We start from the raw sequence: 72,089 nt of genomic DNA on the forward strand, positions 1-72,089 counted from the left end.
CTGATCCACACAGTGTGTAATTGATTCCTATGCAAATCAGAGACCCAAAAAAACAAAGATATTAATTCCAAAATGACTTGAACTATTATCCTTGCATTGAGAGGGACTCCATTCAACTTATTGCGTGATTTGTTGATGACATTTTTGCATTTTAGCTAATTTTAAGAGTGTCATAGTAAAGGGTCTGAATACGTATGTACATGAGGTATTTCTGTATTTCGATTTTAATAAATTAATGAAATTTCTAAAAACCTGTTGTCACTTTATCATTCTGGGGTATTGTGTGTGGATTGATGGCAAATTCTTTTAATTTTATTCATTTTAAATTGAGGTCTATAACACAATGTGGATATATATACTGTATAATATATATTATACAGTAAGAATGCCTACATACTTAATGCATTGTGCTTACAATTATGTCATATATATATAGCCCAGATCTGGCCCATGTTTGTTTTCTACTGGCATCCAGATGTAGCCCAAATACAACTTTGTTAAAGAAGTGGGCCAGCTCAGACTGTCATACCTGAGCCTGATTATTGTCATGAAAAGGCCAGACCTTGCCAAAATGTTGATGTGGCCCAGTTATCACTTGATAAATGGTCCAGATATGGGCCAGGTATTGTTGCTTAAGGCTTAGATGTGGGATGTGTGAGATTGAGCCTTATGTATGGTAACCAGATCAGTGTTGCATTGTCAGAGATTTCACGTGTATGGTAACGCTAAAGTTCTGTTCTTTTATTCCAAGTGGGATGCATCGACATTTCAATTGGGTTCACTATGTGCTTATTTTTTCAAAATAAGGATCCATCTGATTTTACTTTAAATATCACAAACTTATCATTTAAAGGAAGGCAAACAATTTATGCAAAGTTCCAACACTCACCCAGTACTGGTCCCCCACAATTAGACCAACAATGGTCCAGTAACTACAGGAACATATCAGGGCCAGATATCACATCCCAGAGCTGGCCCATGAGCAAAGTGCCAACATTCACCCACAACTGGTCCCCCATATTTGAACCAAAAATGGCCTAGTACCTACAAGAACATATCAGGGCCAGATATCACATCCCAGAGCTGGCCAATAAGCAAAATGCCAACTCTCACCTAGTTCTGGTCAACCACACTCAGACCAGGTCTGGCCCATATAATACTTGCCGTTTCAGGCACTCAGTCACATGTGCCACCACAAGACCAGATCTGGCCCACAATTGTCTGACAAACACAAAACAAACATAAACAAACAAACATATATATATATATCCTCATGATACTTGATACTGATAATTCTAGGTAATTGTGTCTTTATGATCAATAGCATTTCATAATTTAACAGTGTCCAGAGACTGATTTAATGTTATTTAATTTCAGAGAACATATCCCTTTCACTTCAAGGTAACATACAGAAAGAATGAGAAGACAATGTGGTTCATTGCTAAAAATACAGTGTTTCCGGCGTGTCATTTGGTGTCTTAAGAATTACGTCAAGGAAGATTAAGGTAATAGGCTTTCCTACACTGAACCCATGTACATACCCTGCTCGAATACTTCGCATGCATCTCTTTTAAAGGAATATGGACACCTTTTATATCGTATTAACCATAGCTGTAGTTGTTTATCTAGTAACTCCTGGCTCCTCATTTTGTTTGTCCGGTTGCTCTTGTATAAATGAACAAATGGGAAGGTAAGTTGATTATTTTCAATTCTTTTCAACTACTAGAACAGAGTTGTCAAGCCCTTGCTGTGTCAGTAATAGTGTTGTTGACTGGTCGAGTGAGCTGATACCTCTAATCTTGACAGTTGACTTGATTAGGCTACTTGTGGCAATCAGAGATTTTATATATTACTATATTACACAGGGAGTGAATACTACTGCTACCATATACTATACATTATATACATTGCTACCATATACTATACATTGTAGGTCGTGTGCTTTGAAAAATGTAAACGTGTTTGTCATTTCTTTGTAGGACGTTACTTTGTATGGAAACCGCCATGGGGCAAATCCCAGAGGATATCCCAAATGATTTCAATAAAATTCGAATAGAGAATTCGCACCTGACAGAATTACCCCGGGGTTCGTTCTCTAAAGTTAGTGCCTTGGAGTTTCTCTGGATGAATTTTAACGACATCACCCTGATGAACATCAGGAGTTTGGAGGGACTGGGGAATTTGACAGAGTTGAGGTTACAGGGCAACAAACTGCGTTCACTACCGTGGACAGCGTTCCAGGACACGCCACAACTCAAGATTTTGGATCTCAAACACAACCGACTAGACGTGCTCCCTGAATATGCCCTGAGACATTTACCAGGTCTGACCTACTTAGACTTATCCTTCAATCAGCTTACTGTCATATCCAGGGATGTTTTCATGAACTGGCCCCTCTACCAGGCGGCAGAGAAAAAATGGGGAAAAGAGGGTATAACGTCCAATGTACTTTTGGCGTTGCACGACAACCCTTGGCTATGTGACTGTCGCCTCAAAGGTTTTGTCGAATTTATCAGAGATCTTAGCCCACCTCTGATTCTGATGAACTCATACCTGACGTGTGCGAGCCCGACTTCCAGGGCCGGGAAGCTCTTCCTCGATGTCGTGGTGAAAACGTGCATGAAACCAGTGGCCTCTGCCCCAGAAACGAACATTACTTTGCCACTGGGGGCGAATATAACACTCATGTGCTTAGTCAAGGCCAGGCCTGACCCCGAGGTCCATTGGACATACAATCTAAAGAGTATAAGAGGATTTGCTGGTAAGGTTTTATTTTCTCTACAACTTTTACCATCCATTAAAATGATGTTACTTCGCTATAGTTGTGTGTGTGTGTGTGTGTGTGTGTGTGTGTGTGTGTGTGTGTGTGTGTGTGTGTGTGTGTTTGTGTGTGTGGATGGGAGGGGGGGGGGGGGGGCTGCTCCATCACTTGAGTGAAAGGATTTAAAAACCCACTTTACTTACAGGACAAATATGACGTGTTGCTGTATATTTAGTTTTAATGTAGTATTTCATTCCAATTCATCTGTTGTTTCATTAATATAGGCCTATCGGATTTGATATGATACTGTACATGTGTAGCCTAATGCTTTTTATGCATTTCTTATTCAACAGTGATTTAATGTATCCGATTTCAATACAGTGCTGTATGTTGCTAATTCTTCACCAACAACCTAATTCCATTCAGTATGCAGTACTACAGTAGGTCTCGCTGATGTAGCTTTGACCAGATTCTTCTGCCTCTGTCTTTTCAGTCTCCCAGACACATGTGGATGAGGAAACCATCAGGTCTCAGCTGGTGATCCCATCCCTGCACCTGGCTGACAGAGGGATTTACACCTGCACGGCCAACAACTTCATTGGGAACTCTTCCGTCAAAGTTGTGGTCAACGTCAAGTCCTCTAATGCCTCAGCCTCAATCTCCCCCGTTCCCTTAGCATCTGCCGATGAGAACGTCTACATCGACATCCGCATCTCCAAGCAGACGGTCTACGGCATCACCCTGGAGTGGTATGCTGTAACAGACAACCCAGCAGAGACCTGGTTCACGATCCACTTTGGTAAATACGACTCACCTAAAAAAGAGATGACCTACATGGGTCCTGGCATCAACAGCTACTCGGTCAGCGACCTGCTGCCAGTCACCAAGTATGAGGTGTGTGTGACTCTGAAAAACCAGCCCCCCCAACAGGACCAGTGCATTGTCTTTGTGACAGGAAGTGACATCAGCCAGCTGGAGCAACGGGAGAAGCTCATCCACATCATCGTGATCGTGTGTGCCATGGTGCTGGCGGTGCCGGCTGGCATGTACGCCTGCACCACCGATACCAGGTTGAACTGTATCGAGCGCTGCACCGAGATGTGTAAGAGACGCAGGAGGCAGGAGAAGAACCTGGCGGAAGGGGAGAGGCAGGGCACCTTCGACAGCCTGCAGGCAGCCAGCGACGAGGGCCTGTGTCGGAACTCTGGGGAGGAGGGGATGATGGGGATGAGGAGGAGGTCTGAGGATAAAAGCCATAAGGGAAAAGGAGAAAGCGGAGCACAGCTATATTAGCTGCAGTTTTTAAAACACGTCAAAACGGTACAAGATATACCTCTAGAGGTAAAGTTATTGGTTCTGGTGTTGTGCGGTCCTACGTGAGAGTTAAGCTTTAGAAAACAGTCAGTAAAGCTTAAGTTGTCAATTTAAGACAGTGAAATGCCTTTCTTCCATGTTTTAGGGAGAGTGTATTTATTATTCAATGTTTTATGTATGTTCACTGTAAGTAATCAAATGTTTGTATTGAAATGTATTTGATGCTTCTTTGGGATATGTGAATGTTGGGTTATTTTGTTTCTTCTGTTTTTAGAACAAACTGAAATTAAGGGACGCTACAGTAAAAACTCCTCAACTCAACCTGTGGCAGGAAATCATGTTTTTTTTTACACTTGATTATTAGCTGTATATTTATATTCACAATTATGGAACTGTCGGCAAAATGTAGTTGAATGCATTTTATTCTTTATCTCTTTCCATTCAAATGAATGCACTGTGTATAGAGCCACAGCATATTCCATCAAATAAACAGTAACCATGCCTTTGTACTACTTTTTCGTTATGAATGAGGGGTTATTACTGATTCTTTTCTTGTTTTTAATTCACTTTTTATAAGTGGTGGGATTGTGGGGATTAAGGGGGGAGGTCATGGTGGATGCTGAGACATACCCTGCGTCCCAATAGTCTATTCCTCACATCCTCACTTCCTTCTCAAAACACACTGGAGAGCATCCAAGGGTCCTCTCCTTTGATATTCTCCTCCAGTGCATTTTGAAGAGGAAGCGAAGAAGGAGGATGCGAGGAAGAGAGGAAAGACTTTTGGGACACAATCATTTTAGCACAATCACTCAGAGGATTTGTTATATAAGCCGTGTGTTTATACATACACTGGTAAGGAGATTAGAGTGCTTTTCTATCTGTCTGTGTCTCTCTAGATCTTAACCAGAGAATAGATGATCTGAGATCTACATTTAAATGACTGGGTCACAGCAAACAGCATTTCTGATCTCTCTTTTTGGGGGTTAATTAGTCTTTGGTGACTTTATTGTCTTTATTCTTTTTCTTTTGTATTTATCAATTATGAATGTAATCAAACAGGTATATTTGTTATAAATCTTGATGAAAAAATATATCCACATGTACATTTTGCATTATATTGTGTTACGTTCAATAAAAACACATCTAAAATGTTTTGATGTCACCGACGTGGTATTTTGAGAGTCATTTTAGTTTATTTTTAGTTTATTTTTGTAGAATATTACCGTATGTTTCTCAATAGGAAACCAACCTGATTTACTTTGACAAAACATGAGCTAACATCCTTACCCCACTGACTGAGGTTCAACTCACAACTGAGTAAATATCAACATAGTCAGTTAGCCAAAAGACAAAAGCCAATTATTTCTAAGTGGGCGTTACTCCTGTGAATAGGTTTGGGAGTAGAGGACCAAGGAAGAAGATTAGGGAGAGGGTGGAGGTTGGTTTAATGGAGTAGAATCAGATGTTTATGTTGAGGGTTAACATAGGGCTAAATCTACAGAGGCACATCTGTTGTAAGCATGGACACTGGTTAGGTTAACTAGGGATGGAGTAAAGTATAGGACAGCATTTGACTAGGCTGAAAATAAGACTTTCTTTTGTGTTTACACTGAATAATGCAAAATACAGTACCATATCCACAACTATATCTTCTCATTCTGTCATTGTACAACTACATTTATTACTGACCCTCTGAATTTTTCTACTTTCAGTTTTAGTGGACTAACATTGACTGTAACTGATGATATGATACGTAGGCCTACTGCCCTTATGAACTATCAAACACACGACTTCATTATTTTCAAATATTTATTCCAAATGATAAATATAAAGACAATACAAAGGTGACACATTAAAGGACAGGCAAGTGTAAAATACTGTATAATACATTGATTAAAATATTGACAATATTAATGAGATTCATTGCAGTGAAGAAGTACCATGAGATGGATATACGCTTATTAGAGGGCATTGTCAATTTAAATCGACCATTAAAATTGTGCAATGAATTATCATTAGCATACAATGAGCCAACAAATCTAGAAAGCCTACACTGTATTATCTTGTATGTCCATGCGTATACTGTATTATCAACGAATGTCCATGCAGTTTATACTCTACTTGTAACATTGAAATGAATGCTCACAATGTCAATGCTTGCTTTTTAATAATTTTGAGAAATGGTAATGCTGGATTCATGGGTGTCAGTAATGATTAACCATCTACCCTTAATCTATGGTGATTTACGTTACAGTATATGCAATAGCTATACGTTTACATCTCCATTTATACAGGTTGATATTTACTGAAGCAACAAAGAGAAGTGGTGGAGGGAGAGCACAAACACGACGTCCCTTCAATTCAATGCGCCGAGTACCAAAATAAAAAAAATACGTCAATAATGAAAAATTACAAGACCCTCCCGTGATATAAAAGCATTTCTATACGTGAAGCAAAACAACTTTTCAGAAAACAGAGAAAAGAAAAAAAGTAGCTGATTTAGCTTCTGTTGTCTTTAAAGCCTGTAGTGGCACATTGTTATCATAGAAAAAAAAATCTACTTCTCTGCTATGAAGCAGCAAATATGACACGTACAATTAGAATGTCATAACAAAGGTCCATGAGCACTTCATGTTTTAAGCCAGGGGTTCCCAAACTTTTTAGTTTGCAATCCCAAATTGACATCAGTAATTTCCTATTGGAAATGCCAATGCATAATCATGACGTCCAAGTGTATTCTAATCGCCTAAAATATGCTCTAATTGGTTAGATATAAACCCCAAAACACTGCAATATACAGTAGGCTTTATCAAATTATAGAGGTCAGTTTGATTTTCTCTGAGGACCCCAATTTGAAATCAGTACCGACCCCAAGTTTGGGAATTGCTGTGGTATTTGTCATCTTGAGAATATGCTATATAGCTGCATTGTACATGCTCAGTTGAAGTTACACTGGTTACATTACATACATGTATGTCTGACAGGACAAACATACACCAATCCTGGGATTCAGAATTATTCTTGAAACTGATGCAGGGTCTTAAGCAAATAAAAATCACATTTCAGGAAATTACAGGAACATATGTATACAGAGAAATACTCAGTAATCCTTTCCTCAGACATCTTACAGTATGTTCCCTCACTGTTGTTAACATGTTGTAATCCTCTAGATGGCAGTGCAGAGAACTAGAAGGATGAACTGCTTGAGGAGGGAGTGTGTCTAAGACAGGCCAGTGAAGGGTGCTGTTCCCTTCCGCAAAACAAGCAGAAATAGAATCGAAATCAAATGACACACCCTGACACAGTATTTCGTCAGCACCAACCAATGCCACTGATCATGATAGAAATTCAAATGCTTTACTTATACTCTCAAAACTGCTACTCAGTTCTTTTGACCTGTGCCGTTGCTACCTAGTGAGGTATCTTACATTCAATTTACAAAAAAATCTGTTCTGGAGACTCATTTGGGAAGGCAAATGATCAACCTTACCAGACTGAGTCTTCATCGAGGTCTGTTCAGGGAACGTCTCCCTGAAAGCAGAGGAACTAACAGCAATGATAGCAATACCCTGTCATTAGACAATATGGATGTGTGGTCACTTTATGGATCCAAGTATCATCTAAGAAGACACTTCAGAGCTGGTTCAACAGGTTTAATAATATAAGCTTTGGTTGCTCTCAATGATTTTCTGCTCCAGCCTCATTTTGAGCTCTGAAACTAGGGCATTGCTGACGGTGTCTTTGCTACGGCTGGATTTCTTGGAACCTTTGGATGTCAGTGCCCCGGAGACTGTGGGCACTGCCTGTTGCCTCTCACTGGGCCTGGGGTAACAAGGAGGGGGAGGGGGCAGGCTAGGGGCGTGGGGGGGTGGGGGCTTTGGCCGGGATCTGTTGTTTTTCCTGTTGAGATTATTCTCTAGGTCGTTGGCAAGGAACTTGTTCGCTGAGTTGCTGGAGCCGCTGAATGGCATCCTGAACGTCCACGGCTGGTCCCTGGGTCTCCTCTTGATGATGTGACGCGCTGGCATGATCCTGTTCGACTTTGTGTTGCGCAAAAACATAGCCGTAGAGATCAATACAGTCACCCCTACCAATATGCTAATTATACCAGCGACCATGCTTAGGGCTTTCATTGGATTGTCCCTACTTTGCAATAAAAAGGCCCCCATAGGCCCCTTGAGTTGAGTCTGTAAAAGAGCACAAAGAAAACACTTTAATCACGTCCAAGGGACTGAAATGAAACGTTCAAGTCACCATTTTTCCAAAGCATGCAATCATGAGACATGGAGGAGCAAAGCACTGGCAGAGGAGGCCCAGACAACATCTCTATAATGCTACCAGGATGATACACAAACACACACACACACGCACGCACGCACGCACGCACGCACGCAAGCAAGCATGCACGCACGCACATACGCGCACACAGCCACACACTGCTACACACCCCAGCCTGGTGTGACTGTTAATGAGAAAAGCTAAGCACAAAGCACACTGCTCGTTGTCGGGAATGCGTCTGGCAGTGCAGTGCATCTGTTTGCGAAAAAGCATGTGTTTGATTTGAACTGAATGTGGATTAACTTCTAAAGATCCATGAAGCACTGCATTGACAGTAACTGTGGCTTTGGTTGAGTGTGCTATTTGTATTCATATTAGAGATTAATAGATAGAGATTACTCTGAAGAAGAATGGTTTAAATCCCAAGTTTACCAAAACCCAAGTAATAACCCTTGCCTGCCATCTTACTTCAGAACAGCCAAACTAACCCATTAAAACTGCTCTGGTAGAATTGGTTTTCATAACTCAATGACAGTCGTGGTGATTTCAGTAGTCCACTCTACATTTCCATAAATATATATATATATATAAAATTTCTTTTTCAAAAATAGAAAATAAGAATAAAATAAAGTTCAACATGTTCTATCTATCTTCTGAAATGTTCCAACATAATGTGCTCCAGTACTCTTTTACAGACAACGCTACAGAAATAAAATAAAAAAAATAAAAATAAAAAATTCAAGTATGTAAATGTCTTCAAGACATATTAAGGTGATGTATAATCTATACAATGTATTAGATGAGTCGTCTTATTTGAGCCTGCATCTTATCTTTATGAAATTGCCCTCTGGGTTGACTCGAGATCTTTTCACTGTTTTCCAGTACAAGATAGTGGATATAATGATTGTTAGTGCTATGATGAAGATGACAGAGCTCAAGAACATTCCCAAAACAGTCCCAGGTTGCTTGCTGAGGCCCAGGATGTATGCAATAATTCGAGCTTTGATCTGAAATCACAATACAAAATCACAATACAACACAGAGACAACTTATAGTGTATACTGATATCATATCAAATACATATGTAATAGGACAGATAACTTAAATGAAAACCAATGAGATTTTGGGAGTTCTGTCAATCAATAAATGCAGTGATGAGAATGGGAGGACAAGAAACAGGTGAACAATGTGATTTCCTACGGCATAACAACAAACACCATCCAATGTATAAATGCAGAGTGATGAGAAAATGGCTTAAAGAGCAAGCTGGGCAGAGCTATAGACTAGTGCTGCTGGCAGGGCCATGGGGCGGGTTAACAATGGCTTTAAACTCTTACCGCCTCAGTTATGTCAATGTTCACCACAGCCGTAGTACTAAAGGATGGAGATCCTCTGTCCCGGGCTTGGACCACCAGAGACCACTTGCAGTCCTTCTGCTTGGTGATGTTCTGCACTATCTTCATGGACTTGATGTAGGACTTGAGGTTGATCTCGCCTGTGTCAGCGTTGATATCAAAGATGTTGTCAGGGTCGGCTTTCATGATGGAGTACTCGATGACATTGTTAGGAGACTCTGCGTCATCATCCATTGCCTGTGAGAAAGCTCAGTGTGAAGTATCCAGCAAAAACAAAAATGGATAGAAATGTACATGATGTAGCTCCTATATCTGCATAGTAATGTCTGTTTACCCTAGTAACATTAACAAATTGTTACATTGTAATGTAGCACTTCCTTAGTTATTTTGTTGTAATGGAGCTGTGATGAGTAGTCATTCGTAGTTTTTGTCTTCACATAAGAGAGATAATGGTCAGATAGACCCACCTCTACTTTCACAGGTGAACCAATGGTCATGGTCTTCTCCACAAAGTCCTCATTGAACTCTGGGTAGTGGTCGTTGAGGTCAAGGACAGTGACAAAGACCTCAGCCAGGCTGTACTTCCCCTCTGTGTCCTCAGCCTTCACATAGAAGTTGTACTTGGCCTTAACCTCCGCATCCAGCGTGGCCCATGATTGGGTGTATATGGTGCCTGATGAGGGGTGAATCAGGAACCTAGAATTCACAACAGAACGTGTATTAGCAATGACCCTTTCATTGTCCCTGAGGATTTGGTTGATTACTTATGGTTGAATACTTTATGATATATGAATATATGATGTAAAGGATGTATTGTTCGGAATTCTTGGATTCAGGTGTGATGTGTGGAGTCAAGAGATGAGATGAGATCACCAGTGTCTTTTGATGATGTAATACAATCTGTGCACAAGGGAGAGATACGAAATACAGAAATGTAGGACGGATCTCTGAGGAACCGAAGGCCGGTCCTCAGTTTTAAGCTACACTACAAGCAGTGGAAAAGTACCAGAGACAGCAAATGTAATGACCTCGCTCAGTCCCCCCCTGCCCCCCCTGTCTTGTCACATGGGCAGCAGATGCCCATCCCGAGGTTAAGGTGTTTACCATGTTGCCTGGGAATGGCACCCGCAGCTTGACCTAAGACAAAACAAATCCTTCTGTGGACCTTCCGGAACCAGAGAGATGAGGGCTTGATCGAGCAGCCTATAACTGATCTGACAACTGTAATACCAATGCATCATGTAACTTATTAATCAACCAGAATCACTATTCCCATCAGTAGATACTGTAGAATATTATTGTCTAAGGTTATGCTCTGTGTCACAGTTTAATCTTGGATTCAATCTCATGGGAAATTAAATCTATTTAATTCAGTCAGGAGGTCCCAAGCTTCAGAAGTTGGATGAGGTTTTCAGTATGACCACAATTGGTCCAACGATGTGTTAGAGCATCGCATACCCAGGCATTTTCCAGCATTTTTACCGCTTTTATTCCCTGTGAAAATAAACAAGTTGCCTTGTATCTGTTAACTTTCACACATTTATAATTTGACTCCCCGCATTGAGGCAGTATTTGCATAAATTTGCACTTTCCGCTAACAGTACGCTGCCTTGCTTTCCAGAGCCCCAGCCTCCTTAACCCCAGCTGTCACATCGCATGTTAATTGGCCCTCGCTACATGAGACAGGCCTGGCAGGCTATTTTCAACCCTCCAATCCAATTAGGAGATTAGCCTGTATCTTGCCGCCATCTTACATTAAGCTGTTTGTGCAGGAGAAGAGTGCCAGGTGGGCCAACCATACATACTGGGTTTCTGCTCCCTTCTCCCCATCAAACAGGCACGCTGAGGCTACTGCGTATCACTGACAGTATGTGTTGCTCTGAGTTAACCTGGAGACAGAACTGGCACATCTTATATTTATATTGATTATAAAGCTGCCCAACTTCCTCCTTGATCCATGTGATCATACTGTATGACCCAGATGTGGTTGAGAGAGACACACACTGGACATGTCAATACAAGTTGTATTATATTGTATTATTGTATTGTATTGTCAAGGTCTCAAGGTCACAGAACACAATGAAAAAAGAACAACGCTGGCAGATTACTTAAGCCCCACAACAGGTCAAGTCAAACTCATATTTTGAATAACGATCTAGCTAGAATCTGGAAAACTGGGATGTTACGTGAAAACCGTAATTATTACCAGTAGAAACAGGACTGACACATGAAATGTTACTGAAATACCAATATTGCAAATGAGATCATTTCTGCAGATGATATGTTTGCCTGGCTCCTCACCAGCTGAAGCTGTAATTTATGCACATTCTATCTTCTCTAATGATTGGTAGTCCATATTATGCTCTTCTCTAATCATTGGTGTTGGCAGGAGTGTACTCACAAATCAGATCCTGATCCATAAATGGAGTATTTGACTTCCCCCCAAAGACCAGAGTCTGGATCAGATGCCTGGGAAAGAGAGGGTGTCGTTAAAATGCCAATCATGACAATATTCATATCATGTTCTCAGCATCTCGAGGCTCTTGAACAGCACATCAAATAAAGATGTATTCAATATTATTATTATTATTATCATCATCATCATCATCATCATCATCATCATCATCATCATCATTATTATGATTATTATCATTGGTTTTGGCATAATAATATGACAATAACATAATTATATGGTTGTGTAAGGACAAAACTCTTGAACCAAGGTCATACATTGTCTATCCATTTAGCTGATTGGTATGACCTGAGGATAACCGAATGATCATAAGCTTGTGTACAGCACAATGTGTGGGGGGTTTGGCCCCAGCAGGGGCTCTTATATGGGTCTCTCCCCTGATGAGTAACTCACAGGGACACAGGCTAAAGGCCAATATGATTAACCCTGAAGGACTCTTTACTCCTTACCTACTCTTAATCTAATTCCTGGTATAAACTTTAGATACTGTCAACATAATATTGCCATTTCATAATGAAGTTCAAAGTTTGTCTACACTCCCTAGAAAACAATACTCAGTCTTTTAAAGAACAAAACAAGATATAAACGGCAAGTGAGTGAACATTCTGAGCATGATACATTTCATAACTGGCAACACTTTTTGCTAAAAGCTAGAACATTCTGATCTGTTCTGGTCTGCTTTCTGGTTAGAGCCTGCTTTTTCTCCTCTCAGCTTCTAATAAACCAGGCCTGTTAATATGCATTCATTGGGGGATTATGTAATCATATATTGGTGGGTGAAAGCAGATTTTAATCCGGATCTACTCACAGTGATAGACACAACGTTGGAGCCCCCGGGGGAGTTCTCAGGGATCCTGGCGATGTAGAACTCAGAAGAGAATTTGGGAATGTTGTCATTGGTGTCCAGGAGATGAATCACGATATCAGCTGTCGCGCTGAACCTCTCAGGGGTGTCGATCTCAACTGCCAGTAGCTGTGGAAAGACAAAATGTAGATCATATCATTAGAAGCTCCCCCAGTCATGTCTGCCATTACAACAATAGAAAATAAAGGGAGTCAAATATCTGTTAGTCAAGTTTCTGTTAATTTAGTTATTGCTGAAAATTGTCTACAATACAGTACCTTATATGTTATGGTTTGGCTTTGTTCATAGTCAATGGCAGCAGAGTCTTCCACTATGATAGTAACCTGTGCTTCATTGAGCACCGTCTGGGGGACCACTCTTAGCACACGGCCTGGCCCCACTAGCCTCAGCTTGAATTTAGCATTCGCCCCCTGAGAGAGAAAACACACACGCACACACACACATACACATACACACACACACACACACACACACACACACACACACACACACACACACACACACACACACACACACACACACACACAGACACACACACACACACACACACACACACACACACACACACACACACACACACACACACACACATTAGCATGCATTATTATTAATTTAAACATTATTCATTTGAAAAGTTCTCTGGTCTTTGTTTGACATCTGTAACTCTAACTGTTCTTCTGAAAAGAGGAAAATGCTGAAAATAAAATGCTGACAATTTCCAAAAGCAGGAAATCTGCTTTTGGAAAAAATCCCATAATGATTATAAACAACCACTTAATCTGAATTAACTATTGACATTGTTGTGATCTGTCCAGGATTCTTAATATCATTATTAGGAGCTTTGGATATTTATCTCTAAAATGGTATTACGTAATTTGACATGGGTCAACATACTACAGCTGTTTTATGCAGGCTGATTAACAAACATTTATGTAATACTGTAAGTAGAGTTTAAAACATGCACAGGATATTCTCTGATATCAGCTGTAGACTCATGAGGACAAACATAATAGTTATGTGCTGTGTGCCCTCATTTGATAATTTCAGAGGCTAGCATTTTTTGATAAAATTGTTGTAATCTTGTCTCGTTATTGTCTGCCAAAAGTCCTGTTGTTGCAATGAAATTCACATCGAGCTAGCACATCATAATGCGTGTTATACAGGCTATATCCAGAAATACTATCATAAATCTATTTTCTTAGTGACTGAGAAAGGCACATTTTCTAAATGCTTGCAGGAGTTGAATGGTCCTACCTGATCAGAGTCATTGACAGTTATCTTCAAGCCTCTGAGAATCTCTCCCGCTGGAGGATGCTCATACATGGTGACCTCAAACTTGCTCTGCGGGCCGTTCTCTCCATAGAAGGTGGGGGGATGGTTGTTGAGATCCACCACTCGAACCGTCACCAAGGTCGTGACGAAGTCCAGTAGCTCGTCGTTTGGCCCTAGCTCAGAGGCCTATGTTTACAAACAGACAGAGAGAGAGAGAGAGAGTGAGAGAGACAGATTAGACAAAGATAGGCCTACATACATGAAATAACAATGTCATTAACAGAAATAGAAAAAAAGTGCTATTACCTTGACTTTGATTTCAAACAATTCATTTTTCAGCTGGACTGGATAAGCAAGAAGACTGATACAACCACTTGTGCTATTTATGGTGAAGACACCATCGCTACCTAAAGGAGGTAGAAAATTGTTTAAATGTTTAATAAAACTGTGTAGTAGGGTCACTGGACATACAGAGTTAGTTATAAATGGCTTCATGGAGGAATTCAATTATGATATTTCTTACCATTAGCAATGGAATAATGAATGAGACTAGGATTGCGTTGATCTCCATCTTTGGCATAAACAGTAAATATTTCGGAACCCTGAAAGTACAAGTCATAGACCATAAACGTATGACTTTCTAAAAAGCACAGCACGATATGTTGTCATAGTAAGATAGTCTGGCTTTGCTATAAGCCTACTTACCGGAACAGAGACCTCGTACACATATCCAAAGTAAGGGGTTCCAACAAAGGAGGGGGGAGTGTCTTGGGCATCGATCACATTGATGGCTATGGTGGCTGTAGATGTCAACACCTGGTTCTTCCCTTTATATTTTCCACCCCCATCCTGAGATAGGGACAGGGAGAGAATACATATTTGATGACACTCAAGAGCTGACTGATTATTCTGAGCAGGTGCCTCAAAACACGTTGTTATGAACAAACAACAGCATATGTGATTAGCTCATGGATGGAACAGAATGTATTTGGTACCATTCCTCATTCAATTCCATGCATTACAATGAGCTCATCCATCGGTTTCTCCCTCCCTTCCCTGGTTCACACTATATGCACCAGTGGAAGCTGGTGGAGGTAGAAATCGGAGGACATACTCATCGTAATGCATGGAATGGAATGATCCCCTTGATCTCCCCCTGAGCTCCCCTCTCCTGACCTGGGCTCCCCTGAGCTTACCCCTCCATCCCCCCTCCCTCCCCCTGAACCAGGGACGGAGTGGATCAGCAGCCCCAGATCGGGATGACATCATCGCTGTCTTACCTTGGCAACCACTGTTACCATGTGTGTTGGTGTGGTCTCGTAGTCCAGCGTCTCGCCGGGTTTGATCCGGAGGACACCGCTGTGCCCGTCGATGGTGAACTTGGTGGCCGGTGAACTCTGGAAATGATACAATAGACATGACCATCAAACACTTTGTGTAGCAGATACAATCGATCCTCAACAAGGCTAACAAGGTTAAAGGACGGACGGAACTTTGAGTTTTTTTGTTTAATTTTCTGGTGCCAAACATGTCAGAATGTCATGTCCCGGTTGCCACATGAAAAGTGCCAACTACTGTTTACCGCCAGCCAAAGGCAGCCCTAAGCCCTTGTTAAGCCCTCAATACCTTGCTCAAATGTAATTGAAATTTAATCCACTAAAGTAACATAATTTCCTGAATGCACTCTAGTGTAAAATCAATTGTTCTCTCCATACGCGACACCTTTCTTTGCTCAAAGACATGCCCTTTGCCTTTCAACCACCAGAATAACAGTAGTTCTCCCATAAAGACTACTCAATTTTTAATCCCACTCAGTTGACTGTCAACTGTCAAAAATAAGGTACAACTTAAAAAAGTGAACTATCCGGGGCAGTGGTAGCCGAGTCCTAGGGCGGACAGGAAAAACTGGTGGGGTGTGTGAACTGGCAACCGGAGGGCTGCTAGCATTAACAACTCAGGTGCCAACACCACCATTGTGCCCTTGAGCAAAGCACTTAACCCTGCACGTCTCCAGCAGCACCGTCCTGTGGCTGACGCTCTGCTGCTCCCAGCCTGAAATGGACAGATGTGTATAGATGTAGTATGTGTATGTATGCAATATGTGTCTTGGGTTGCGTCTTGTAAAATGGACAATAAAGATTGTATTGTATCCCTTCATTACGTTATTGGACATTTTTATGGACATTATTACCTCTAAGTAGTAGGAGACACTCCCCCCGGACCCCATGTCTTTATCCACTGCTTGCACTCTGTAAATGCTGCTTCCTGCAGCAGCATCCTGTACATGACACACACACATGCACGCACACACACACACACACACACACACACACACACACACACACACACACACACAAATAATGTTTGGCATTTGACCATAATGATCCTGCATACACTCATTTAGCATCTGTTTGACTCTAACGATGAGGTAGCTCCACTTGAAGACGTGTCAGGCCTGCAATGGTGAACCTCCATTATCTTTAAAGACATTACTGAACTTAATAATACTGTTCTGTACAGTATATCAAACCAATGTTTAGAGCCAAGCTGTCATTCTGGTAATGATTTAACACTAACCTCTGAGACATCCAAGGTGAAAGGCAGGTTTTGAAACTGTGGTCGCTCATCGTTGGCATCGGTGACAAACACCCTTATTGTCTCGACAACCTAAAGGCGGGAAAACAGCAACAAAATACCACAGCTCAGCTACTTCCAGTAAGTGTGGATAACACACTAGATGTATAGAGATTTACTCTTGTTTGACATCAAAGCTCACCTTATTGCGACCATCTGTTATGCTGACAAAAGCTTGAATTTCATCTCGTCTCTGTCAAAACAAAGGTTATAATAGTTGTTATAAACCACACTAACTAAAAATAAAGCCTCAGTGGCAAGTATGACCTCAAACATTCCTGTGTTAAACTCACCTCTCTGTCTAATGCCTCCACTAGAGTTACAACCCCTGACTTGGGGTCCACCCTCAGGTATTCCTTGGAGCCTTTCTCAAAAGTCAGCCCATACCTCACATCATCCCCCTCTGGGTCTGAGCCATTCAGAGTATACACCTGTGTTCCTATCAATGACAAGGAAAGGTTGAAATTATGAAATGGCCTATCAAATACTGTAAATAAGATGGAGGCTATTACAACAGCAAGCAATAGGGCAGAAAACAGAGCCACACCAAAGACATTCAGGATTGAAACGATCACATTTTGATCGATAACAGTTTTTCTAGTCAAACATGCATTGAAATAGTCCGTTTATATAACTTGTCATTGTCTGGAGAGAGACACTGAAGTCCTTTTGTTTTCTCACCTATAAGCCTGTGAGGTGAGTGTACGTCACAATCTGGAAGGTATTACACTGATAATTCTCAAGCTCAATGCTACTCATGTGATCATTCCATATTGAATATCTCTACATTTGAAAAATAAAAGTAACAACAATACCATAGAGGTCAAAGCTCTTTACATCATTACACACATCTCTATGTTTACAGCTTCTCTGACTCATGACCTCGTTAACACGTTTCACTGTTAACAAGACTCACCAACTGGTGTATCCTCTGAGATACTGAACAAAGCCATGTTTCCATCTGTACTGCTCGGTCCATTATCGTAAAAATAAGGAGCGTAGTCTGATTGCCCTGATAGAAATGAACAAATGATATCATCATATTATCATTATATCATCATTATATCAAGATTGTGTCAAATGTGTAACTAAATTGGACAAACATTCTCAAATCACAAACATAATAACCCCATGACAAGGATGACTATAAACCATGTAGAGTATGTTTACAAATGACAACATAAGCAGCATGTCAATTCAACATCTTAAGGTATTCATGATAGAGCAGACATTTAACTGGGTGGTCCGATCTATAGTGAATCAAATCTGAATATTAAATTCATTGATTCATGTGTGCACTCACTTGCTAAAAGGACAGGTACTGTAAGCAGAAAAGGGGGAAGATACAGTACAGTTAATTTACTTACAGTTTTTAACAGTTACTCACACACATTAAAACACACACACACACACACACACACACACACACACACACACACACACAGACAGACAGACAGACAGACAGACAGACACACACACACACACACACACACACACACACACACACACACACACACACACACACACACACACACACACACACACACACACAAACACACACACACGTATAGTAAGAGGGGTATGATCTCTTTGAGTGGAGTGGATCAACAAGGTAATCACTCACACAATTGAACTCCTTACCAAACACAAAAAGACAAAGACAAAAACCTACCCGAACAGACATGAACCAAAATGAGGAACAGAAAAATAGGCGTTCTCCTCTCGTTCTTCATACCGATCCCGGTGGCAGAGTGGTAAGGCTGAGCTGGATCATGCGGAGGGCTTGGGGAGGGACGCTACAGCGGAGTGCCCTTCTGGAGGTGTCTCTGCGGCTCAGTAGAAGAGGCTGGAGCAGATTCTCAGACGCTAATCCAGTGACGCATCCTTTACTCCACACTAGATATGCAACCAGTCTGCTTTCCCCCCCAGATATGACTCAAACTATCTCTCTCTTTCCACAATGCGTGTTGTGATCACACCTTACTGTGAACACCGTGACCCCATGCAATGCTTTTTCAGCAAATGTCAAACTGATACCACCTTAATAGCCTGTGGGGTGGGACCCAGTTTATATTAGATATTAGGTATTTTGGGTGTTGAAAACGTATCTCATGCCCTAAAGATCCCACACAATATTCACACAAGGCTAGAATTTTAAGGCCAGATCGATGACATCTTATCATAGGAGTGAAATCCATCCAACAGCCATGGAGCACAGCACATGTATGTTTCTTTGTTTGCTCATTACTGGCACCTCATTAACAGTTGGCCACAGCCCTTTTAAGCTCCTCAATGAGGTCATACAGTTTGAAGGCACATTTAAACTTCCCTTCATTACACACATGCTAAAAGTTATAGCTGACTTAAGCTGCCTGTGCCGGAGATTAACCTTGGCAGCTTTCGGCCAGGGCAGCACCACTAACACAAGACCTTATATGCTCCTGGCACGAATGAAGAAAAAATCAACAAGTTTCTCCCGGCCTTGCCGGTTCTCCCAAGCTCTGCAAAGACCAGACAAGCTGTCAGCAACTCTTTGTTAGGATGCATTACAATCTTATCATCTTGCAATTTCAAAATGTAAATATGATATTGCACACAGTTGGGCAACTTTGCTGAGTATTTTGCTCAAGGAATATGGAGCCCAATATGTTGTTTACCTGCAAGAATGACCAGAAACAGAGACTCTCAGTAATAAAAAGGATACATGAACAAAAATGCATTCAGAGAAAAAGCCTGTGGCTAAACCTTGGGGGTATGAATCATTTTTTAATTAAAAATAGGTGTATGTGACACGTGTGAACCCTAGGCTCTGTAAGGTGTGTTTTGACAGTGTTGATTTACTCAGTGAAGTGGTGCGCTTCCTTTGTTCACAGGTTCAAAAATAGTGGCTGACGTTGTTCTATGACACGCTCACAGAGTACTCTTGCAGCCAGTCATCAGCTGGCATCGGCCCCCAAAATATATGCTGTTACCATGAGCTTCCCATACTGATTGGGGTGGACAGATTTAGGGTACGAGTACATTTCAAGAGCCTCAAACATGAAAACCAAAACAAATGCAATGATATACTTACAAGAGGAGATATTATGCAGTGTTGTGAACAGTATTCATTGCAATACTAGAGGGGGGGGGGGCATAGCCTATATTTGAGGAGAAAGTCAGCTATTTCGGATACATATAATGGCATGTCGTCTGCTTGAATAAAACAGTTATATCTTAGTGACAGAGTTTAGACTTGAAAAGTGAAAACCTGGCATGACGATAAAAACAACACAGGTGGTCCTGATTGGATTACACCAGCGGACGTGTTGAGTCTGCCTCAGTGAGAAGGTTCTCAGCGAGAGAAGGCACCGCGGGATAGTGGGAGAGCTATTTCTGCACAGTGACAATGCAGGATCGACCAACCAGTCCAATCCGCACTCTCAGCCTTCATGATCTTGACTTACAAAGCGTACGGTAGCCTACATTAGTTCTCAATAAAGTCGCATGGCCTCAACTACACCGTGTTACTGCACACGTTCACCCCCACGTTGTTGTGGAATGTTCTAGAAAAATGGAATTCGATATCACTGAGGTTCACAGTTATACAGTGCATACCCACCTGATGTACCTGTTACTTGTGTGTTTTGCTAATCGCAGCCCACCGCCTCCCCGTCTCCTCCCCTCCGCTTGTTGCTCTGCTCCATCTCTACAGGTCCTGCGGCGTACGTTGCTGCCACAGTTCTTTCCTCCCTTTTACCTGTTCACTCGGCTCCATCTTCCAGGATCTTCTACAGCGCACACAGTAGACACAACCAGCAGATGCCCCCAGGGCTCCCTTGTCAAATACCAGAGTCCTTCCCTCGGATCAACATAACATCAGCCAACCAACCTCCATCAGCATCCATCACACTCCTAAACTCTTTCACCACAATTACATCCCTGTTCAACTCTTCTCATTAAAGAAATGCATTCTGTTGTAGGTGTAATCTGTGAACTCGTGAACGTGTTGGTAAATCTGAGGTGTCAAGAGGAGCTACAGTGTTATATGTGTTGATTATATTGGAATGTTCTCTCTCAGTGGGTTAGAGAAATGCAGTTATATGAACATCATGAAAGAGATGATGCTTAAGCTGAATGTAGCAGTCAGTCTCTGTGAGACAGAGGAACTGACACATGCACACACACTCTCTATCTCTGATGTAGACTGGCACACAGGCAGGCAGGCAGGCAGGCACACAGGAAGGCAGGCACACAGGCAGGCAGGTAGGCAGGCAGGCAGACAGACAGACAGACAGACAGACAGACAGACAGACAGACAGACAGACAGACAGACATACACACACACACACACACGATAGGTATCTGTGTATCTGTAACTATATAAGGGTCGCACAGGTACAGTAGGTCTATCTGAAAAAGCATAACATACAGCAATTTCTATACTTATTACATCCAATGTTACATACTGTATGTACCCAACTAAGCAGTTAAACTTCTATCTGCAGTGTATATGTTTGAAATAAAACACCTGCATATTTACAGATGTTACAGTAGCATCTGTTGCAAGTGCCCTGGTTGCGAGGTTTAATTTTAGAGGAGCAGGCAGATGGTGGACAAGAGGATTACTACGCTAATCCTTTGTCATCTGGTGCAACGCAGTGCAAGTCTATGGGGAAATACAAGGTAGACTCCCTTCTGTCGATCGTTGTCTCGTTAGGACTACTGAAAGGCATCAGAAACATGTACACCCACAAGGTTAAGATCATTTCAATGAGTATAATAGCATTTTAAAATTATTTTCAATGCTGCCTCTCCTGTAGTCATTATATGGATGGGGACTAGGACAATGAATAGCGTATAGCATACTGCTGCTTGGTTAAGCTTCCTCTCTTCCTCCAGACCAATACAACACAGTATGTCACCGGAAATAGTCGGGCAAAGGCCAGATATAGTTCCAATAAAAAATGATTTGTCAAGTGAAACAAATGTCATCATAACAAGTTTAAATTCCCTTCAATAATCTCTATGGAGTCCAACACAGAAATTACACACCAAATATAGAAGACAATGCATTGACAAGAGGAAAAATAGAGGCAGAGATCAGACCACTTATTTGGTTTCTGGGAGAAAGGCATTATCATTATACACCCACACTGTAGCAGATTTTTTAAATCCTATCAGTGTGTTGTATAAAGAGCTAATTCTGCATAGAAATGTACTATTCAAATAGTAATATTGCCTGGCCTGACTGGATGTGATTTGTAAACCTCAAAACCAGAGCACATCCAACATTTTAAACCCAAAAGTTCTGAGAACGATGACTTTTAATCATCTTAAAAGATTATACGTTTGGCTTGCCATATTTGCCAGAAATCATATTAGCATTTCAAACGGCTGTTGAAGTTCTAGGGAAGAATAAAGCGCATGGATAAAGTAAAGAGCATGACAGGGACTCCACAGGGGTGGAAAGTTAAACATTTGGCACTGAACTGCTAAATAACATACGCTGAATGGAGATTAATCTGAACGTTGAGCAGGAGAGGACAGGACCCTTTGTGGACCCATTTGATGACGGACCACTCGTGTCCGAAGCGTCCCATGCATCTATACTGATGTTCTATTCTGATGAAGGCCAGGGACAGCCGAAACATCATGCTTTTTATAGTCTAGAATAGTAAAATATGAGTTTTTAAATTAAATTAAATTTTTAAAAAAAAAATTCCGAAAAAAAAAAAAAGAAAACAAAAACAGTATATCATACATACATGACATAGGCTCTATACCAGACCTCCACCAGTGGAATATCCAATGTAATAACCATGTAATCAACTAGTGACTACATGCAATCATGCCATACACTTATGCTCACTTTTTTTTTTATTGAGATTAAACTGTGGTAGGCATGATGTAATAGCATATCTTGTACAAGATCATTCAAAAATAATTCCTTATAGCTATCCTGTAATGTCTATATATATAATGTGAAGCATTGCCACTCACTCAAACAATTCCATTAATAAGCTTCAAATGCTTCAACTTATCAGGTGATCACATGAAGAAGCAACATCCAATGCATTAGCTTTTACTTGCTTTATTGAATGATTCCATTACTGCATTTTATTACTTTCATCCTTACATAAACACATCACAAAACGCCACCCTTCTTAGACCAAGTGCCAAATAATCACATTGTATATGTGGAGGGTAGAAGTGGCATGAGATAGATATATATATATACTCACTAAAGACTTTATTAGGAACACCTGTACACCTTCTCAGGGTAGAGGTGGTGTTTTGTTGTTGTATTGTTGGCCATAATTTACCCATCTTCTAATGGCTACTTCCAGCATGATAATGCACCATGTCACAAAGCAAAAGTCATCTCAAACTAGTTTCATGAACATGACAACGAGTTCAGTGTTCTTCAGTGGCCTTCTCTGTCACCGGATCTGAATCCAACAGAACACCTTTGGGGTGTGGTAGAACACAGCTTGAAAGTGCACCTGAAAAATCTGCAGGAATTGCGTGATGCAATCATGTCATCATGGACCAGAATCTCAAAGGAATGTTTCCAACATCTTGTGGAATCAATGCCACAAACAATTGAGGCTGTTTTGAGAGCAAAGGGAGGCCCTACCCAGTATTGGTATCGTGTTCCTAATAAAGTGCTCAGTGAGTGTATATATATATACATACATACATATCTTATCTCAGAAGCTTCCTGCTTCAGAAATAGGAACACCCACAAGTGTAAATAAATAGATAAAAAACCAAAAGGAACAATTACAAACAATTCAAGGTGGGTAGGTGATTTATATTGACAGATGTCACCTTATGCAATCCTGAGCTTAATCAAACACACCACCTTTCAGAATCAGGATAAAACCATATCTCAACATAACAAATATAGAACGGAGCAATTTGTCTTTACTTTAATGAGTGGCAATATGCACCAGTAAATCCGATCCTCTTCTTCACACAAACGCATGAAATACATTTTTAATTGCGAGTTGGAAAGATTTCACACTAAAAGTAGGTAGCATCTTGCGTATTCTGCTAATTGGAGAACATGTGTTTGTTCGACTCTGTGAAAGTTCAAAGGAGCTTCGACGTCCCGACTGGCATCGCTTATTTCTTTCTGCCGCCGCCGTTGGCCAGAATCATCACCAACCTCATGAAGATGTTCATAGTGTCCATGTAAATCCCCAAGCATCTACAAGACAAGATCAGAAACAAAGCACAGATGATCAGATTCGTATGGCAGTAAAAGAAGAGGTGTGTGTGTGTGTGTGTGTGTGTGTGGAGGGAGGGAGGGGGGGGGGGGTGGAGACCTGCATTATAAACAACTATAACAATCAATAAAACTCAGAGAGAGGGAAATATATTTGAGTGAACAACATAGGTGACAAAGTGTGGGGGGAGAGTATTAAACAGATGCAATATATGCTAGGAAAAATCACATGGGGACGACGACAACACTTACGAGTTGATGGGGTCATATTTCTGGACTCCGTAAATAGGGTAAGTCTCTGCCCTCTTGATGACCTTCTGAGTGTCGTAGAGCAGGAACAAACTGAACAAGACCAGGCCTCCATAGATGGCTATGGAGTAGAGCCCTGCACCAAAGGCAGAGGTGGGGGGCAGGAACATGGACCCTGTGGAGGGACAGCACGTCCTTTAACACTAATTCTCAGGAAGTGAAGAAAGCATTCCTGCCGTAGGCTCAAGTCTGTTTGTCAATGAAGGCAGCTGAACCCGAAGAGTACTTGAAATACTGTATGTCTAACATGTTTTTTTTTTGTTTTTTTTCTGTTATCATTGATAACAGGTACACTGCATTGAATTGATGTATAATGCACTCACCAATGGAGGAGGCGAAGACCACTCCAAAGCCAACAGCCAAGGGGCCGCCCATGTTGAGGAACTTCTCACTGGGTGCACACATGGCCACGGTGGACAGGCCACCCACAATGCCAGCTGTGTACCAGGCTGCCCGCATGATCAGGGGTCCTCCCAGGAGAGTCAGGGGGGCCACAACTGCACCCATCACACCTACAGGGGGGGAATAAACAATAACTTTCAAAATCAGACTTCATTTATTTAACCTTTATGTATTTCTGAGGTTATTGTTAGTTGAGAATTTCTTTTATTTTTTATAAGCGAGATCTAGATGAGACCTGTTCATTTAACAGTCTGCCCAGAGCAACCTTATGTGATTTTGTTTTCTGAACCTTCACATTACTGTCCCCTAGTGGTGAATGAACAGATGACATAAACAAATGGGCAGATGACAATAAGGTGCGAGTCATACAAACAAACTACAGGTAATAATTGAACAAAGTACAAAAAACAAATGTGTTCTTACTCAATTTAACCACTGGTTAAAATGTACCCCATGTTTGTAATTGCAGTAATAACCTTGACCTCAAATTGTAACTCTTCTACATTGTTTATACAGTGTATAATATGACTGTTTATACAGAGAAAAGACTGTTGTTTGGAATTGCTAGGTTAGGCAGGTATAGGTCCTATACCGTAGGCAGGTATAGGAAGGACGTTATCACAAAACAGATCTCACACCAAGGGGGCGGCTGCAGCCGGAGCCAGGTGCAGAAGTGCCGGCGTGTTTCGCACTGCATCCTAATTTCCCTGCGGCGTGAACGAGTGTCGAGGTGAAAACCAGATGTACACACCCACGATAAATCAGTCTGGGTGTCGGAATGAGCCAGCCGCGTCTGTCAAAAGGCTCTGCGTGCCGTGAAGCGCGTTCGCGGACGCTGCGTCTCGATTTCGGAGGCGCATGCCGCGTAGTTCGATCCATGGTGTCGTTGTCTTGCTGCGTATCGTATCAGAACAGCCTCCACAGCGCGCAGCATGTCGACGCACACAACAGAGTATATTTGGATGAGGTGGTGGATGAGGTTGGTGGATGAGGTGAGGTTGGTGTATGAGGTGGTGTCAGTGGTACGCACAGGTGGAGGGGGATTGACCAAGCTAACCAGCATGTGTGTGATCTCCCAAACCCACGTGTCCTTTGGACGGATTTTGTTTTCAATTTTAAGTTGGACGTATCGTATGTTGTATGACATCACCACAATGATACAACATACATACAACACAGTCATACAACACCCTCCAATGCATGGCACTGGAGTTTGTTTTTGTGTTCTGATTTATCGTTTGTTACCACCTGAACGTCAACCACCATCCGCTTGGGCTGGCTGACCGTGGTGTCTCGCTGAGTGGAGCTGAGCCTGGGCCCCAGTAAGCAACCCCACTGTCTCCCCCCCCCCCCCAGGGACATTCACATCCATCACGGACAGCTTACTCTGACACACTCTCACGTTAATGCACGCGTCCAGACCCGTTACAGGACTGACTAGACGACACAGAGAGTAGTGATGGCAGTAGGCCGGCTAGTTGGTTACGCAACACTGCATTACCTGCATGAAGCATCCAGGCCATGTGTTTGGGCACTGGGCTCTGATCGTAGGAAATAGATCTGACCAGCATGCCTGCTCCGATCATGGCGGCAAAGGTGGCTCCAATAGCCTGCGAGACAACGTGACATTTATTAGGCTTTAATGTTTGTATTCAAGAACCTATGAAACACTTTCAACAAACTAGCCATTCAAATGCCAAGCAAGGAACTGACAAAACATAAACAAGGACATGATTAGCATTAAAAAAAAAAAAAAACACGGACAAAATGTTTAACTCATCGTGGAATATTGTATACTGTACGTGAATACTATACTGTATATGTAGAATACTGCATCTGAACGTAGATGTATTTGAGATGGCCCATAAGGGATACATTACCAGCCAGGAGCCCCTCATCATCAGGCCCATGAGGGCTGGGGTCCTGCTCACTGCTACAGCAGACAGAGCCGTGAATCCAACACTGCCAGCAAAGTACATGTACGTGGAGTGGATCCTGTCCTTCACATACTGGGGCCAGATACTGGGCAGAGAGGAATGGCGGGGGGGAAGATAGGGTCAATTAGTGGTAGAAGACCAGGTTTAATACAGGTTTATTCGTGGAACTACCTTCATATGACAGCAACAATCTTAGATAGATTTAAACAATATTTGTATCACTCCATTAGTCGATGGGTCACTTCAAAGTGATACACATCCAAACACTAGACTGGTAAAGGAGGTACTTACACTGCCTTCTCAATGGCACCAATCTCATTGGACATGCCGAGCCCATAGTAGCACAGCGCTCCCATGCCAACAGCGGCCCCACCAGCCAGGATCATCCTTCCCATGTTGTCCACTGGAAAGAAGCGCATATCAGCTAGTTAAAACCCTCCTATACATAAGTGTAGTCATTACATACGGTAGCTGTGAGGTGTGACCGTTTATTGTACAATTTACAGTGCAGGGACAAAACAAAACAACAACACCGCTATCATTCACATGATATACAGACATTTTGAAGTTATGTCTAGTCTGGTCAGGAATCAATAGTCTGGTTTGGTCTTAAGAGGCAAATCATGGTATCATTAGAACAATTAGAGTGACTGTAATCCGGCTTGCCCTCTGGTTATGTACACTGTTTGCAGACATTGTCTTATAACTGGTGGTGAAAACAAGGTTTAGGACTGTGTGTGGCCTGAGGCTTAATGTGGACTTGAGTTTACATGAGGGACATGCTTAGATTCAACCTCCTGCCCCCTAGCAAACAACAGGCCGATGTTTTGCTGTGATATTAAAGTGCACAAACAAGTAATTGTATTTACTTTTTATGGCAGTATCAGTCGCTGGCTCAAACGCTGCTTCTTTGATGGTCTTTCCACGGCGGAAGCCAAATCTTGATTTGGTGGAATAGCCCTGTTGAAAGAGAAAAGGGAGGAATTTACAAAATATGACATATACATAAATATACATTCTTATTAAACAGTGGAAACATAAATTGCATGCACAAAAACCTTTGGCATAATCTATATATTAACACAAAACAAATCATCGAGATGAATTCACTGTCTAGAAGGAAAATAAGATTTACACCCAGGGCTTTTGGGAACAGCGTTTGTGGTCAACAGGGGTAAGCGAAGTAATATTACATAACTACAATGTTGGTGTGTCTTAAGAAGAAGAAGAAGACGACAACACACACCCCAAGCTCTGGGCTCTGGGCAGCCATATTCGGCGCCACTGGAGCAGTTAGGGGTTAAGTGCCTTGCTCAAGGGCACAACGGCAGAGGTAGGAGCCTTAGTAACCAGTATGCCAGTAACCTTCCAGTTACCAGCTCACATCCGGGGCTCCCTCCTAGGGTGGGGATCGAACCAGCAACCTCCCGATTGCTGGCCGGCCTCTCTAACCTCTAGGTCACCTGCCGCCCCTTAGCCATACCTGCCCCTAATCTGAGAAGACAAACATCTCTACCGTCTGATGCATTCCATGCTATCTGAGCCAACCTGCCAAGTAAGGTGATTGGCATCGATTGGTAGGTTAGTGTGTACGAACTTCTCCCACGTCAGGGAGGCTTACCTGGTGTGGTTTCAGGAGGGGAGGGCATGCCTTCAGGGTGGAGCTCCTCAGAGCTGGACTGTTCTGGGACAACATAGGGCGCAGCCCCGTCACGGGGAAAGTGCGCAGGCATGCTAGCCTTACCAACATGGTCATGATGAAGCTCTGGAATCACAATCTGAAAACAGTCCAAAGATCAGACATTATTTTGTAGCTGTAGCAATAACATCTGCACACAGTAGTATTACTATTATCTGCAATGTGAATTCTGGTAACGAATGAAATAGTCACTGATGACAATTAAATGTCTGTCCATAACATTAGCTAATGGTAACCATTTCGAACCATTTTACACCTGTCCTTGGTTGTACAGCTACCAGGAGTACCACTCCATTTTACTTACACCAAATACATACTACAGTGGCATTTGTGATCGCAGTGGTTAACACACTAACTCATACAAATAGCCATGTATGGCAGCATATGAACTATCAGAAGACTAGACGATTTTAATTAGTCAGATGTTTTGTAACCGTGGCGCAGCTGTTAGCTAAACGTAGCTAACTAGCTAGCAAGATATGAAACAGCCTCCTATTTTACTATTATTCTAAGTGGCTACATACAGATACATTGTTGCAAAAATAAAACACAGTTCTCCTATTTACATGGTTATAAACATGTCAAATATGAAATAGTATTAGGTACTAAATTGCTCACCAAACGTTAGGTTTCTGTTCACCTTAATTCAGACAATGCGCACTTCACTGACGCAATCGAATGCAACCTTCATGAAAGTTCTTGCGCATCATAAAAAAGGGACGACTTGGATGGATGGGATTTGAAGTTCTAGCGCTGCTTATTGTCAGTTTATCGTTCACGGTGAAACGAAATTAACAACCATTAACTTGAGACAAACATTAATAGACCGTATTGATAGTTGAGCAGATATTGTAAATAAATTGAAATAAAGCCTATCGAATCACCAAGTCTGTTTACTTTAATTTGCCAAGACTGACTCATGCCGAGACTCACTCAGTATTTCAGGCTATTTTTATGGCGAGCATATCTCCACTAGGTGGCGATCCTTCTCCATGTAATCGATCCACCTGGATCGTGCGCCTCTCAACTTTTAGAATAGCCTACACTCTCCAGGCAACTCGGCAACTTGGGTAAGTGTATATATAACTATAATGAAAAGTTATTTGGAACGGGAAACAGCATAGTCTTATGTTCCATAAACATATTTACATTGTTTGAAGAGCGATATGTAGAGCCTAATAAGTCCAGTTACACTATAATACGCATGTGTATCATTTATTATCATGCTGGCATGTCTATTAAAAAACTGGATTTGCAAAATGTGTTTTAAGAGGTTGACGTGTTCAAGTCTAAGAAAAGACCCCACGTAAAGGGAACAGCCCACCTGAGGCCATTGTCCTGTAAGTTAAATCAACGGGGGTGGCTCGGGCTCAACATGTGACTCACCATTTGTGGAATAACTGTGGCACTAGACCATGTAAGGTTGGCGCTTCAGCACTGTCTTTGAAATTGTGGAGATGAGATATGAGTCCGTGCACTATTATAACGCCTGTCGTGAGTTTTCTTAGTTCATGAGAGTTTTTCGCATGGACTTTTTGAATAGGGTTAAATTGTTTCTAAATTTCAAAAGTTGTATTATCTTGTTGAATGAGTCTTTGTAACTTATTTTTAACGTTATCTGCAATGTCATGGAACCGCGATATACAGCATAATGGACATACTATTTTTTCTCACACGAAGAGACTAGTGATCATGAATAAGGCAGTGTGTTTTTGGAGATGCAGACCATGCGGGATCCCACCGGGCGCACAACTGTCGCCTCGCCGACTTGTTGCTTGAGAGTGTAAAGAAAATGGTAAGAAAATATACTGACCTATTTTAAGTAGCCTAAACCCTTGGCTATGTATGTGTTTCTCATGTTGTGTTTCTTGTTAAAACAAGTTGTTGTTGTTGTATTTCATAGTAGGATACAACACAACATGCCTAAGACGTATACTGCAGTCATGTGAGGACTTCCTCGTTATACATATGGTACAAGTGGAAGACAATGATCACTGTATGAAAATGAGTATAGTATTAGTATGCATGGGTGGCCACAGCAGGAAGCTTTGAGAACAATGACCCTGTACTTAAGACCCACCATTCTTTGATGCCTTCCACACTAGCCCCCTACTGAGCCATCACAGAGGCAACGGGATTTTAATACAATAAGTTCATCTGGGGAGGCTACAATCATTACATTACTGTACCTCCAATGGGGAACACTCACACTTGCACTGTCAGTGTCCTCTGCTCATATTGCAATTGATACAATAATCATACAATTAAATATGTAGGCTGTATAGTCCCTGGCGGGGTAGACTCTGTCAATTCTTTAATGCAGTGGCATTCAAATGTCATCAGTTATCAAATCAAATGATCTTACATTTGCCCAAGAGTGATTTTGTCATTCTCTGCTAAAGCTATTCGTCAGAGTCGGCACCCACAAAACTGGACTTCTAGGGTAACCTACAGTGATATATATGGTGGTACCAGCTCTGCTTACTGATTGAGGCAGGATCAATTACACATGAACTGCTGAACTTCAGGGTCCTCTGTAATGATGAGACAAGACACAACCTGCCATGGGAGCAGGGTCCCCAGACTCCACATGGTGCAGAACACCTACTTTATCATGCACACAGTGTACAGTATCATGCTTGAAATATCACTGTATAATTACAGTATGTCAAGTGAACGTCTATTAGGGGTGCAAGCCATCATTCATTTTGGAGAGGCAAACTCAGTCACGTACATCCGTGGTGTTACCTATGTAGGCCTATTGAACCTGAAATATATTGTTCAATGCATTTGAACACATTTGTCACAGAAGGGCAGGTGAAAATTAAAATATTAGTGATTTCACTTGATACACTGTTTTGTGTCATATACAGTTGAAAATTAAACCATGTAATGTTCAGGCTTTCCTGATTGTGAGACTTGAATGGAAATCCCACACATACAATACAGATAAAATACAAAAATGGATACAAATTAAAATGTCAGACTGGCAGTTCTGGAATGCCTCTTTGTTAAAAAAAAAAGAAAGAAAAAAAACAATATTAAAAAGGAGGCAGCTATTAAAAACATTTGTAACAAAATGACAAATGGAGCGATGGTGGTTTCTTTATGAGCAGATCATCAAATCTGTCATACGCCTCAGTGGCTTGTGAATATTTAAAGATGTCAGCTCATGAGTTTTCTCTGACAAGATGGTTCTTCGGAATAATAAGCTCAGATAATTGGTGTGTACAGGCTTACATTATAAATCATGAAGACCCCTTTGAATAAATAGACACTTTCTCTTTTTTTTAACGATCTATTGCATTGCAGTGTGAGCCTTAGATTTCATGGAAAGGTGATATTAATTATATGAACCTTTGTGTAAAGTGCGGTATAACACTGTACATTACAGTTTTCAAAGAAGGTAGAGATAAAACTTTTTCAGAGAACAGATGTTGGACCCAGCAGATCTCTTTCATAGAGTTTGTTGTGTTTGTGCCAAGACAGAATTACAGGGTTAACGCCATATCCTGGTTCCATATCTGGTTGAAGCCATATCCTTCTACACAATAATCAGATTGGTGGAGAGACCTGTGACCATCTTAATAATGCATTTGATTTGAATAGAGCTTCGAACGCATACCCAGAGCACTTCTCGAGTTTTAAAATGTCTCCTGCTGTGCACAAACTGTAACGTCAAATGTAACATAACTCTCATTTTGTCACATCATTGTTGCAAAATGTAGCGTTATCAGAAAGATAGTTTCACTTCTTATTTCCTCTGGTGTGTATCTACCATGGTCTTTGCTCTCTGGGTATATGATGAGTAATGTCTGTGTAACATCATGCTTTCATATTCCCTCCTATGAGGCGTTGGCATGGAAGGGGGATCTTACTGTAGCTGCTGAGTCTGACCAGCTGAGCTCACGTGTGAGTGACCCTTTTGGTGACCCTGGGAGTTTATGTACTGCGATCTCAGACCAAAGGTTCCTTACAGTCCGAACTCTGAGAGAGACCTTTGTGTCTGTGGCATGCATCAGGCTGGTGCAAGATGGAGCTGGAGATTTCCTCTTGGTGAAAACACACCCCAGTACAGCGCAGTCCGGTCCACCTCCTGATCAATCACTGCTCGTCCACGTCGACTGTGGTCTACCTCCCAAACACTTAAGTCCTAAACCTCGTTCCCTTTTCAGAGAATTTCACAGGTAGTGTCCAATCATTCTTGGTGTTTAGATTGCAGTCTTTTGGACTGGCTACAGCTCTCAAGATCGGCCTGTGACAGAGGTTACAACAGGGTGTTAGAACTGGACCTCCACAGCTCCACAGAGTTGGAGAGGAGATCAGAGGTGTCCGGGGAATTCGTGAAACAGAACATCTATTTTATTTAACCTTTATTTATCCAGGTTAGTCTCAGTGAGATAACATCTCTGTTTAAAGAGAGACCTGGAAATCAGCAACGCAATGTGGTTAACCCTCATCTATGTAATCAAGCTTTAAACTTATTAGACTGTTTCATTTCTGTTTCACAAACCTACTGTACTGTAGCTAGCACTGTCCGTATAATGACAGTATGTTGCTCTGGCCTATAGAGGTCCACTAAGAGCGTAGTTCTCCAATTAACTCGGAGCAGTACTCTCACTTCTGGGTGAGCCCTGAGGCCGGGCCTGCAATCATTTAGCACTGATCTATGTTTAATGCTCACAAGCAAGCTACCACCAGTAGTAACTAATAAACACACTTTTTTCCCCCCAGACACAGATGTCCCTTTTTGTCTTAATAACATGCTATGTGTATGCCTTGGGGGGGATCTATGAAATCAATTTGTTTATGGCTTAGGTTTAAACTTTTCTATTTCAGCATTAGTTTTGATAATAGTTTAATGGAAAGGCACCTTACCTTCTGAGGTTTTATCACAAAATCACGGCAATTGTGCAGCAGTGTTGTAGAGACATCACTATAGTATAAAGGAGGGCATATCAAATGCAGTGATATGTTACCTTTTGTCACCACCTGAATGTAGGACTTGTTACATTAATTGCCGACTCTTGTCATGTTATTGACCATTTTTACTGGCAGGCAGGTAGCCTTCCCTTAGCTTAATCCTAGCATTAGTCAGGGATGATAGCCAAGCTGCCATTATCCCTAAAGTAACCTAATATTAATCCTTCAGAGAATGGGCAGGATATCCCATAATGGGCACCATTAAATCTGTCTTCATTCGATGGACCCCGCGCTGCCAGGTACAGCTTTAATATCCTGCGGTCCTGCTGCCATGCCCTGCAGAGTCAATCTCATAATGCTACCATGTATTTGATCCATAGACAAGCATGTTGTCCCCCTTAATCTGTTGACTTTTCTCTTTGTATGTTTTCCTCTGTTTGTTGTCTTTTGTAAATGATTGATTTGTGATGGATTAATTATATACACAAATCTGTCAACTCATGTTTCATGGCTTATCACCAGACAGTTTCCTTTACCAGCAGCCTGCATGGTCATGTCACTGGGAGGCTTCATCGAAGCAGCCGCCTCTCAGTGTTGACATGGAGGAGCAGCTGGCAGATTGAAGGGGGGTTGTCTTGTCTACCTAGTTGAGAGGATATGCATGGGGATAGCTGACCATACAGTCGTTGTAGCAGTGTTGCATTTAAAGCCAAGTGATAGATCATGTTACTCTCTGGGTCTTACTGGGTTACTTACATTGTTTCTGGTATTTTCATCACTTACTAGCGACTGAAAGGCTCTTGTATCTGGGTCTCAGTGCATACAGTCTATTCCAGACTGCATATTAGAGTTGAACATTCTGTCTGACGGCAGAAAAGACAGAGAGTCTGAACAAACACTTTTTTCCTGGGGGTGGTGGGGGGGGGGGGGGGGGCACCAGCTTTCAGCACTTGCATGGTGGGTGGGCATGTTCCAGAAACCCCCTAGTGCACTTAAAGATAACATACCCTTTCCCAAAGGAAGGGCCTGATTAGATTCCAGCTAAAACACTCTGCCACTTTCTATTCTTATACCACTGAGATATGATATTTTTGAACCCAAAAAATGGTTCCTCATAATTAGGCTCTACCATATACAGCACACCAATGGAGCTGGAAGCTAGAATGACACAATGTATCTCCCTTCACAGCATGACAATCCCCAGTTGAAACCACAAACATGCTGTATGCTGACTAAGCTACACAACACTGAGGAGGGCTGCATACAGTAAAAAAAGCAAAGAAACTGCTGTGTTTGTGTACTGCTGACTTTCTCATCAATTTGACTGGTTATCAACAGATTTCACCTCATAGATAACCTATTCTGACAGTGAGATTTTTTTGTGTTGTTTACAGTAGTGTTGAAATGTGTAAAATGTGTGACTGACAGTTGAATACTCATTTCATTTTACAGAATGAAGCAGTGTCTAAGATGGGGAATACGAATAACTGGAGGGCTCTTTGAGCAGGCAACTGTCTGGTGAGATTGGCAGAACCTATTAAGAAGTCCGTGAAAGCATATCCAAGCACAGTAACATCCAAGAATGAGGATCAAATACACAATATCCCTTGTCTTCGTTGTGGCACTTGTCATCATTGAGAAGGAAAACAACATTATCTCCAGGTAAGCCCATGTCAATGATCAAAAGAGTGCTTTTGTGGGTTTTTTCAACCGGGTCTTGGGACCTGTCTGTTGTCCCCATATCCTCCCAATTTGAATAGATAGACTCACTGTTATGGGAAGCTGGTTGGCACATTGATTCAGCTACCCACAAATGGCATCAAGTACCATGCCTTGCTGTGTATTTCCTCTGACTGTATGAATTGGTCTAATGCTGCCATCCCTGTCCTTCAGGGTCTCAGATAAACTCACCTTAAAGCAGACCCCACAGACGCCAGTACAGCCCTCCCCAGCTCTGCTGAAGCTCAATGGCACCTTCACCACGCTCAGCAAGGTAGACCCTGTCTTCACCCTCATGAAGCGGCGCCTGGAGAACTACACTGAACACCCGGAGGAGGTCACACCGGGAGGCAGGAAGCACATCCTCCTGTTGGCTACCACCAGGACGGGCTCCTCCTTCGTGGGCGAGTTCTTCAACCAGCAGGGTGACAACATGTTCTACCTGTTCGAGCCACTGTGGCACGTGGAAAGGATGTTGACGCTGGAGACCGGCGGCACCAATGCTACGGCGGCGGCCCGGGCGTACCGGGAAGTGCTTCAGCAGCTGTTCCTGTGTGACTTCACCCCGCTGGAGAGCTTCATCGACCCCCTTCCCGTGGACCACATCACCACAGCTCTGTTCCGCCGGGAGTCCAGCAGCTCTCTGTGTGAGGAGTCCGTCTGCAGCCCCTTCGTGAAGAAGGTCTTTGAGCGCTACCACTGCAGGACCAGGCGCTGCGGGCCCCTCAACCTGACCATGGCCTCGGAGTCATGCCACCAGAAGGAGCACAGGGCCATCAAGTCGGTGCGGGTGCGCCAGCTGGAAACCCTGCGCCCGCTTGCTGAGGACCCCCGCCTGGACGTCAAGTTCATCCAGCTGGTGAGGGACCCGAGGGCCGTGCTGGCCTCCCGCATGGTGGCCTTCTCCGCCAAGTACAAGAACTGGAAGAAGTGGGCGGTGGATGGGGACGTGCCCATAGATGATGACGAGGTGAGGAAGCTCAAAGGGAACTGTGATAACATTAGGATGTCTGCTGAGGTTGGTCTGAGACAGCCCTCATGGCTACGACGACGCTACATGCTAGTACGATACGAGGACATCGCCCGGTTCCCCATGAGAAAGGCTGCCGAGATGTACAAGTTTGCTGGGATTCCTTTCACTCCTCAGGTGAAAAACTGGATACTAAAGAACACCCAGGCTTCTAAGGAGGCCAGTGGTGTGTATTCAACACAGAAAAACTCATCGGAGCAAGTAGAGAAATGGAGATTCAGTATACCTTTCAAAATAGCCCAGGTGGTGCAGAGGGTTTGTGGACCGACTTTGAAGCTGTTTGGGTACAGATTTGTAAACAATGAAGAGATGCTGACCGACAAGTCAATTAGCTTGATCGAGGAAAAGATGTTCAATTCTTCATAGACTTTGGCAGACATTAACTCTGAACTCTGCTCAACAGACATGTTTGAAATTATGAAATTATTGTTTGATATTTATTGGGGACTTTACAGTACAATTATTTAAAGTAGTGTTGCACAAGACCTTTGAGAGATACGGTGCTGTATCTCAACAGTACTGTATCTCAAATGGTAAGACTCTTTTTTCGGTAGAAACTTTTTCAAAGTTTACATTTTGTTTGATTTAAAAAAGTGGACAAGCCAAATGAAGAGAAACAAAATGTGCAGAGACACATTATATACTGCCTTTACATTTTAAACAGGGAACAAGATCAAAAGAAAGACTCAAGCACATGGGCACTGCATGGTAAGGTTTGTAATGTACGCTGCCACCATCTCACTCCCACCAATTCAATAAAACCCTGTAACCAGGTCACCGGGATAAGCAAAAAACATGTTTCATCTGCAACGCATGTTCGGATTCAGGTACAAAAATGTTTTTAAAGCACGAGAGAACAAATAAAATCATTTGCATATTAATGCAAGCATGCGTTGCCACTGAGACTGTTTTTGATCCTGGAAACCTTGTTATAAAGGGCCCCTAGACTTGATATGAATTCTTGCACGGTTGACCTATTAAAATGTTTATTTTTCTGTCAAGTCATGAGTTAATAACAGAAGCTGCTTTTATACCAAAGAAAACTTGAAATAAACTGTAGAGGTATAGCCAAATGAATGACTTGCTCTATGTGTGGATACTCTCTTTAAGAGAAGGAAACTACAGTTTCTTTCCATGTATGTATTTTGTACTACAGTATAACATAAAGAAGGGAAGTTTTTCATGTTAATTATACATATATATATATATGTATATATATATATTTCTACCCATGTGCACCTCTGCACATGGGTTGCTGTACATGCATGTTTTTTAATTGGCAGGAAGTTGTTTGAAGTTCTCGAGGGTAGGGACCCATTCTGTAAAAACAGATGTTTACAGTGGTACTGTATGTACAGACAGACATTCCAACTGCAGCTGGTTTGCAGAATTGTGTGAGGTTCATCGCTAGGTTTCTGTCTGTTGACACAAGTCTCTTGGCTAGTGATTAAGAGAGGCCTAGGGACCCTAAGACTGTGTTTGTCTATATGCCAGTGCCTTTTTATTTTGTGCCATCTTATTTTATTTTTAGTGGAATTTACAGTTGTTGAGTATTTGACATTACAAAAGTAAAGTGAATATTGACAAACCGTTATTTTGAATGCAATTGTTGTTCCATTTCTTTTGCTGTTAGATGTCTCATGTAAATGATTGCCAATATAATATGACATTTCTTCAATTCTCCATGAATAGTAATGGTCAAATCTTCAATAGTTGAAGCAAACTTGTCACAAACCTCCCCTTTTGTTATCACCATCAGCGTGTCAAAGTAAGTAATTGCATCAAAAGCGTTTAGCTGAATATTGGGTCCCTTATTCAGCTATATTTTACATCATGACTAAGCTTTTTCTCCTATCAGTGCCAGTGCAAACACTTGGGAATGAATGCAAGATCTACAAAACAAACACAAACCAAGAGGGCTGTGAGAATCATCATTGTTCACTTGCCAGATTGGGGTTGTGGCTTGCTTCTGTTTAATAATGACTTATTCATTTTCTTAGGCCAATGAATTTTCTTCTGTCTTGGGCCCTGTCCACTCCATGTGCTTGTACTTAGCCAAAACCGACAACCTTCGAGGAAGCTGGATGGTGTATGGAGGCAGCTGCTCCACTTGCAGCTTGTTTACTACTGCTGGCCTAGCTATTTAAGTCTCTCAACCTAGCAATTTCCCCAGTTTTACATATAATGTGGTCAGAGTCATTTTCCTCCACCTGACCCCGCCCGCCTACATAATTCCTGGGAGGCTGTAGTCTGGGACGCTCAGATTCAACACACACATTACATTTACATTTTACATTTTTGGCATTTAGCAGACGCCTTTATCCAAAGCGACTTACAACAAATACATTTGTCTAAGTAAGTGAATCATCTATTCATCAGTCATCATAATAAAAAGTAATCTATGCTAGGACCAGGGGCCGTTGGCAGTGACAATGCTAGAAGAAGGAAGAATTACTTTTTTTAAAAACTTTTTTTATAATTTATTTACAGTTGATAAACTGTACAGGGGAGGGGACACATGTACACACATGCACACACACACACACACACACACACACACACGCACACGCACACGCACATATACGCACATGCACACACATTCTTGTGTACGTACACATTCATCTTCACATGCACTCATAAACACACTGCTCCTATGCTGCCTACCACCACCAAATGAATGCAACCACACGTTCAAATTCACTGGTCCTTTTTTTATACAGTATCACTTCAACTGGTTGATTATGTATCTCTCTCCTGTCTGACACATCACCACCAGTGCCGTTGAGTCCTGTGAGAATAACATACCGTAATGAGCAGAAGCAGGGCATTCATAAACTCTTATATTGCAGCAGCTTTATGTGGGACATTTGTGAAGGGTGGAGTCAGTGTATGGTCGGGGCAAATATAGAATAGAATAACCACTTTCCACTGAATTAAAGCTCTTTTCCTCCCTCCAGTTGAATAAGGGCATTTAAGTCCACCCTCCTGCCCTATTATATGGTGCCCTGGCTGCCACATCAACTGTGGGGGATTGAAATATGCAAAGCAACCGGAGGAAGAGGATGATGAATGCTCAGAATGATACCATGCTGTAGCATCTGCATGTGCCACAGTGACACAAAATGGTGGAAAATGTTCTCTTGACTTCTTGCACTCACTCCTGACAGAAACATGTGCTGTGCTATTATATTTTAAATCAAGGATTTGTGCCTCAGGTTATTCCACACAATAATGGCTGTTGATGTTTCCAGGAGTAGACAGACTAATAGTGGGGTTTATTGAAACAGAAAAAAAAAAAATCCTTTATCGGAATGAACAGGTTTAAGCAGGGTTTAGAGCCTAGACGGCTTAAGTGCCTATTATAAGCAGGCACTGTACTGTACATGGGATGGTTTTGTTGGCCAGTGTCCCGCCGCTTCAAATAAAGCATTGGCAACGATACCTGTTTTTCAAGACCATTTTATGACTAGATGAAGTGTTTTGTGAGCTACTGTCTTGCTGTTCACATATTACAGCCATGCACATTTGATTTCAAGCTTTGACAGGAAATGATAACCTGGGGTTTTATAGTCACTGTGTTAACTCTTCAAATGCTATATGTAAGTATATACAGTGCCTTCAGAAAGTATTCAGACCCCTTCACTTTTTCCACATTTTGTTGTGTTATAAACTCAATGTAAAATGGATTAAATTAAAAGAATTTGCCATCAATCCAAACACAATATGACAAAGTGAAAACATGTTTTTTGAAATTTCAGTAAATTTATTAAAATTGAAATACAGAAATACCTCATGTACATAAGTATTCAGACCCTTTGCTATGACACTCTTAAAATTAGCTAAAATGCAAAAATGTCATCAACAAATCACTCAATAAGTTGAATTGAGTCCATCTTAATGCAAGGATAATAGTTCATGTAACCCTAACCCTAACCCTAACCCTAACCCATTCTGGGGTATTGTGTGTGGATTGATGGCAAATTCTTTAATTTAATCCATTTTAAATTGAGTCTATAACACAACAAAATGTGGAAAAAGTGAAGGGGTCTGAATACTTTCCAAAGACACTGTAAATACAACAGGTTTTTGAGTTACAAAATAAGATGCCGTGTTTTCAGTTAATCCTATGTGTTTTGTTTCTAAAGAAACCTCAAATGTCAATCCAATTTACTTTCTGTAGGTCACAGGACATGTCTGAACACAGTTTTAAAAACAGTGTCAGCCTGTTTGGTTATAGAGACCTACTTTATGTATGTGTACTGGGAACACGGTAGACGTGTGGTTGTGGTCACAGTCATTCGAGAGAGTTACAGCAGGGCTCAGCGTTTTTAGAACACAAATGAACATGGCAGCACAACGTTGTCATTAGATGGGATGAGATGTACGTTTACACGTTACCAACAGGAAGCTGTAGCCACCTCAGTTTCATTTCCTGAGGAAGCAGTCTATATCTGCAATATCAGGTCTTTCTACTATAGACTCCAGAAAACACCTTTAAACCCTTCAGTTGTGTTAGCTTAAATTTACAGTAACAACATTGGTTATTTTGAATCTTTGTTTCACCTGTCCGGGAAACCCTGGTTTGTGTTCAAACCACCCAACATATTGTACTGTAGAGGATACTGATGCCCATGTATGTATGAGCGAAATACATTCTTAGAAACTATTGTCCTTACTGGATTTACATCCTGCAAAACAAGCAATGAATGCCACAGAAATGTATGTTGGGTGGCTTGAGAGGGCTGACCAGTACAGTTCCAAAAGTACATCAAAAGTCTTTCAAAAAACAACAACAACTGTGTGGTCACTGTGGTGGCTGTAATAATGTTATTGTTACCCACAACACCGACATCTAGAGGAGTCATAGTTGTTGTAACATTTCCAGTACAGTTACTAGGAACTGTAACAATATCTGGGCAATTAGATGACGCATCCCCCTAGGCGGCATACTCACCAATGTGCTTTATTGCAATTATCAATTAACAATTATTCAGAGAGCTTTATCCCACAATCTTATCATGTCAAAATGTGTGGTCCTAAGCATCGAAGTATACTATTTCATTATAATGTTGCATGAAGGCTTTACGTTGGACTGGCTCTTTCTGGGCTCTTGCAGAGATTGATGTAGTTCTTGCCTTGATATGATTAGAGGTCCCAGACAACATGCCAAACAGATGAGATGTGACATGTGTATGCCAGGGATTTTCTATCTGAAAGTGATGTTATCTTTTGCTCCTCGACGTGGCCTTGCTCTTGCTTGGCATGAGTCGTGCCAAAATGGCTGTGATCATTTTTAGAATGTTTATAACGAGTGCTTATCTTTCAGATACCTCATACAGCTAAATCAGTTACAGTGTTTGCAGTGCCCCAACCTCACTTCAATGCCAAAACGTCTGTGGTATAACCCTTGTTCTTACTTTAGACTTCCCCCAAGGTCTGAAACAACAAAATGAGAGATGTAAAGAACGAGCTCTGTTTCAAACCAACAGAAAGTTAAACATGTTCAAGAGGCTTTGCTATGTTGGTGCGGTGGATACGTTTTAAACTTTGCAATGGAACAAGATAAATCAACTAATTTTTTTGAACACTCACATAGCACATACTAGGACCTTATTTGGTTTCTCCGCAAATACTCCTGGGAATGTCCTCTGAAATGTGAGGAATGAAGTCGTCTGTGGAGAAAAAGAGGGTCGTCTAAAGTAAATAACCAGGGCAGGGCAATCAGTTGGTACTACACTAACAGGCCAACAAAGAACTGTTCTGCTCTTCACTGAATGGAGGCCATTCTGAGATTCACTTCTCCTTCAAATATTTAATTTCTGGCAAACGCTATGTCGAACACACCTTCTGCATATATTGTGTTCTTCCTAACTCATGACATTCCTAACTAACAGGGCACAATTCAGTGTGTATTCTAGTCTAGGAGACAGCCCAGACATCTGTTAGCTCTCCTGTCCCTTGCCTTTCCTCAGGATGTCAAGCCAACTTCACACATGTGTGTTGTCCCGGACACTTTCACCAGTGTTCTAGACACACATGGTGGCTTTGGTTTGATTGAACCGTATAGTAATTCAATTTGAAGAATAGATGGATTGAGAGTGAAAATGATCATTCAGTCATGAAGTTGGGAGCGAAAATTAAAAGTCATGAAGATTTATATCACTGTAAGGCACATTACTATCCAATGATGTAGTTATACTGAAACAGAATGGATGAATTGTCTCAGTTTATGTGTGCGGATATTGTAATTATGAACAGTTCGATTTTTAAAGAGACAACTAAGTATTTCTAATGTTCAAGTAGGCCTAGTACTGCTTTTCCACTCTGGCATAGAGTTTGTTTAAGACCTTTCCTCAGCCAGGCCCTGGTAGGAAATACAAAGCTTCAGTCTTTCCTTACCTTGGAGCACCTCAATGGCATCTTTTGTGTGCACTCAGTGCTAGAGAGGAGAGGTCCTTAAAACCCATTTAGAGATTACTGCTGCACAGGTCATGCCATTTATCCCATGGTACTGGTACATTTTGCAAAGGATTGAGAAAAGTGGATGGTACTTGCATCGCACAAGTCTGCCGTTGACTGCCTTTTAGTTATCATGCCTTAATTGGGAGAAGCTTTTTATAGAACAAATAAGTCCAAATAACCTGGACAAAAACATATGGGAAAAGTCCACAGAAAAACATTGTTTTTACCAAATGTTCGAATGATCTGTTACTGTAGTTGAATGTACATTATCCTTTAGCAATGACGAGATAAAGGTGAATAGATGAATCAGCAGAGTCAGCAGAGAATCACATTCCAACATTCCAGATAAGTTACACTGATTTATTCATTACCTGTAATCAGCACTATGCAGTCTGGCTGACATCAAATGAGAAGACTCTCTTTGTTATTATGGAGGTCATGTGAGGACCGTGTGATGTGATGTCTGCTGTTGCTCCACAGGGCACAAAGATGAAAAAGACCAGCAAGCCTCACGGATATAGTGTGGCTGTTTTACTTTGTTTTTGTCTCCAACACTTGATTGGAGAGCTTGAGGCATTTTGAAGCAACATGGAGCATCACCAAACCCATCTGATAAAGAGTCTTAAACAGCCTGTCAAATCCATTCATTTAGACCACTGTGTCGATTTGTTAGTCTCTATGTTTATGTTGCCCTGATTTTCAAGAGGCTATATCATTCAATGTGTGAGCCATCTGTGTGCTGTGGCGTACAGCACTGTACATCTACATGTGCTATCGACCAAGAACTGGAGCCACAGTTTATTTTGAGATCAAGTTGAACAATAATTACAGGCTTTAATGCCATGTCATATTATTCCATACTGAGCAGTCATAATAAGGAAGCAATGTGCTTATTAATTTCTGACCATGAATAAGCTGAAGAGGGACACAGTGTCAGAAAATAGCATAATGCGTTAATGTCATGATTACGTTAGAGGACCATGAGGATATATCCAGCTCTATCAATAGAAGTATGGTAAGAGTGAGGAAAGTTACATTTACTGTTCTGGAGGTTTGGTAGCACTCCCCTAAGCATGTATGTGGGACTCAATCACTTTGTAAATAAAGCAAAGAATCTCTTTGAAAGCCTTATATGTAAAAAACAAAAACAAAACAAAAACCTTCCAGCTAACAGCTTGTGTTTGAATAACATTACAATATGTCATACACATGTTATCAGAACAAGACCTGAGTTACAACAGTGCAGTCTCTACAAGTCTACAAGAACAGGAACTCATGTTTCTGAGTATTGATAGCTCCACTACAATAACAGACTTATCAAGTATGGGATATAATCCAGATTCTAAAAATGAGATCATAGCAAATACACGAGGAGGGAATTCAAAATGAATCAACTACAGTCGTCACTGTAGGAAAAAAGCGCCTAAATAATCAACAATAGTATGATTAAAGTGTGTAATAATGTGGTGTGTGCAGCATGGTCATCATCATCAGCATGCCATATGTAATAAATAACAAATATTTCTATAAGCAATATAAATATATTATATAATATATATTATATTATATAAGCATAATCTCATAACCTCTCATCCGATTTCAGTTGAAGAAAATTGCACATATAGGATTTTATTTGGAGTAGATATGACTGCTCCCTTGTTTTTCCCTCTATTTTTTCTCCTACCCTTCCCCAGCGGTGCTAGGCCAAGGGCCTGCTCTAAAAATGTACTGTATGCAGTGGTGAGCAAGGAGGCGGCGAGGCAGGAAACACGCTCCCACGTCAGGCGTCCCAGAGCGGTCAGCCTCTGTACAGGACCACTCTGTCTGCGAACAGGGCTGCAGAAAGGGAACATTTTCATACCTTCAACCCCTGGCTGTTTCTCACGCACAAAGCCTCTCTATTTCTAGCGCATAAGGCCGGCAGTCTTGTGGCTTCTTGTGGTGGCAGTTGAAGTACGGCTAAATTTCCCTCTTGAAGAAAAACACATTTTTTTAAAGAAAGAAAGCAGTGATTCTGAGAAGTACAATTTTTTCGTTACATGTTTTCTTTTCACTTGACTTCTATCAATCGCTGTCAATCAAAAAAGATGGCGATATGATTTATTCCAAAGAAACTTTGAATGACAACAGATTGTTGTGAATTTGAGGTGAAGACATGATCTGACAATACTTCAAATTGAGCAAGAACCACAAGAGACCAGTGTTGTCGGCTATATTGCATCCGGTATTTAGCTGTGTGGTTCAGTGTGTACTAGTACTGAAAGCCACATCACTGCTATCCCCTGTACACCTGCACACGAATGTCATTATCCATGAATAAAGATTCCACAATGAATGCAGGTGTGCATTCCTGGTAACACAAAGAACACTACACAAATGTCCAGGGCACGCTGATGGTGCCGCACATATAGCCCTCCCAACCCCAGCCCCCCCAGCTCTGCTCCCAGCCACCAACCCCCATAACCCTGCTGCAACAATGTCTCCCCTGAAGCCAGACAAACATCTGTGTGGCATTAGAATGAGGGGAACAGGTGGTAGGGCTCAGACCTATCATTAATGGTAGATGACAGATGAGCTCCAGTTGATTTGCCTGTAAGCACTTTTGCACAGGATCTACAAGGGACTACTTTGTCTCACCCCAAACTATGCACTGCCACTTTAGACATTCTCAAACACTTTCAAAGGTTGAAGAAAAAAATTAACTTGGCTCATGTACTGCCACTGTATTGCCTTACAATAACACAGTCTTGTAAAGAAGTCACAGAGCCCCATGCTCTTTCTCTCTCTCTCTCTCTCTCTCTCTCTCTCTCTCTCTCCCTCTCTCTCTCTCTCTCTCTCTCTCTCTCTCTCTCTCTCTCTCTATCTATCTCTCTATCTACCCCCCCTCCCCTCCCCCTCACCCATTTGTCTCTCAAATACATCTTTGGTGATATATGTTAACATAACATTTATCCATGAATGACGCCCATATCAGGGGGAGAGAGGCTCCTCAGCATTCTCCTGGGTGGGGCCCACAGTATGGATGTTTGGGGGACAGTGAGGTGGATTCAGCCCTTTCTATGTACCTAAGGCAGGAAACAGTTAAGTGGGGTCAAAGGGAAATGAGGACCCATAAATACCTGATGGAACACTTTCTGTTATCTCCATCCACACACATAACATGTTACTCTGGACCCAGTGAATCGGGGGGGTTGGGGTGGATCAAACACATGAAACCTCCCTAAACTGCCCTATAATGGTTGAATCAAATTGCCTCCAAAAACTGCCTCACTTGATGATAATGGGTGCTAATTTTAGAAATAAATTAGTAGGTTTGCTTCAGTGATTGCGGCATGCTTTTCACATGGCATATTAGGGAACAGTCTAAGCTGAGAGAAAAAAGCAGTTTTATCATTCTATAAACAAGAGCTGAGATTTGTGGTTGCAAAAACACTCCCATTTTTGTCTGTTAGTGATGTAATGCAAATTCAAACAGATGCAGTTACTGTATGTAAATAGACACATGCATGTGGCACGCAGAGTCTGAATGGGAAAACTGTGACTCTGGATCCACTGCTACAGCTCACAGCCCAGATTGGTAAGTCAGTTCACATGATTGCCCTTGACTTGTCTCCAGCTGCTGCTGATAATGACATTGCCCTCCGACGTGTAACTCAGCTGCTCACAATCTCTAACCGACTTGGAGACGTGGGAACCTTGTTCCGCTGACTGTCCAGCTACCAGTAGCATTATGTTGCTAATATACTGTAGTGTGGGTCAGTGGTGGGAGAGTGCGTACGTTTCCCTAGCCTAGCTTAAGCTTTTCTGAAGTAGCACTGAATCAGTTTATGGGTCATAGAGTGCTTGAATTTCATTTCCTGGGTATAAATACACTGTCAGCCTTTGTTGGGGACTTTCTAAAGACCATGCTAATGTGCCTCTGGCTTAGGAAGTACTGTACTTGAATTGAAAAACATCCAACAAACACACTTACATACATTTACTCATTAGCAGCAGAGAGGGTGGAGTGTGAGAGTGGCCTTATGCAAGCTGAAGCCCCCTACTGACCCCTAAGCAAAGCACAGAGAAGGAAACCCTGTTCAGCACAAAGAGGCCTTGTGTCCTCCTTTTTTCAAAAATTACAGTGCTGTTTAAGTTACCACTAATCACATACTGTACTAGACATACTATGTACATGCACATACAAAACACTAAACAAGCCTATACGTACAGTACGTATCTGTATTTTAGTGTTTTACCGCAATGAGATGAGCTAATATTCTGGGACAGAGAACTAAAATCAATGCAAGTATATTAAATCATATTCGATTTGGAATAATGTTATATGAACATATTTGAAGAGGGGGTGCTGTGTGTGTGTGTGTGTGTGTGTGTGTGTGTGTGTGTGTGTGTGTGTGTGTGTGTGTGTGTGTGTGTGTGTGTGTGTGTGCGTGTGTGTATGTGGGACGGGGGGGGGGGTCCATTTATTGACTCTTCACTAGGGGGGAACCAGAGTTTACACTTTACACTAAACATCTTGTAAAAGGAATAATTCATATGTGTGTACCTTGGCTTGGTCAGTCAATTTAACTGGAGTATGCAGTGCTCTTTCCCAGGTGTGTTCTGTCACTGGTAGCCCCACAGAAGACCTCATAAACAGTGACCTGATTCTCTGGGTTTATGTTTAAACATTAATGCATCTTCCAGCTCTAACCTAACCTACAGTACAGAAAATCACTCTCATGCTAACCAGTAACAGCAGCTCTCTGAGACCGGGTGTTCATGAACTTTATACATTAGGCTAATTCTAAACCAGTTAGCTCCTAATGAAGTGAAGATGCTAATGTAGCCAGTTAGCATGAGAAGTGTTCAACTGACCAAATATTACTCAAATATTCTACTCTGATAAGTTGTTGTGTTTTTGTTGCTAGAGTAACAGTGGTGAGGCAGTTGAAGAAGAAAGCTTTAGACTGGATGCTAAATTCTCTCTTGGTGAGATTTGGTGGCTAGCCTGTGGTTTATACCGCACAAACATCCACCCAAGTGTGCTTACACTGAAGTTCCCTTTTTAGAAATGAAAAGCAAAAAGAGAAGGAAAGAATCCTTGTGAAATTTGAAGTGATTATTTTTGTACATACAAAAAGGACAGAATAATACACCCATGGTATTGATGTGAGGAGAACCTGAAAGAACACTGTTCATTGTTATTCCTGAGTCTTTGAAACAAAAGCCATACCTTTCTACTAGAACAGTTGAATTATTCAGTACTTCTCTGTTCCTGTAGAGGTCAGTGTACCACCACACACCCAAAGCTGTGATTTCCTTTTCCGTGCTGCTCAAGGTTAGATCAATGTCGTTTTCACAGAGGATTACTGTAATGGTGATTCATGTCCACTTGTCACAAACTGTAACACACGTTCTAAAGTTCTCTGAGTACCTCGACACACTGCTGAAACGCAATGCGACATCTCTATGATGATATCCCTGGGAAATTACATTTACAACCTAATTTACAACCTCACACACGCCTGGACACCTTGTGTTGACAAATATAATATATTAGAAGTTATATAGTGGCTGTGCTGAGTTACAGTGGCTCCATAAGGCCAGTAAACACTGCCTCCTCTTTATAAGTAGGTAAGGAACCATTTGATCTCACTCTGTCCCCTTGACACACACCGCCTCTGGCAATATTTGCATGATAGCCAAAAACCATTGCTTAGGACCTGGTCTCACATTGTCTTATGTGCTAATACTGTGCAATGGTAGGGGGTAGTCTCTGGCTCCTAATTATCATAGGAGAAAAATAATCATGGGCTTTCTTATAGTCTTCACCATCTGCATGGGTTCTTCTATGATTGCTTCCTGATTTTCAATAGCACGGAAGTGTGAGGAATTACCTCTTCAAAGGGATGTGTGCCCCACCAGCACTAATCCTTAGTTAATGGCCAGCAGAAGCACCAGACCCCAACAAGTCCACATCCGCCGGTTTTATCTAGATAATTCTGTTTTGCCAATTTAAAATATTGTGTGAAATTTTTAAAAAAGAAACATGGCAATTTCGCAAGCACATCTGTGGAAATCATCAATACCTGATCTTTTTTTCCAGATCAAAATGTCATGATACTTCGCTGTGCAAAGAAGAAGAACCCTATGATGAGCAGCCCCGAAATGCTGGACAATGGTTGCAGTCACTCACTGTTGCCACCACCTTGCAGCTTCTGTCTATGATGTGTGTTAAATTATTTAATTTCCAGCATCTATCCCTTTGTTGACTGCAGGATATTTAACAACTGGATGGATATATAATAAGTAATATTGGGAACACAAGAAGCCTCCACCAACAGTATCAGATTGGTAATCAAGGGCCTTAGTCTCCTAATATAAGGCCATTGGAAATGAGTCCCAGCCGACCCCTAGGAATAGACATAGCTCTCCCTGGTGGTTGCAGTATGCTATGGGTCAGTGCTGAGGAGACGACAGAATCAGCAGACCATTATTGCTCTCACAAGCCTCCAATTTACAGAATCAACGGGAAACCTTCCCCATCTTATTACAGCAAATCTGTGCTCTGCTAACAATATACACTTTCTGCCGACTCTTTCTGTGCACAGTTTTGACAAGACAGAAAGGGCAGAAAACTGAAACATGCAGCAACATCACGCGTCATAACTCAAATACTACTGATGAGCAAGAATGAGCTAGAACTTTGAGTTTAACCTTGGAAGGATGTCATATTTAACTGACACCATGTTCCATATTTATACCAGTGTGCTCTGGCTTGTATGCAAAGTGGGTTTCAATTAAGGCTTCCACGTTGCAAAGTCAAATATTTGCTGTGATACAGACACAATTAATTGGGATTAATATAGTGAAACAGGGATGTTGTTGCCGCACACATGTAGAACAGATGCCACTGAGCCTTGGGGAAGCACACATTTCACTTTCAAGTCACTGATCTCATGAGCTGCTTTGTAATGATTTAGCAGTTGTTCAAATTATTCAGACGTTACAGTTTGTGCTGTATGACCTGTCAACTCTTGTTACCAAATGGATGAGGTTGAGGAATCTTGACAAGCTGCAATTATTAAGATTACATATGCTGGTCTAAACAAATGTAGTTGAATCCTCTGATACATTCATATCATGCTTAGATTCTAAGTCAATTCCAACTTCTCATTCTAACTTCTGTTATTGATGGACATTGACATCAATTACTTATGTTAACTTACTCAACTGGTTGGAACAAATATATAGTTTAATATATAATAATTGCATTTCCCATCTATGATATGCAACAAAAAGCATGCAACTTTGCAACAAAAAGCAATAACTTTGTTATTTATTCACTTATCTAACTATACAGTATACCTATGAAGGCGGTACGGTTGGTGGTTGATTTCATCTATATTACAGAATGTAATTTCTCAGTGATGCACTTAAACATCGTCAAGTGCACTATGTACAATGGCCCAGCAGTCACACCATTAGCAGACTCCTCTCAGGTTCCCTGAACTATGATTGGTAATTTCTGGATTATTTGTCCTCCTCTTCTAATATTTATGCTCTCAGTAATGGATATCAAGACATAGTTTTCAACTAATGGTGGAGGATATCCCCGCCCAAGCCCAACTAAGAGGCCATCTATTGGCTGGGTAAAAAAAAATGTTGAATTTTTAATCGCTTCACCTTTTGGCTAATTCATAATTTAGTGCATTGGGAGTGAAGCATTTAGCTTTTCCTGGGCACGGCCCGCTAAATGAAATGGTGTGGAAAGTGTGAGGTCATTAACCTGTAACAGGTATGTTCTCTCCTAATATTGGGGATAATGTATTCCACCCATGTGTGACAAAAAAGAGGGAGATGGTGGAAGTCATTCACCATTCATTTCAGCAAACCACTCATTTTGGGCCGTCACGTTATAAAAAGTTAATATCTTTCCATAATTAAGAATGATATCCCTTGATATCAGCCTAGCATAGCTTTAAAAGTGAGATTTCCAAACTACCGCTTCCGCCAACTGGAAATCGATGGAGGGATGTTAATAATTCTACAATTTTTTTTCTCAATGTTTTCATTTTTATTTTATTTTATTCGTCTTTATTGACTATTTATGTTCTTTCTGAATCTTCATTTAATTAACCTGCTGACTATATGTCACTCAGAAACTGTACACTTTCTTTACTGGCTTTGCTTAAAGCCTTGTAAATATGATGTTACTTTGTAAATATGTACACTTTCAGTTTTTGATAGTATCACCCACATACATGCCTTAAGGGTGAGAATCGATCCATCCCAATCAGATCAGACAATTGCATTCCCCCTCAGAAGCACCTCTCCCACTCTGAACACCGGCACTTTGTCCCAGGTTATGAAGACACTCGCTCAGACCTCCCTCTCCATACAGTAGGTGGAGATCCTATAATGCCTCTCAATTTTCCAGAAATTCCCAAACAGTGATATTTATTTTAGTGTTCCTGTGAGAATGTCCAGTTTTCATGAAGCATAATCTGGCTGAACATTTCATACAACACAAAAGATAGGACCCCTGAATTGGCCCATACAAGATTGATGGTAGCTGCTTCTCAGAGCAATTTGTTTGTTTCTAGGTAATCTGTCACAGTACAAGTCGACTTGGCTGTTGTCTGTGAAATGTGATGTTTCACTTCAAATTCACAATGAAAGTATAAAACAAAACAGCATCAATATTATGATCCCTGCCTCTTGTTATGTTGTGAGACCAAAAATAAAAAGCTAATCATAAAAGATACATATTTCTAGAAATATTCTACTGGGGTGAGAATACGATTTTTTTTTTAAATCTCAAAAATTGCACTTGTTTAAAGTAAATGCAAGACAGGCCTTTGATGTTTGACATTCCTTAGATCTCTGTCGGCTTCATCTATACAGATCTACTGCACAACAAATCTATTTCTGCATAGCCTATTTTACTCGAGGAGTTAATGTATTATACAAAGTGTTCAGATCAGGGATTAGATTTACCCCCAATTCCATCAGTCAATTCTCTGTGCTCTCCAGGGCATTCATCATTTTGACAGTTGCAGATAAGGCAATTATTTTCCTGAAGCAACTACAAAATGTAGACAAGTGCCCCTATGACAGTGTGTCTGTTTGAGGAAGCACACAAATGTTATTGTTTTTTACTTCATTCAACTGATGGCATATCATCTACAGTACAACAAAGATATCCTCTGGTAAAGCACATGTGAAAACAAATGTCATGACCATTCATCTACTTGGGCATCCAAATGCATTTTTATGCAAACTTTTAGACAGAGCAGGATATCAACACATGCAATATTGGAGATGATTAAACAAGTTGATTTGATTGAAAATGTAAGGATTCTTATACTGTACTGTACCATTTTCCACCTCGTCCTGAGAATTATAGTCAGTCTATTACTATAAGTATTTTTTCAATAAGAGTTTGTCACTCAGTCCTTGCTCAGTATGAAGATGAATTTGGAGCTAATCTGCCACCATGAACAACATGTAATTACAGCAAAGCTCTTGTTTAGTACTGGATTTTTTGCCCAGCTGACGAAGGTGCAATTTGCAGAGGAAAGACAGGCAATTTTAAGCTGTCCAGAGGGCTGAGCGTGAATGAACTTGGTCAAAGGCCACAAATTACAACGGTGACGCAAACATAATTTCTTGTGGTCTTTGTGGTTCCTCTATGATCTATCATTGCTGACAATGATGAGGTCGACAACACAGTTCTCATCATTTCAATTACATTTAGATGCAAATTCTTCTGTTGATCAATGGAATTTCTTCTCATGCTTATTTCTATAGAATAGAAATCCTATGTTTTGGCCATTACATCCATTACTTTTCACACATTTCGAAATCTATTATAATTTGAAATATTATAGAACATACTTTAAAATGTTCAATTTAATATGAGGTAAAACTAATTGGAAGTATAATCATAAACCTTGATGAAGTTAATAATGGCGCAACAAAAAACAATGAATCTTAGCATGAGCTATCCTTACAGGTGCCCATGACATCTCAAAACTACTCCAGCAGCCTAAGGAGCTATCAGACCAGATTCCTGCCTCACTACTTGTAGACATTGGAATCTCACGATTCCCATGCAAATAGAAAATGTATACACATGTAACTCAATATATTTACGTCTTTCCCTCTTAGTTGAATAAACAGGCTGTAAAGGAAAATCCCTTTAGTTGCCTGTTCATTCACAAAGGCCAAAAAATCCCTCCAAAGAGAAATTTAAGTCATTTACATTTTCAGTTGATCTAAAGAGCAATGTACAGCAACCCATCTCTTTGTGAGGCCCGGAGAGAACATGATACAGTATTTAGAGCATATATATATGTCAGACAACAATTCCAATTGCCAATCAAAAACACATTATATGACAAATATACGTATAGTCAGTCATGCAATCATAATCAGCACCAAACTTTGCTGTAGTAACATTGGGTGACCTCCTGGTGGCAGTCTTTGCTCTGCCTCAACTGCATAGTGAATTTACTCTGGGTTTACCCCAAATATCACCTCACCCTTGGGGAGATTCTTTCAAGTATTATCATGCAGTGAAACAATAAGATGATACGCTGTATTTGTTATTGGGGCATCTTTGGAAGATCTATCTGCAGGCCCAGTCTGACGATATAAAGGCTAAGCAGCGCTTCAGTTGGGCACCGACTATGGAGCCACAGCACTTCAAATGTTCTTCTGCTTGAGTACTGACACCTGTTAGAATATAAACACCATCACTATAAAATAAGAATGAGTTGGGCATCTACAACAATTACCGGCACCTATTTCATTCCACTTCAGGCACCGGGGCTCAGTGATACTCTATATGTGTGATCTCCTCAGTAAACCCCTGGAGGGCAGCAGAAGTCTTCTATCCGTATGGTTCTAGTCTGGGCGGCCTGTCCCCACACTCACCTTCTGCACCGCCTCAACCACATGGCATGTAGGTTACTGATAATTCAACTTTAACAAGTCTCTCACTCTAGCTAACTGTGTCTTTTATGTCTGAGCATAATAATAATTGTTCAAGTTTACTTTGATATTTTAGTTTTATGGTTCTTTGAATATTAGAAATTAAGTCAAGACTTTTGGCGTAATGTGAAACTAAGCATCATGAACACAGTTTCACTATTTGTATTTTTGGTTGTTCAATTAAACCTTGACAAATCATCATAGAATTGATCCATAATGTATATTAAAAAACAATAGAACCAACATTTGTCACTAAAGAAAGTCATCTATTGCACCCCTGGTGCTACTAGTCATTTGCAAAATTGATAAATAAGTACACAGAATTAACCTCCCTAACAAATATAAATCAATATAAACATGTAATAGACTGAAATATAAATGTTTCCCTACAAGAATAGAGTAGAAACAAAAAAGAAAAAAAAAGAGAGAGAGACCGTCAGTGCAAGTCAGAGAAAGAACTTGAGTGGCTTTGATAGAAAACAAAGTTTTGCGAATGCTCCACGCATGGACTTCAGTACAAGACTATTGGAAAACTTCCTTTAATGAGAGGTAGAGGGTACTTAAACCTCTATAATAATGAGGATGTTGTACCCCACCCACCACACCTTGGTCATAGTGTTGTGAGACAGAAGCTTTGTTAATAAAAGTGAGGGAACAGGACAGGAGGAGAGGAGGAGTGGGACATGCAGGTTAGCTGGAGGTCTGTCACCAGATAAAAATGGGAACTTGTTCTCCCATCGCTGTCAGCACGTTTTAATGTGAAAACAGCAATTGATTGTTGAACCTGGCCCAAGTTATCCCCCAGAAAACTTTCCCAGACGGAGTGTCTGATAGATTCATAGTTTAATTATTAACCTGTGGTTAATTCCTCAACAAGAACATTGGCTATCAAATTACAATGGAACTTAAGCAGTGGCTGACCACATGGGTGAAATTGTAGTCAATAGGAAAATGCGATGGCGGTTTTTATCAGCAGACCCCGAGATCCAAACAATACCTTCGAAAGGATTCAATTAAATATTGTGCAAATATTATTGTGTTTTTGTCCCTGAAATACCATACACACATACACACAGTAGGCCTACTATAATAATATGTCCTGTGTTATAAATTAATAAGCGTAATAGGGGCTTACATGTACTTTAACAGAACCATTTAAACCAACAGGCCAAAGCAGACACCTTATGTCCACTTCTGTACAGACCATCCACTGCACATTCATCCAACTATCCAGCCACTTCCAGCCAACACTTATACACTGTTTTGGAAGTAGCCAAGGAAGAAAAACCCAACCTTGGTATTCTATTGTCGTGCTCTAGCCACAGCAGTCATTTTGGCTAAAGGTCATGCCTGCAAATGTGTGAATCAACACACAAATTATTGTGTGAATCAACTTAACAAATTATTCCTCAGAGCAGACTATTGTCTTCAATTAAAAAAAATAATCAGTCTAAAACAGACAGGAAATTTAAGATTTTCAGTTGTCTTACTGAGCTACCAAACTAAATAATATTTAGGTAAATATCTCTGTTGTATGCATAAGTATTTATACACTATTGCTAATCAGAATACATACTTTGTGTCATTGATTACATATGCGAACCTTACGTGAACCTAAGTCGTAGTACTAAGTTGAAGTACTGAATTGCAGCAATTGCGCTGTACAGTTTAACTAGATGGCTATTGAGAAAGCAAAAGAGGAAAAGGATAACAAGCCGGAGTGGATGTGAGAGCGGAGAGCAGGAATTAGGGCATGGCAGCGGAAAGGAGGGGAATAGGCAAAAGAGACAAAATAGTGAATCAAAACAAACAGTCTCATTAGTGCTCTGACACAGGTTTCATGAGCTAGTCTGACCGAACGGGAGTGAAGATAAATCACACAGAGAAAGAGGGCCAACCATGACCTTTATGTGGAGTGCCATCCAAATACTGTATTTACTGGGCACCATAGTGGGCCATTTTGCCCGATTTGCCCATAAGACAAGCATAAGCTTTAAAACACCACGTTAATACATCAGCACAACTGACATTGTATGCCTATCAGAAATAATTTGTTCAAGGGGTCTAAGGGTAGTTTGACTATACCTCAACCTCCATCATGTTCAACGCAGTTGCAAAGTAGACTTAAAACATCATAGAATGAGGGACAATGTCTTATTAACTTGGTTCAAATTCAATTTGTCTTACTACCCATCGAATTATTCAAATGATGTCACACAGTCAATATTGCATAGGTATATGCCTACCCAAACATACACTCAGAGAAGGTGGCATAATCTAGTATGGGCACATACTGTATACTTACAGTACTTGTCAAAACCAATTCCTAATTTATTTTAAACCATACAGTATGGTGAAATATTGGTTTACATAATTAGTTACACAATTGGTAGACTATGACATAAAAGTATGTTTTCACAATGTAGTAAAAAGACGTACTAAGTTCCTGTTAAGTTTGCAGGCTTACCCTCTTCGTGTGAGGCCAGTGAGTGTCCTGCCAGCGTGTATGCGTGTCTGGGTGAGGTTGAGCGTGTAGGCCTCTGGTTGAAAAGCAGTAATTCTAACAAAAAAAACATTGAACAGACCAGTAGATGACAGGGGTACTGTAGCATTACCAAGGCTTGTGAATCCAAGCTGAACCCTTGATCAGCCCCTTACAACTGTCCCACCAAACTGTTTTAGCCCTTCAACCTTGTGTGGGCCCCTATTTCACTTTCCCACTGCAGACAGTTGTCAGAGTTTGTCCTGTTATATACAATACTTGTTATATATGATACTTGTTGTGTATGATAGATCAGAGGGAAAAAAGTTACATTGTGGCAAAGTAATGTAACCACACTGAACATACTGTATACACCTACATATTTTTTTTTCATACGGGAATTTGCCTCTGTTCTGTGACATTTGGGGTTTTTCCTTTTGTTCTTCTCATAGAAATATTGGGAAGCCTTCAGATGTAAATGTACACACACACGCACACACACACACACACACACACACACACACACACACTCACACGCACACACACACACACACACACACACACACACACACACACACACACACACACACACACACACACACACACACACACACACACCATCCTTCAGGTGCATTGATTCTATTTTGAATAGTGTGTTTCCTCCTCCATCTAGATAGTCTTGCCACTGCCCATGCTGTTAGTGCAGCAGGCATTTTCAAACTCTTTACATCCATTACATTCCACTAGGTAAATACCTAATGCTGGAAACATTTGTCAATGTATGCGCCTGGCTGAACAGAATAGATTATTGGGGGGCTGAGTAAAATACACTGCATTACCAAACAGCACTATGCCTGTGACATATTAGAAACTTATATTAGGCGCTGTGTCTGTGAAATGTTTTCCCCAGTGCCAAGGATATGTGGTATTTCTAGTGAATATAAAGGTACTGAAGAAGGGTACACAATAGTTATAGGAATGTCAATATCTTGAATAACATGACCAACAGTCGTCAATAGACTGACATTATGCTCACTTTATCTCCAGTAACTCGAAGAAGGAACAAGACAGCACCAAGCAAGGCACAGCTTATACATTTCATGGTTACATTAAGGTTTTTGTGTTTTTTTTAAATAAAGTTTACAAATGGCTTTTAAGTAATTTGACTGTTAGCTACTGTAATAGTTTGTATATAGTTTGTAAGTCTGTAATAAACAGTTCTCAGTGGTTGAAATTGTGTGATTATATTTGGTGCTTGCCAAATAGTCAACTTATACATATGTTTCTGCTCTGGTATACCAATGCATGCACTGTACATGATGTCTGTATGGTGCACCTCATTAAGGTAAGTAAGTAAATATACAGTATCAGTATCATACCACTTAAAAACAGGACTACCTTCTATCTGTTTCCCTATGTATTTTATTCTGTACTCTTGGCTTTGCCTACACAGACTCTGTATGCTCTTACCACAACAGAGGGGGACCATGCAGCGGAACAGAATTAAACCCCTTAAAAAAAAGAAAAGAAAAAAGAGCATCACTGAGCTTTTGTTGAAGAACCTGTTGCATAAATGATCCCAGCCCATCCCCTAATTTCCCACTGAGAAAAACAACATTGTAATTAGGGAGGGATAACTGACACAACAAGAGGCCCAAATACGCTATAATCATGCAAAAATACCAGCTTGATGCTCGTTAATTGGATTGACACTGTTTTTATATTGGTTGAAATGAATATGAATGTCTCTGTGGGGAACTCCCCTTAAGTTTCAATGACATGGGATACTGAATGGAGATTGGGTTTTAGTGGGATCAGCGACTTCATTGGAAGCTCAGTTTGTTCCATTCTATCCCATTGATGGAAAGTAGTTTTTTTTTACTGCTCAGTTAAAGCCTTGAAACTTCACCACATGATGTCTCTTACATTTGGAATAGTGTTTAGGTGACAAGAAATTGGGACATTACATTCTTACATTCTATCTTTACTACTTTACTCCTGAAAATCCAGAAACGGCATGAGATATCATTTTCAAAATTCCACACACAAATCGTGCTTTCACATCAATGTTCTTTACCTATGGAGCAGCGTTAGTCTTTTGTGAAATGTTTTTGACGTGCAACACATTCCAATTACCCATGACTGACCAACCTTAACCATTGAGTTTTCATTTTCTATGCTAATTAACAAATTACTGTTTAAGACAACTCTGAAGTGAGGGGGTCATGACTAAACTACCTCAATGGAAGGTTAACCAGCACTTCTCCAAGCTATTAGCCACTGACACGCTATAACTTGACTTGTAGCAGGTTATTTTTACCATGGCCAACACTGCATTACATGCATTAAAAGGCTTCTCAGGAATACACATTTACAACAGCATAATTGGTTCCAAGATGTCAAGATGTCTTCCTCGTGTATGCATTGTTGGAGGGCAAATTTACAAATTTGATTTTGATCTTCTGGGCAATGTATAGAGAATGGCACTCCTGTGGTACTGTATAGACCTTCTTAAACAGCCACAATAAGACAGGGGGACAAAAAGAGGACAGGGGTGATGCTGGGTCTCTTATTTGGGTGTTTTCATTCATCCCCCTCAATATTCCATTCCTGGTTCTGCTTCAGAGGGTCACCCATTGTGAGGTAGTGAATGGAGGGACCGTACGAGTGTCTCTCCCTTCCGTTAATTAGGACTCTGTGCAGCTTCCGCTCTTTGGAAAGTCATTATTATAGAAGGGGGGGGAAAAAACTCTTCCCTGAACATAACCCCACTCCCCTGCAGTGACATCAAAGACATAAAGAGGTGTAGTTTACTGCTGAGTGGGAGGTATCAGAGTTTAAATGGGTTTGAAGAGGACAGAGGACAACAATACAATGTAGAGTAACATTGCTCCAAAATCGGTTCTTCTTCTACATCATATATTGGAATTTGGTAGTGAAGTGAATAGTGATAGTGAGCTCCAGTACGTTCATGGATCTTTGATAACCTTACATGATTAAACAATTCCTTCTAAGCTAGGTCGAACATCTTTAATGTAGATGATAGTACTCATGCTTCGAGGACAGTTAAGAGTGCACGTCTTGATAGTAATGAGATGCTGTACCTGCTACTGGTTCTTCTGAACGATGCTTGCATTCAAAGTTAAAAGCTATTGGGAAAAGAGTGGAATTCCAGGGACTATTATATGCATACTGACTGTGCAGAACCCCCTACTTGTCTTTACACATGAAATGACCAATTGTTCATATAGGCTTAAGTGAAAAGTCCCCGGGTATGTTTTGACATTTGGCTATGGGTGTCCTTTATACCTTGAGATTCCCTTTGCCTCATTAGTTAACACACTTTCTTAGTTTTGAACAATGCCTTAGCTTGAGTTCTCCCAGCAGAAATCCCCCCGCTCAGTCGATATTTCCAGGGCCCGCAGCAGAGTTTCAGAGAGAGAGAGAGAGAGAGAGAGAGAGAGAGAGAGAGAGAGAGAGAGAGAGAGAGGGAGAGAGAGAGAGGGAGAGAGAGAGAGAGAGAGGGAGAGAGAGAGGGAGAGAGAGAGAGAAAGAGGGAGAGAGAGAGAGAGAGAGAGAGACAGGGGCCTATCCCCCCTGTCCTAACCGCTTTAATACTTGTAATTATCTCTTGCTGGGGAGGCTGGAAATTGGATTAGGGTGGTGGGTCTCAGCTGAATGAATTACCTCCATCTCCCCACTTGGTGGGCCACACACTGATAAAGTGCGGAAAACCGGATTTGGATTCAGCCTTAGCATTCATGGCGTCCTTGTGGAAAAATGAAATTTTCCAACAGAAGGGGCCAGTGTGCCAGCAGTATCTGTCCACAGCATGTTTCATCTGGTCCTGCTCTTCTGGAAATGCAATTACCTGCGTTATCATGGCCTAAATGGTGACAGTTTGGCAGGGTGGCGGTTCCACCTGCCAAAGCCATCATTCCACAATGTTTTTGTTGCACAGACCTGATGCGTTTGAGCCATTCAGCATCCTCTAAGTTTCAAATGATCCCCATTATTCCTGCCTGTCAAAGAAAGAATAATCCATTGATTTGTTTACAGGCAGAGTTATGTTTAGAAGGACATTAATGTCATGGATATATAGAACAACAAACAAGTTCAATTTCTGATAGTCCTCTCCTCACCTTCACCAGTTCTTCTCTCAGACATGTGTATCATTGGTCATAGGATTTCTAGATGTTAAAAGTATAGAATTCACCCATGCCAAACTGAATTTGTGTGAAATCACCTTTACATTTATATGGTATATGATATCAGTGTAACATGGCAATACTACTACTTTCCAATATTTGTAATGGCTTGTTTGCAAGGCCATATATACATTTTGTTTCAACAAAAAACATCAATATTTCAGAAGTAACCTCAAATACAGTGAATTACAGTCAACCAATGAGAAAACTCCTAATATACTGTAACATTCCTTTAACAACGTTCTATTACTGTATTGGGCTCTAACCTTCACTTGAGTGACAGTACAGTACATACAAGATACTAAATTATTTAACAACATCAATTCAACTAATGTTCTACATGTGTTCTGTTTCTCTCCGAGGAGAGAAGCTAAGCTTTTCTAAAAGGTCTATGCAATCAATATCTGGAGAAGGTTGCCACTGTGGATTTCACTCAGCTTTAGGACACTTACACATACAATACAATGGTGGCCATTTTGTAATGGACATTGCACTCACTTATTTTTGCTCTCCAGTGAACTGTATAGTATCATGTTCATCATTTCATTCACTTTGTTTTGTATTGTTTTATGAGTTGCTTGTCTCAGTGCTGGCAAATAATCAAAATATGGGATCTAATCATTTTTTATAATTCCAGGACACATTTACTCCATCAAAGATATAATGGTTTTATACTTTTACTTACAAACAAACACTTTCCTGTTGCTATTTCCAAACGAGGTGGAATTGCCTAAATCAACCTGAACTAAATGGCAAACACAGAAGAGAAGTCACAGGGTAGGCTCCTTCACACAAACACAAGGAAATTAGACGACTTTGTTTCCCTGTTGTTCATTAAACAGTAGTTTAGATTCCGTTTCATATTTAGCTTCCCGCTGTGTCATCTAAGGAGACAGATCAAACAGAGGACAAAGTGGCCCTACATGCTTGGAGCTCGCTGTTTCACACCCCCCTCATCTATTCCACTTCCCTTTCTCTTAACCCCCCACGGAGGACAATCCTGGAAGGTAGATAAAAAGGAACAACAAAAGATAATTAAATCTTAAATCTTTCTCAGACAAACAGTTGGGGATAGATTTCAGCACTGTGAGGGTTTGGTTCATTTATACAATAGCCCTATGGGAGTCCGTAGGACTTTTTGGCCTCGACTGTGTGGTTGTAGAGTACTCACGTTTATACCTAGGATGGAATATGGTTATGCGGATGATATGATCACTGAAGTTAAGGCCATGACACACATGCTTGTGACTTAATTCTTTCCCTATGTTCACATTTTCATGAGAGAAAATTATTCCTATCTCTTCCCTTGCCAACGTCGTTAATAGTCAAATCATTGACAATCGATCACGCATATCCAAGTAGTGATTGTCTAAGATCACTAAATTCAACCATGAACCATGAACCATGAACTATTCTTTATTTTCTAATGGCATCATATTGTTCTCCTCATTTGTTGACAGATTGATAAGATTGCATATTACATTATAGACTTGCTTAATACTTTTACCCCATGTCCAACTCTTGACAATTTACCGCAACATTATATATTTACTACACCGCTACCATTGGAGGAGTAAACATTGCTGTGATGTGCCTTGTTGTTCCTACTCATGCCTGCATCCCATCGATGACAAATCTAAAATTATAATACTGTAATGCTTCACATAGACCCAGCTATTTAGGCCTGGATTTAATATTCATTGCTTTTGCAGCTTCGTTGGTTTTAAGGTGCTATCACCCTTATCCACCCTCCTCCCAACCCCACCCACTCCCCAGCATCACCGCCATCTATATACCCCAAGCCTCCAAATAGAGGCAAATGGCAGTCACTGGGACACACACATCCACCCCTTCCCTTTGTCCCTCCCTCCTTCACTCATTTTCCCATTCTCTTTCTCTGTCTCCCTTTCTCTGTCCCCATCACTCTCCCTGTCCTTGTTTTTGATCTTCAAATGCTGGTAGGGATAATGACTACAAATCAGGGATGAAGGTGAGTGATCACAATGTGGCCCACCCATCCCAGCTGGCCTTTTTTACTCCCCTCATATGATGCATCTTCCTGACTCTTTCTGAGAACCCAGTGAACTACACCGCCAGGACAGGAGGATATCATATGAGCCGCACAGAGGTGAATACAGTTGGAGGTATTGGATTCTGCGGCTCGTAGAATAGCCTTGTTGTTTCCGATGTTCACTGGCAGTACTAGTACATCAAGCTGTAATACTTGGAGTAGATGCTTTAAGCCAAAGGTTTTTTAGCAACTGAATCCTTCCAGATACAAAATAAACAATGTGCAATCTACGAAGAAGAAGAGTCAACCAGTATCATTATCTCTGTTCATGTTACATAGCCGTTGTCATGAAAATACTGGACAACCATATATCTACAGGAAAATGCTCACTGAGGACATAAGCGATGGTTTCTATTAAGACACCCTTTACAAGGGCTTTATAAAGGGTGTTTCAAGGGTTTATAAGTAGTTTATAGATGTTGTATTATTAATTTACAGATGAATTAGATAATGTGATGGTTGAAGTACTATAGCATTAGCTTAGTTGTGGTGCTTACCAAATAGTGAGCTTAGATATGACTGCACCATTGAATAATAACACTCACAAATACTCACAAATATCACAAAACACTCACAAATATTCACAAATAAGTGCACCCCAATATGGCACAATGCAACATTTTGTGACTGCATACTTCAAATATAATTATTTCTGACTTTGTATGCCCAAAAAGCACATATTTAACAATCTACAGTATGAACCCTTTACAAACCCTTTATAAACATTGTTACCCCAGAGGAAATAATATCGGGGAATAAAATCATACTTCTTGCATGTTCACAAAACATCATTTCATGGAAAAAGTAAAAGTAAGCAGGCTCAATCATATCTGAAAGTAGCTTTCATACAATCCTGCATGTTGATAATGACTGGTTCATCATTTTGATATGTTTGATATGTTTTGAACATACAGCTGTGTGTGAAGCTACTTGAATTTTCTCTTCGGAAACAACCATACTGTAGGGGCTCTGTGAGTTTCAAATATGGATATGGAAACTTCTAAAGCAGACAACATTGAAAGGACAAGGTTATACGATATTTGCCCAAAAGGGCTGCAGTGGGCCTTGAAGTATACCACCATTCGAGTCTAATTAAAAGTGTAGGCCCTTTAAGATCTCCTTTCTGTTTACCCGTCAAAACAGTTATTAAAAATGATCCCGGTAACAGGAGTCCTATCCTTTCAGATCATAAGTTTTTAATGGGCAGTTTAGATGATTCATGCCAATCAAACATCTGTTCTGCATTCCCCTTGTCAGGAGGAGCACCTGTTGACCTCTGCCTGACCTCCGTAGGTAGGCAGTGTGGCGGGAGAATGGGAGTATGTGGTTTCCTATTTCAGCCAGCAAGTGCAGAGACCAGACCAGTGCCATGAAGTAGCTTTATGGCCACTGTTTACCTTTGTGGAGGGCTTGCCTTTTTCCTCCTCCTTTTAATGCACCCAGAGAAAAAAAATGTTTCACTAGGGACCGGGAGGTGAAATTTTTCTCATCCAAATGGATGGCAATTTCCCACCATTTAGCACCTGAAGGTAATTAGCTTGAAGAGATTGCGGAGTGAGAAACACGTTCATGGAACATTAACTCTCGTACATTCTCCAGTTGCAGGGAATTAATAGGAAAGATTAAAGTTTAAAGAGAGCAAATGCCATTACCTCACAAACCACCTCTCTGTGGCACTATCATTCGCTAACTTTTTCGCCTCTTTTTAATAAGTCCGTATTTCACAATGGCGTTGGGGGCTGGATTACAATACCAGGCTAAGCGGTGTGACTGAGACAGCTATGCAGGTTGTGCTGTGTAGTTGTATATGAGAGAGGCAACGAAGAGCCGCAATAGCCTGCAGCTTCATTTTTCTCCCTAACAGCTTCCTGCCCGCTTTTCTCAATCCTGTGACGCGTTACGCTAATTACTACCCTGGCACCCGTTAATCTGGGCAGCATGCTGAGTAAATGTAAATGCAAAATCCAATTTCATAAAGGTCTTAATGGTAAATTATCACCCAAAATAACACAGATCTTGTTAATTATGCTGTATTTTTTAACGTGGCTCCATACAAGAAACTCCCTATATTCCCCCTTTATAAAAACATACAGTATGTAAAGAAAGAAGGAAAGAAAGAAAGTGTTGTGTGTTTATGCGTGTGTATGTGTGTTTATATGTGCATATACGTAAATGTGCACATTTATCTTGAGGGTAGCAAAGAAAGCAGCACATAGCAGAACAGATTTATTTTAAAGACTATCAAACCCACATATTCGATCATACCTTCAGATTTGGAGAGCTGAAAGATATTAAATTGAGACATGGTAGAATTTATTGCCCAGAAAATTCCATTCTACTATCTGATTTGAAAAGTCCAGTCCTCCAAGCTCTCGAAAATCTATTTTCCACATTTTAATACCCAACATAACAGTCCTCATAATTCATTCGAGTGTGTTAAGCACAGTTTTATTAGATCTGAAACAAATTTTGGTGGGGGATCCTATAGGTCATTAACCATGGAGTAATTTTATCCTTGTTTCCTTAATGATGCCATAATGGCGAGTGAATTTCTTAACTAAAGACCAAAGAACATTCTGAAGGTCAGCTTCATCTGCAAGCTCCTTCAAGCGCTTCTCGGAGAGATTGGAAAAGTCTGAGATTTTTGAAGAGTCATTAATAACGCTAAAGCTGAAGGCCTATTTGCGTTCTCGCTTTCTACCTTTTAATGCTACCATCTTTCCCCCACTTTCTCTCTCCTTTCCTTCCTTCCCTCTGTTTTGCAGTTTCCCTCATGCAGAGAGAATGGAGTGCTGAATGGGAGGGCAAAAATGGCAGCGCAGTGACATACAGATCCCAGATGTGGTGCCTCAATAATTTAAATTTTATGCCTTTGTTATCACTTTAATCATTTTCTTTATTCGTTTTGTTTCAGCGATCAGAGGGAGACACTCGATAGGCCGAAATGCCATGGGAACAATTTTTATTTGGAATGTGGTGCAAAGTCTAATTAGAATTAGAATTTTGCTGAGCCTTGAAATGGTTGGTACTTTATCCTGATCGCCTTAGATATTGTTCCAAGTCAATCATTTGTCATAGCAGTGCATGCTGGGAAGGCTCCCTGCTAATCAACTCTCCGTCTCCTCCACTCTTTTCTGCTGCCAGTGCACCTCTGTCCAAATAAATACTGTTGTGTAAGGATGGATGTGGTCTCTTTTCTGACACTGAATCTTAAGGGAACCACCGTGTTGCACCCCTCACACCATGCCGTGTCAACCATCCAGCAACTTCCAGAAAGAACGTTCTGACACCTTTAAATTTGCATATTGAACCCCCATTACTCTGATAAACTATTTGAGGTTATTTGAGCGACTTGATTGTGGAGAATCTCCTAAAAATTCAGTTGTGGTAGATGGATAATAGGGTAATCTGGCACTCAAAGTGATCAAGGACGTCATTAAGTGAGCTCTTTTTTTATCGCAAACTTTTTTGCCGTTTCATTTTGGAACATTTCATGCCCCTTGACGTTCCTCATTTATGTCATTGGGAAATAAGACAGATCTGAGGTGATAATTGAAATGAATTACATGTTTTATGGCAAAGTCTTCACAAGGTCACTGATCCTTCCAGTGGTTCCCCTGTAAAATGACACACCTCTGAGCATTGCCGCTCCACCCCCTGAAGATTAGCCACATAAATAAATTAGACCCAGGGACAAAGGAGCATTAGCTCCCTCATGGGTCCCGTGGAGGCCGCTGGCGATGGCGTTTTTGTCACTGTCTGTCAGGGAGAGAGGAGCATTCCCCCAGAACTGCACAGGCATTTTATCCCCCAGGTGAGAGAGGGGTCCTTTAAAGAAATTGAAGCTGACAACCGTTAACATTTAGAAATGTACCAATAAATGGCTTTTATGCAGAGATATCCCATGCCTTAGTGGTGAGCACTGTTGGAGCCATCACTGCTGTTCAGGACTGAGTGTCAGGCTGAGTGAAGCTTTCAGAGTTAGAGAGAGACTCCCCAAACACCCCATTCTGTGGCTCAAAGCTGCTGCCACTCATTGGTCTAAGCTTAAGCCCACAGAGCAAATTGCTTAATGTCGGCAAACAAATTGTTATGTCTACAGCACCATCTTGTTTACATCAATCCATGAGGACAACTTTACTACAAGAGTAGATTGCTTTAAGTAATTTTCTAAATGACTCTAAAAAGGTACAGTATGTATTGAACAAGGTGTAGTTACTGCAAGCCAAGTTTCTATGATCATTTTTCTCAATTTAAAACATGAAATTATGTAGTTGCAGAAATATGGAGATATGTTGAATATGAGTTATTTATTTGTCGTAATAACTTGAAACGGAAGGATTATCCACATTAAACACTAACCCAAAACTGAAAGCAATTTGCCAGAAATATGGCTAGAGTATGACAGGGGTGTAAATCCAGTGATATGGAAACATAGCAATGATTGGTATTAAATGATATTCAGAATATTGTTGTGAATACCTAAGTATTATATATTACAATGACACCCTCAGAAGCTCAGCCCTGTTCAGATCTGCCCTACACAAAGAATGGCCTGAGAGCCACAATTTCCCATGGGCTCCTTTCTTCCAAACGTTCTGAAATTACCTTCAGTGGGAAAAAAAACTAACATGGCAAAATGTACCTTTAATAGCCAGAGACATTTTCTTTTTCAGCAACAAGTTTAATTGGAAAGAAGTAGAATTCACTTTGAACAGGCACAAAAAAATAAATCGGTCTGACAAGATGATCGATTACCTGTAACTCTACCTGACACAGAAATTAGAGTTTTTTAATGATGGGCTGCCTCTTCTTGGACATGAAATTCAAATGCTCTCCCAAAGTCTACCTTCAGCCGTCACTTGTCTCCTCTGCTTGTACGCTCCAAACGCAGGCACTTTGTCTTTGTCACTGGAGAAAGGACATTGTTATTACCGACATGCCTTTGAATTAACCAATTTTATTCCTCATAGAAGACACATCTGGTTGGGTTTACCCATGTTTTTGGCTTCTGTTTAATCCACAAAAATACTGTTGTATAGTTATGAGTATGTTTAATTTCATAATTGATTGAAGTACTATGAATGCATTACAAATAAGCATAACTATTAAATCACTCCTCTTGCTTATCCGCCACCACAGTCACTATTACCAAAGATTGGTAATGTGATCTGCTCATTACATGTTTGTAAGACATAAGTCCAATAAATATGCTATGGACATTTGACTAGGATCATTGACATTGAAAGAGGTTAAAACGTATAGTACTGCATGTCAAAATGTCTTGTGCCTTTAAGATCAGTGACTTAAACAGTGTTGTAAATGGAGAGCATCATTTATGACTATTCATCTCAACTGCAGTTCCAAATGCATGCTAATCAGATAAACAACTAACTACTGTGCAGTGCTGACTCGGTAGAACCAATGATCAGTATAGCCTTTTTTCTTATTTGTTTAATATATTTTGACACTAAAATAACCATCCATGAAGGGGCACTCATTTACAGTTCATAAAACCCACATATTTCTCATTTATGACCATGAAACTGCTTAATGTGACACTTTTCCTGATGAAATTATGGAATTAAGTGTGTCACAGGAGTCTGAAGTTCTCTGTCAGCCAGGGATGAGGAAAGCGTGGCGTACTGTATACGCAACACTATCCCCTAAGAGACTAGTGATGCAGCTCACCCCCGGCTGTCCACATGGCTGGGTGTATTGATCCAGTTATGATCGCTAGATCATCACGATATAGACTCAGCACAGAGGGGCTGGCAGACTGACTGACTGCCCTGAGGAATCCAAGGTGGTTCTCTATGCTCCAAACAGACAGCAGCAGCAGAGATTTTCAAGCAGAAAAAAATGTGACAGGTGGACTGTTTTGACTATCAAGCACACTAACTTGTTATTGTTACCAACAACATAGACATGACTGTAAGGAACATAATTGACTTCCTTATCTCATGTGAGGTAAATTATGTGACAGGCTTATTGTCAATCATTATTTTAAATGTGGAGAAAATGTAACATTAAATTGTACTGTGTCTGTGTAATAATACTGTAAATATTCAGTAACAGCATTGTATTAGCATATTGTTACATACTGGAGCAGGTTTTATAATTTCCTATTACACATATGTTATAATAAAAATAGCTCCACATAATGCTATTACAATGCAATTACTAAAGTATTATGTAACAACATGTTATTGTAATGTAATTACATTGTTACTACGCATATACTGTATAAGAGCAACTAGATGTAAAGTGTAACAAAAACAACATGCGGTGGGTTTTTAAGTGTGATATGAACAAACGCAAATGCACTGTTCAAACACTCACACTGTACACACACACAGCGTTCACACACCCAGATTTACTTGAAGTAAAGGCAGAACATGGCAATAAGAACAGCAAATTGCCCAGGACACCCGAGGTATGTCTCTCGCAGAGCAAAGACTATAAAGCTCACCTCACGTCTCTGAGTTATACGCTAAAGCTCAAATATTTCATTTGCTTGATCACTTTGCCTCATCATAATCACTTTTATACAGATTTATGAGCGCTCGTGTCACAGCGCTGTGGAGGTGCGGCATTCCTCCAGCTGTTTATGCCTCCCTAAGAGCTCCCTGCTCATCCTGCCCATCCCGCTCGCAGGGGTCTTTGTCTTATTTAGAAAAAAGAAAATGTGAAATATGACAGGCAGTAGTGCCCTCATTTGTTCTGCAGATTGCCTCACACACACCTCCCCACATGTCGGTTGGTGCCAGTCTCGCTCTACCACCACCCACACCACCTTATACCCCCCACCCAACCTCCACGCCCCCTAGCCCCCCGGCTCCCTACACCCCAAGTCCTCTATGTCCACCCACCCTCCCTCCACTCTGGTTTCAACACTGGAGGAGGTGGGCAGAGGGCCGTGGAGCACAACCGCCACCAACAGCATCACCTCTGAAGGATAATGCTGTTTATTGCATTTGTCAGGCGAGCGCTGCAATACTTTGTAAGTCTATTGCCCACTTACTGTCGTGCACTTTAAGCAGGTACTGATGTGCCTCTTTTGTGTGGTTCTGCTTGTGTTATTTGGCAAATTGACTCATGGCCATCGTCGGTTGGAAACAGACTTCAAAGAATTATAATGTGATACATTCCCTTGTTCTGTTTCTCCCTCTCTCAGTCTATCCCTCACTCTCTTTTTGCTCACCCAAATACAATGTAGCAAACACTCTTTCCCTCTTTTCCTATTCTCCTTCTTTTTCCAGCTGAATAGCTAAAGACTGGACTAGGACTGATGATTCAAAGAAAGTAATTCCATTAAATGTTGTTTTTTTTTTAAGCCGCAGGAGCTCTAGTGTATCACCACCATTATTGATGATATCATTATTATGTATAGGATCCCTCAGTGAATAATAACCCATTATCTTTCATTTTTCCTGTTTTTGTCACTGTATGTTGGAAAGGTTAGGTAATTTATTTTAATGTATAAACTGTCAAGCACCAACATGGCCATGCCTTGGTCCCCAATACATTCTGCACTTAAAGCCATGATTGTTTTTAAACCAGCCTACATTTTTGAACAAGCTGTTCCCACAAATCTCAATACAATTCTTTTTAGTGGGTGGACGTTTGAATTGATTTTCATCATACCCCAAATACACTCTCCCGTCCCCAACAATTTAACATGAAGGCTTTTTATCCAACACAAACACTCATTCAACATATCATGAACATACTGTGTTCGGAAAGTAGGAATAAGTACATACTTCAACCATAAACTAAGATTATTTACACACACAAAACAACAAAAAACCACAGAGGCTGTTTTATACTGATATCATATACACATACTCAGGCACATAGACAAAGGATGGGAAAAAAAATACTCATCACGCTTCAGTGCATTTAAATTTATACAAACTCTGTCCGTGACAGTGATGAATGTTACACTGTATTCTACAATATGTTTAATGCATAGGTCTGTTAAGTTAAGTTTTCTCTTCTTGTGCTGTGCAGGAGAGTCACCTCTATATGTTACCACTGATTCAGCAACACAGAAATGCCATGGGATATCTGTATGTGCTCTGTATGTGTTTGTGTTGTAGCTACGTTGGCGTATTCACGTTTTGGGAGTAAAAATAACAAACTGAAGAGGTAAGTTAAAAGCTACATTTGATAATAAATTAAAAACAAAGGTGTTTGCTCATGCACTAAGAACCTCAAAGGTACAGCAATACTAGTATGAAGCCTCTTTGTGAACACCCAACCTACCACAAAATATATGAGCATAAGATACCTGTCAACAGCAAATAAATGATGATTACACTGTGGACCCTTTCATACACACTGTACATTTTAATGTATAACTGTAGGTTGAATCTAGACATCAGCTCACAGTTTTACCCAGGGCCAAGCAGGCGAACCCTGGCTTTTAACCTGCAACAGAGGGTTCCCCAATGACCCCTAATACCAATGATATGTTTGATTTGGTGTCATGTACATTTAAAGATATTACAGAGCTGAGACAGAAATCCATACATTGTTCAACACTTGAACAATGTACACTGTACAATGTCTTCACTGCCAATTCAACCAAGTATTCCCAATTCGTATACATGCAGGGTAACATGATTTCTCAGTGTAGGGGACAAATTGCAAAAAATGTTGACACCTCATCTGCATCACAGTGGCAATGTGGCAAAACTGAAATGTGGTACATAGTTACATATTGTTGGTGGGTATGCTCAGGTACCATGCACCAATAGCATTGAATGTTTGTGTAGAAGAGAGAGAGAGAGATGTGTTATCTGTTCACAGTACATACTCACTCAGGCAAGGCTTATAGGTTCAGGGAAATGAATTCCGTGTCAGGATCTCACAGGTACTATAGCTTTTAGAGTGTGGCACCTTGTATCCAGCATTGTGGGGATGTTGTCACGATACAGTATATCCTACACATTCATCTCAAGAGACGTTATTTTACAGATGACCTGTTACACAAAAGAGTAAATGGATATGTGTGTTTGTTTGTTTTCTTTCAATTATGGGATGTCAATAAATTATGTTTCGGATAACATAATCAGTTATGAGAAAATGGCATGAGTTTAAGCAACACGTCTGCACATCTCATTTTATAATACAATTTTATACCCTCCAGACCAATCCAATATAACCACATATTGATAGTGTAAATACAATTAATCATAAATGTGCAATCAAATAAAATCTTTAAAAGTGTTTCGGTTAGGCCTCAATGGAATGCGTAGGATGGGTTGCATTAAAAAGTTTTCATGTTCTCTATTTTGAAGGTGACAGTAATGAGTGATGTTTTATAGGATTGCACAGATGTAATTTACAATCTTTTGAAATGAGTGTTCTCTTGTAAAAACAAGAGACAGGTGTGCAGTAATTCCTTGATGAGTGAAAATAATTGGTGGCACAAAACTTAGGCTGACCCGTATTTGTGTGTGGCATTTTGCTGCAGCTTAAGGTATAGTATTTCCCCAAGACGATGCCTAAAGTGTTCTTTCTATAATTGTAGTTTAATCGGTTCGGGTTCAGCATACACTTATAGAACTGTAGTACAATGCAATTCAGTGACACTGATCTTACTGCAAAGGACATTGAACCTTAGTAAAATGGTGGATCTCCATGAGTATTATGAGACAGCACTATCAAAGCATCCACCACTGATTTAATGCTGGC

At 40.8% G+C, this 72,089-nt stretch overlaps 4 protein-coding genes across 4 annotated transcripts; 2 read left to right on the plus strand and 2 right to left on the minus strand.

The window, feature by feature from the left end:
- Positions 1–1,989: 1,989 nt before the first annotated feature.
- LOC310817555 (leucine-rich repeat, immunoglobulin-like domain and transmembrane domain-containing protein 2) lies at positions 1,990–4,054 on the plus strand (the record flags this gene model as incomplete). The annotated part of the gene is made up of 2 exons (XM_083688191.1): positions 1,990–2,761; positions 3,255–4,054. The coding sequence occupies exons 1-2, from the start codon at positions 1,993–1,995 to the stop codon at positions 4,052–4,054; spliced, it is 1,569 nt and encodes a 522-aa protein (XP_083544317.1). The 5' UTR covers positions 1,990–1,992.
- A 3,674-nt stretch (positions 4,055–7,728) lies between these two features.
- LOC310817556 (cadherin-related family member 1a) lies at positions 7,729–18,685 on the minus strand (the record flags this gene model as incomplete). The annotated part of the gene is made up of 17 exons (XM_083688192.1): positions 7,729–8,262; positions 9,691–9,945; positions 10,176–10,404; positions 12,110–12,177; positions 12,990–13,154; positions 13,304–13,456; positions 14,301–14,504; positions 14,625–14,725; positions 14,842–14,920; positions 15,024–15,167; positions 15,599–15,715; positions 16,510–16,596; positions 16,896–16,985; positions 17,095–17,145; positions 17,246–17,391; positions 17,869–17,964; positions 18,625–18,685. The coding sequence occupies 17 exons, from the start codon at positions 18,683–18,685 to the stop codon at positions 7,729–7,731; spliced, it is 2,580 nt and encodes an 859-aa protein (XP_083544318.1).
- Positions 18,686–23,727: 5,042 nt separating this feature from the next.
- ghitm (growth hormone inducible transmembrane protein) lies at positions 23,728–29,256 on the minus strand. Its single transcript, XM_083687100.1, has 9 exons — positions 29,131–29,256; positions 28,435–28,591; positions 27,683–27,773; positions 27,105–27,216; positions 26,757–26,898; positions 26,378–26,486; positions 24,798–24,986; positions 24,418–24,589; positions 23,728–24,147 (listed from the first exon to the last, which is right to left on the minus strand). Exons 2-9 carry the CDS (start codon positions 28,567–28,569, stop codon positions 24,063–24,065), a joined length of 1,035 nt encoding a protein of 344 aa, XP_083543226.1. The 5' UTR covers positions 28,570–28,591; positions 29,131–29,256; the 3' UTR covers positions 23,728–24,062.
- A 725-nt stretch (positions 29,257–29,981) lies between these two features.
- On the plus strand, positions 29,982–37,708 carry chst3b (carbohydrate (chondroitin 6) sulfotransferase 3b). Its single transcript, XM_083687209.1, has 3 exons — positions 29,982–30,307; positions 34,888–35,097; positions 35,329–37,708. Exons 2-3 carry the CDS (start codon positions 35,018–35,020, stop codon positions 36,548–36,550), a joined length of 1,302 nt encoding a protein of 433 aa, XP_083543335.1. The 5' UTR covers positions 29,982–30,307; positions 34,888–35,017; the 3' UTR covers positions 36,551–37,708.
- The last annotated feature ends 34,381 nt before the right edge of the window (positions 37,709–72,089 follow it).

This window comes from Argentina silus (genome assembly GCF_951799395.1).
Source record: "Argentina silus genome assembly, chromosome: 16".
In the NCBI taxonomy this organism is placed as follows: domain Eukaryota; kingdom Metazoa; phylum Chordata; class Actinopteri; order Argentiniformes; family Argentinidae; genus Argentina; species Argentina silus.

Bases quoted from the DNA above. Each gene is read 5' to 3' on its own strand.
- ghitm (XM_083687100.1), bottom strand. From the start codon at position 28,569: ATGACCATGTTGGTAAGGCTAGCATGCCTGCGCACTTTCCCCGTGACG. The intron at 27,774-28,434 runs GTAAGCCTCCCT...CTCTTTCAACAG, and splicing joins CCCTCCTGAAACCACACCAG to GGCTATTCCACCAAATCAAG. The intron at 27,217-27,682 runs GTAAATACAATT...GCTTCTTTCCAG, and splicing joins GACTGATACTGCCATAAAAA to TGGACAACATGGGAAGGATG.
- chst3b (XM_083687209.1), top strand. From the start codon at position 35,018: ATGAGGATCAAATACACAATATCCCTTGTCTTCGTTGTGGCACTTGTC. The intron at 35,098-35,328 runs GTAAGCCCATGT...CCTGTCCTTCAG, and splicing joins GAAAACAACATTATCTCCAG to GGTCTCAGATAAACTCACCT.